Source organism: Brassica napus, chromosome C2 (assembly GCF_020379485.1).
Source record: "Brassica napus cultivar Da-Ae chromosome C2, Da-Ae, whole genome shotgun sequence".
NCBI lineage: Eukaryota > Viridiplantae > Streptophyta > Magnoliopsida > Brassicales > Brassicaceae > Brassica > Brassica napus.
This window is the reverse complement of record NC_063445.1, coordinates 44,402,881-44,474,969: the sequence shown is the minus strand read 5'-3', so window position 1 is coordinate 44,474,969 and position 72,089 is coordinate 44,402,881. Positions and strand designations below refer to the sequence as shown.

General features: G+C 36.2%; 5 protein-coding genes, 1 long non-coding RNA gene and 1 other non-coding gene across 7 annotated transcripts in view; 4 read left to right on the top strand and 3 right to left on the bottom strand.

The window, feature by feature from the left end:
* Window positions 1-978, bottom strand: part of LOC106381780 (rac-like GTP-binding protein ARAC2) — a 4,441-nt gene extending 3,463 nt beyond the window's left edge. Inside the window, exons 1-3 of the mRNA XM_013821716.3 lie at window positions 674-978; window positions 172-259; window positions 1-67 (exon numbers count right to left, since the gene is read on the bottom strand). The exon at window positions 1-67 is cut by the window's left edge and continues 43 nt beyond it. Coding sequence (XP_013677170.1) covers window positions 1-67; window positions 172-259; window positions 674-772 — 254 coding nt within the window. The 5' untranslated portion in view covers window positions 773-978. The remainder of the gene's footprint in view (window positions 68-171; window positions 260-673) is intronic.
* A 4,211-nt stretch (window positions 979-5,189) lies between these two features.
* On the top strand, window positions 5,190-7,678 carry LOC125581832. Its single transcript, XR_007319579.1, has 2 exons — window positions 5,190-6,822; window positions 7,553-7,678. It is a non-coding gene; the product is annotated as an uncharacterized LOC125581832 (long non-coding RNA).
* On the bottom strand, window positions 7,648-17,396 carry LOC125581831. Its single transcript, XM_048747886.1, has 2 exons — window positions 15,677-17,396; window positions 7,648-15,572 (listed from the first exon to the last, which is right to left on the bottom strand). The coding sequence occupies exon 2, from the start codon at window positions 9,680-9,682 to the stop codon at window positions 8,504-8,506; it is 1,179 nt and encodes a 392-aa protein (XP_048603843.1). The 5' UTR covers window positions 9,683-15,572; window positions 15,677-17,396; the 3' UTR covers window positions 7,648-8,503.
* Window positions 10,309-10,415, top strand: LOC125582757. Its single transcript, XR_007320211.1, has one exon. It is a non-coding gene; the product is annotated as a small nucleolar RNA R71 (small nucleolar RNA).
* An 8,992-nt stretch (window positions 17,397-26,388) lies between the features above and the next one.
* LOC111203164 lies at window positions 26,389-27,019 on the bottom strand. Its single transcript, XM_022696639.1, has 2 exons — window positions 26,884-27,019; window positions 26,389-26,765 (listed from the first exon to the last, which is right to left on the bottom strand). Exons 1-2 carry the CDS (start codon window positions 27,017-27,019, stop codon window positions 26,389-26,391), a joined length of 513 nt encoding a protein of 170 aa, XP_022552360.1.
* A 5,734-nt stretch (window positions 27,020-32,753) lies between these two features.
* Window positions 32,754-36,737, top strand: LOC125582432. Its single transcript, XM_048749131.1, has 5 exons — window positions 32,754-32,922; window positions 33,028-33,347; window positions 33,429-33,552; window positions 33,775-33,900; window positions 36,730-36,737. The coding sequence occupies exons 1-5, from the start codon at window positions 32,754-32,756 to the stop codon at window positions 36,735-36,737; spliced, it is 747 nt and encodes a 248-aa protein (XP_048605088.1).
* Window positions 36,738-53,069: 16,332 nt separating this feature from the next.
* LOC106436878 (GDSL esterase/lipase At5g45960-like) lies at window positions 53,070-68,433 on the top strand. The gene is made up of 5 exons (XM_048747885.1): window positions 53,070-53,439; window positions 53,518-53,648; window positions 55,152-55,385; window positions 67,520-67,790; window positions 68,064-68,433. The coding sequence occupies exons 1-5, from the start codon at window positions 53,070-53,072 to the stop codon at window positions 68,258-68,260; spliced, it is 1,203 nt and encodes a 400-aa protein (XP_048603842.1). The 3' UTR covers window positions 68,261-68,433.
* Window positions 68,434-72,089: the final 3,656 nt, after the last annotated feature.

The window sequence follows — 72,089 nt, the reverse complement described above, 5'->3', positions numbered from 1 at the left end:
AATGCCAATAAAAACACATCTGCTCCTCTGTAACTCAAAGGCCGAAGCCTGTTATAATCTTCCTGCCCTGATATAATTCCACATTGATACTAATTACCAAAACTAATATTCATTTTTTTTAGCAAAAATAATATTCATATTTGTCAATTTTAATACAAAATAACTATTTACCAGCAGTATCCCACAGGCCGAGGTTGACAGTACTTCCATCGACCACCACATTCGCACTGAAATTGTCAAAAACTGTCGGAACGTAATCCTGTGATAAATTATATATAAAATAATTTATATCCCAAACATATAAGTACATAAGAACGATGCTAATTTTAAGGAAATGGATAGAAAAATACAATAATTTAGCTTTGGTTTCGGATTTGTGTCCAATAATATTATAAAGAAATATTTACATTCCCTTCTAGTCTTCTACCTACTTAATTCTGTAAAAAATATAATTACACATCAAGATTGTTTTCTTTGGTACGTCAACATAAAAACAAAGACATTGGTATGAGAATACTCTTCATGAATATGTACCAGCAGTACTTAGCATAAAAACTTGGAATTCGTAAAAGCCAGTAAAAATCTTCAAGAGACTAACATAAAAATTATAACATCAGTTTGAAAGTATTCATGGGAACAACAAATTGTTCAAAATTAACAATAAATTATTTACCGTAGGAAAAGTATTGCTGGTATATGAAATCAGCATACAAGTCTTCCCCACAGCTCCATCTCCGACCGTCACACACTTGATGAATCTCGCTGTGCTCATTTTCTTTTCTTCTAGCTTCAATTTCTTTTATTTCTCTGTTTGTGAATTAGGTGCGTGTTTGGTTTTTATGTTCAGAAGAGAGGAGAAGTGGTGGTTCTTAAGAAGCCTTTTGTGATGATTATAGTTGTTTATTGGTGAAGAGGACGACTCTGATTATTGTTAATTATTATTTGCTTATTGGTAAAGGAAGAAATTTTAAGCAAAACGTACCAAGGAGCTTTGTAGATAAAATGGTTTTATATATCCTCAAATAAAGTAAACAAAGTAAACCAAACAAACTCTAACAGTAGAGACATAATCTTCATAAGTTTCCAATGTATCAAGATTACAGTTTTAAATAGTTAAATGATATTATTATAAAATTTATTCATTTTTGTATCTGATTTTTGGAACCAAATGAACAAACTTAATCAGAATTACTTTCAATGGAATCAAACCAGGAAAAAACGAAAAGGACTAAAGAATATATAATTTCTTAAATATATATATATATATTTCATTTACTTAACTAACGAACTAGAATGATGAGGAATTGAGTATTTCTTTTACTTCAAGTGCAAGATCTTGCCGTCAGCGAAAGTGATATGTAGCCATTTGTTTTGGTTGTGAGTGGATTTTTATGTGTTGGAGAAGGAACTCTCACCTTACTTTCTATAAGTCTTAATTGTAATAAAAATATTTTGTATCTACTTTTATGTTTGTCTTAATTACTTGATCACATATTAACAACTTTGGATATTGATAGGATTGACTTAAATATTACGAATTGGATTATATTTAAACCTTGTACTAAAAACTTTACCTTCAGTTATATATACTAGGGGCATTGCCCCCGCGCAAGCGCCGGGTTGTAGACATATTCTTTGTTTTATCTCAATATTTGTTAGGGTTATTGTAACTGTGAATTTTGCGTTTTGGGTTGATCATTGTTTTTTAAGTTTTTTTATTGTTATAGGGTTAGAGTTGTGATGATGTACTGTGTATGCACTATTCTCCACTCATGAAGGACTAAACTGTGTTAGTAATGTGATTGATATAGTTCGTGTTGTTGTTTGCTGTGTCACTGAGACTTATTGTTTGTTTGTCTTTTTAATTTGTTATTTGTAATGTTGAGATTACATAAATTATATTAAGGTTGTTGTGAGTACATTTTGTTTCTGAATATTTTTTCTCCAGTTTAGTTGTGTAAGTTGTGTGTATTAAGTAATAATTTTTTTTATTCTTATTATGTTGGTTATATGTTTTTTTACTTTTAAATTTGTTGTTTTTACCGGACCCTTAAAACAAATATATGAAGACTCGTAGAAATAACTATAAAATAAGTTACAATTAATATTTGGGTCTTAATGGGTTTTAAACGAATATATGTATTTCTCATAAGAAGACAATAGCGTTGGCATGTTGACATTGAGCATATAAGCTATTTTTATAAGACAAGAGGAGTGAGCAGGTGGAGATGTTGTTGCCACCTTTGTGTCTGTTGGGATTGTCTCTTATATCTCCTGGTGTGGCTGTATTTATTTATCTTTTATTTGATAGGTAATATGTAAACAAAAATCATTGTTAGTTGTATTTATCAGAGTTTGTAACTTACTATACTTTTTTGTTTAGGTAATTTCACTGATCTTGGTTGTCGTCTTCGTCTTCTTCGTAAGCATCTGTGAAAGTAAGTTTGTAAATTGTTAAATATTTGGTCTTGTAGTTTATATTTGTTTAGCTGGCTCAATGTATGTGTCGTTGAATTTTAGTTGAGTTGATTGGTTTGGTATATTTGTTTTGAAGTTTATTTGTAAGATTAGACAAAAAGAGAGGTGATCATTAATGAATCGTCTTTTTTGGGATTCTAGTTTTTGGTGTTTTGATTGTTTGGGTTATTGTGGTTTCTTTTAAACAGTAAAATAACGATTTGTGTAAAATTAGATTGATAAGTAAGAGAGATAAATAGATGACCACAAATCTTGGGTATGAAATATTTTTGATTATTGATGTTAGCACAATATAGACAGTAATATAAAGGGAATTATGTGTTGATTGTTTCTTACGGATCAATGAGGAGACGGATAACGACTCGAGTTGTTTCTTTGGTGAGGCTAGAGCCCTGGACAGAACGGATTTGCCCAACCACATCTGTGAGTTTAAATATCAGTTATGATATCAAAACATAATATAAACCCATATGCAATATGATAATATACCTGGGAGTTCTAGGTTTGTGTTCGAAATCACTTGGAGATTGTCGAACAGTCTAATCTTGACTGAAGATTGATCTCAGGAGCACCCATGGTGACTTCATCAATAATGGTTAGTGAGATGAAACGAATGAGGAATGGATGATCAGTTATCTTGTACATGCTTGAGCACCTAGAAACCTCAAAACGATCAACTTTCACAATGGAACCAGCTTTCAAAGATGGCATGTAATGATTAGCACGTCCGACGGGAGTAAACCCATGAATCACGGAATCTGCAAATAATATTATTCAACAAAGAATCAGGAAATGAATTAAAACAATTATGTTAAATAAGTGTTATAGATCGAAGATTCACTTACCTTTTCATCAAGGAAGAGAACCGTGATTCTCACAAACTCTCTGTCTTTCTTGAAGTTCAGGGAATCCCAGAAGCGAGGAAGCCAGAGGCTATGCTCTGACAACTACGACCAAGACGGAGAGATTCGAAGGTTGAGTGACGGACGCCGAGACGCCGGTTTGACGAATTGGAGAGGTAGAGAGAAACATTTCTAGAAGTTGGTTAAATTTAAGAGGAATCAATGAGTTTGTTGGAGATGCAGATTGGGTTCATCAAAGATGAGAATTATATATATAGGGTTTATATAGGGGCTACAAATCAGGAACATTTATGATCAAGCGATTTAAGATGTGGACATGAAGAGTTCACCGGTGAAAAAATAGATTACGAACAGACACATGACGCAACTCTGTAACTCATACTTGTTTGAGACATTGATGAAAAGAACTCAAACTCATGTTAAACGACAACAGTTTACAATATGAGAAAACTATAATTGTTGCAAACTTGAGTTTTTTTTTCATATAACGTGATGAATCTCATTTAAAAATGAAATCCATAACGCATTTGTAGGCCCGACCCTCAGAGGAAGCCAAAAAGCAAGAGCTTCCGACCTTCATAAATATATATTAGGTTCGACCATCCATGTACAAAGTATCATTTTGCTTAGTGGTATAAATGTTTGTGTTTATATCTCAATAATCCGGGTTCGAACTATAAACTTGACATTTTTTCACACTTTTTAAAAGTGGAGCCCACAAAACGCTGACGTGACATACTGAAGATTGAGCAAAAACCCATCTATTATAATATATATTAAGATCTTGTGTTCTAATAGTTTTACATCTTTTTCTTCGTTCCCAGACGGAAGTACTTTGTTGAAATTTTAATTACGGGCATATATCAAATATATATATGTATATGGTATATCTAAAAATTTATTTATTTTTGCGCCTACAGATTAGACGCCTGCTTCTTATGTGACTTTATGTAAATTATTTATTCCCAAACAAAGACCAGAGGCCGATCCACGAGTTGGTGCGAGGGGTGTCAAGTGACGCATGTTAAATATAATTATCCCCTGAATATTTATTGCAGAGAATATTTTCGTAGCCACGTGTCATTACTAGCATAATTACTAAATTTTTTTAAAAAATAAGTTGGTCCATATAAATATATATTATATTTTTTGTTAAACTAACTATCAAATTGATTAGTAATGTACAAAGGAATATTCTTAATTATATTCTTAAATAAAAAGCTACGGAATTACCTAATATGATTAACATATACGACAATTAATGATTATGAATAATACATTTTGATAATAATTTTTGTATCATTTCACTTTTTTGTCTAATTTTATATTATTAAAAGAAATTAAACAATCACATTAAGCTTATAATAAAAAAAATTTAGATTTTTTTCTTATATGTTATATTTAAAAATTTTTAAAGCGATTATAAATTACTAAAAAAAGGTAAAATTCTCACACTAAAATTTTTGTGATCAATGGTTTAACTTTTCTTTTGTTCAAAAAAGATACAAATGATTATAAATCGTATAAATATGAAGTCTCATTAATAAATATTCATATTATATATATATATATATATATATATATATTAATATCATTAAAATTAAGTCATGTACTATATAAAAATATAAAATATGTTAAATGAAATTTTCATTGAAAATTATTGAGATATTCCTACTTTAATTTTAAAATTCGTACTGAAAAATCTCACATTAAAACTTTGTGATTAACATATTAAATTTTTTGTTACAATAAATATAAAAATGTTAATAAAATTATATGAGTAGGAAGTATCAATAATAAATATTTATATTAAAATATACTATATATATCTATGTCAATATCACTAAAGTTTAATTATATACCGTATAAAGTAAATAAAATGATTGTTTTGATTTATTTACCGAAAACATGATTGTAAATAAATAAAAGGTACTGGTTTTGATTTATGTGCTTACTCTAATGTATATACTGTTATGTATACAAATTATTTTTTAAATAGGTGGTTTCTAATATGTTTTTGATCCTGAAAATCCGAGAAATACACTTCTTCAAATCGAAGTGATTTTTAATATTGGAAGCACTATATATATATATTGTTCAAATATATATATATATATATTCATTCAGATTAAATAATTTAGTCTTGATTTTTATTCCTAAAAAGTTTTGAATGAATTATCATGACAAAATTTCAATCACCTCCTTTTTAGTTTGTTAGAAGAATGAGATATTTGATCATCCGTCTAATATTTGTTTGTTTTTAATACCCTATCTAGCCATTATAATTGTAAGAATGAGAGATTTGAACGATTTATTATAAATTTTCTGGTTTATCATTTAATAAATCAAACAATTCTTAGTTATACACATAATTTACATATGCTAGAATAGTAAATTATTATATATATTTTTATCGGTATACTCTTAAGTAACCAAAACTCAAAAACCGTAGGTTAATAAATAAGTAACTTTTTAGTTGTTCCAATATTAGATGATTTTTATATTGAAATTTGAATTATATACTAGGCAGACGTTTATATTTCGAGTATGCACTTATATTATATAACAGCTTGATATAATTGATTTGAACACTAACATGTAAATAGAGTTTGTTGGTGATTTTCTTCAAAAATTTGATTCTTATATATGTGTTTAGAGTGGAACTAATTTTTACAAATGTCAATCTTTTTAAATCGACAGTTATGTACATTTTAATTCCTAACCCTAACCGTGTATTCTTGTACAAGTATTTATATATGCTGTACTCTTCGTTAAAAAAGCCAGCCACCAATATTTTAGATCGAGCCATAGCTGATGCCATTGTGTTATCCACCTCTGATCATCACCCTCTTCTCCATCTCTTTCCTCCTTTATTCCCACGTTCTTCTTCTCCTTCTTTATGAAGCTGTGCGTTGTTGTTAGGAGATGCGAGACGCAAGCACCACCACCACCGTGAACCATCTAACCTCATCCCACCGGAGCCATGGTTCATCACCCGAGGAGCAGCCCATGTTATCACAGACTCGTTACCTGCCGTCACATCCGTTGCGTTGTTGTTACGTATCGGATCCGTGAGATGGAGAGCATGAGCCGAGAGGAGAGAAAGGCGTTCGAGGCGGAGCCGCCATGTTCCTCACCACCACCGGTCGTACCGCCGTGATCCCTTGGTCACAGTAGCTGATCCATGTTGTCGGAGAGCCATCGATGCTACGTCGGTGACGTCTCGTATCGGTTGGTGATGTGGAGCACGTGATCAATTATGATAAGTTCCTTATCCTATTTTTCTTGTATTACAAGTAACCGTTCTTATCATAAACCCTATACATATATATTAATTATGCCTTTTGTCTTGTATTATTTATATTCGATTTGATGTGTCGCGGTGAGAAGTAGAGATCCGTGGCGAAACTGTAGCTTTCTTGCTGATCAAGTCATTTCGTTTATAGTCGGACTCGCTTCCGGTTCTTCCTTATTGGATAAGGTGAGGACTATTCCATTAAATCCCGTACTAGTGTAAAATTCTTGCTATGATAGTTTAGATTTCGAAACATGATCCGTCTGTTTGAATCGAGTCTGCCTGAGTTTTGTTTGGTAGTTAGTTTATTCAATGTTAACCGGAATTATGGGTCTAGAGGATTCAACTCTTGTTTGGATTGTTTGATGTTAAATGATGATATATATATATATATATATATATAGTTATACAGTAGGGACTATGTGGTGGGTGCGGGGGCCCAGAGAGATCTGGGCTGGCGACGCATATGAGTACGGGGGCACAAAGAAATCTGAGCTAGCGACGTATAGAATGCATGGGCACAGAGACATCTGAGCTATCGACGCATATTGGATGAGTATGGGGGCCCAGAGACGTCTGAGCTAGTGACGTATATTGTATGGTGTGGGGTGCAAAGATGTTTGCATATCGACGCATAGTAGTGGAGTGCGGAGGTTCCAGTGATGTCTGGACTAGCGACACATATTATATTATCGTATATCCGTATGAGGAGAATGCAGAGTGTGTGGACTAGCTATGTACCATCAGCGCATTGTTTGTTTTGTGTGATGTGATAGGCATTGTGTGTGTTCATGTTAGAGTTAAACTTTCATAGTGGGAGTTCTATTTACTGAGTCAGTGGTTTGCATGTATAGCATCCCATACCTCGCTGGGTGAGTCCCATGTTGCTCATCCATCCTTTCTTTCCCCCTTTCAGGTGAGACCGACATGCAGATCAGATTGCTATCAGATTGGTGCTTTCGGGCGTTTCTTTATTTCTTTTACAGACTTGCGGTTTTATACTTTTATCTATATTTTTGCAATTTATTATACTATTTGGATCTATGCCTATTTATTTGATTTGTGGAGTTTGGAGATGATTTATGCAGAGTAATAAATTGAGATTTCAGGATTATTTATTATTATTTTATTTATGAAAATACGGGTGTTATACAAATGAGATATGTCAGGTTGTTCCATGTTCACATGTGTGTCTTTTGCCACTACTAAGGTCACTGAATAAGATAACTAAAGCACGAGGTGGTTAGTGATCAACACTGAATAAGGTCATAATTCCCACAAAGTTTTGACTAATTTGATCCTAAAACTTGACTCAAATCGATTCAAAAGAGAAACATAAGAAAGAAACAAGTTAGTAAACGATGAAAACCCTCCTCCAGACTTACTTCACACTGTCCCTGGTGTGAAATAAACCAGAGAGAAGGTAAAACAAGAAAAGAAAAGATATCTTTTTTGTCGAGATACTTACCGAGTGGAGCGGTTGCTCCGAAAATCATGGGTGATCCATCGCCTGGAGAGGTCGCTCTTTTCAGAGGGCATGGTGCTCTGTTTCTGCAACCCATAATTTTTGAAGTATCTTGGATTTTTCTTCTTTTTGACCTGAGACTCAATAACGAAAACAGAAAATAAGCAAAACAAAAACAAAACCAAGTTATATTTACACTTACCGGTGGGTTGCCTCCCACCAAGCGTTTGGTTTAAGTCACTAGTTTGACTTTGGTGACAGGGATCAGTCGCGTTGAGCATGAGAGCTTGTTCCAAAACAAGCCCCACAATCAGATATGTTCACCTTCAATACTCTGCTCAACAACCCTTTTACAGCAGCTTCCTTTTTCTCTTTCAGCTTATGTGTGAGAATATATATGACTTAAGAGAAAGGTTTAAAGGTACCCTTACACTTTACCTCATACTCAATGAATTTCTCATCACAATTTCGCGGTATCAAAATCATTGTAGGGTCGCCCTTAACCCTTTTCTTATGGATTTTTTCTTTCACCTTTGCATTCCCATTGAGATCCTTAGTATCAGTGTGAGAATCTCCATCCAGAACTTCTTTGATTCTACTGTTATCATCAAGCTCCTTCTTAGAAAATATTTTCAGCTGTTCTCCACTAACCACTTTGATGCAAGAGGCGTATCGGATTTGTGATCTGGTTGGGACATACTTGTAGAAAACCTTCTTGTTGAAGTTGGAGAAAGATACTCTCTTATTAGCCAGGTCGATGATTGCTCCCACTGTAGCCATAAATGACATTCCAAAGATCAAAGCCATCTCTTGATCCTTGTTCATCTCAACAACCTGAAATTCAGTATGGAGCATACAGTCTCCTACACGGACATGAAGATTGCAAAAGGTGCCATAAGGAACTGTCGTGGAAGAGTTTCCAAAAGTCATAGTCACCAGAGAAAGCTCAACATCAACAATGCCCAGCTCGTCAACAATTGCCTTTGAGATAAGATTTACACTAGACCTGGAGTCACAAAGAATTTCCTTGAATTTCACTCCAGCAATGGTACATGGAAAAGAACACTTTACAGGGTCAACAACCTTAGGCAATACCTTCAGTGATGATGTCAATTCTTCAGTAAAGAGTGCCTTAATTTCCTCACGAGTTTCTATGCAATTTTTGAAGAACATATGCAATTGCTGAATCTCCCAAGCATGTTCAAATGAGATCTTTCTAGGAAACCTTCTCACCATCTTCCTATATCCAGGAAGCTGCTCTGCACTAATGTGATCCATCAAATGTCTAGGTGGAATTGGATATGGAACCTTAATAACATAAACTCGCACTGGTGGAATCTTAGTAGGTTCGTCGGGAACAATCACTTTAGAGCTAGTAGGGTGCTCTGTTCTCTCTTCTGCGCCTAAAGCAGTTTCAGAAAACAGTTGCTCCGGTTCATTTTCCTCAGCTTTCTCACATCTCAGCTCTGTTGCATTACAATGCTCAACCCTAGGATTCATCACACTCTTTCCAGGAAGGGTTCCTTGTTGCCCCTTAACAGTCTCAGCAGTTTGAGCAATCTGAATATCGATCTTCTTCATATGGCTGCTAACCGCATCATACTTGGTACTCAGCTCGTTAAACCTGGTATTGATGTCTCTGGTAACCTGATACAACGCCTTGGCCTGAACCTTCTGACAGCTGTTGCATCATCATACCCAGACCCTTCAGCTCATCTGGTTGACCGTTTCCGGCAGCTGGAACAACTTGTTGGTTGCTCTGAGGCTTCTGCTGATTCTGATTCTGATTCTGACCCACAAACCGATTTTGTGCCTGACTGAAAATAAAAGTTTTACCTTGAAAGTTCTGTGGGAAGCCTTGCTGATCTTTTTCTTTCTTTTCAGCCTCGGGAGCAACCTCTTGTGTGTTCTGAATCTGCCCAGCCGTAACTTCCTCCATGCTGAAGCATTTCTCTTGGTTGTTTTTTAGTAGCTGATCAACCGTGGCTGTCAGCTTATCTATGTTCTGGTTGTCGACACTGTTAAATTTCTTGGAGCGGTCGCTCTCCTGATTCTTATTGGCTAAGCTAGCTGCCATGTTCTCAATCACCTTAAATGCTTCATCAATGGTTTGAGTCATGAAGTCTCCATTGCTTGAAGAGTTTAGAAAACTTAGGTATTCCCAGTCTACTCCATCATAGAAAATGTGCAGGAAGTAATCATCATCAAATATATGGTGAGGGCATTCCCTTCGGTAGTCATTATAACGCTCCCATGCGTCACAAAAAGCCTCATCAGTGAGCTGTATGGAAGAGGTGATCTTGTTCCTCAATGCAGTTGTTCTCGCCTTCGTGTAGAAACTGCTTAGGAACGCTGATTGGACATGTTCCCATGAAGTAAGAGAACCGGTGGGGAGAGAGTTCAACCATCGTGCAGCCTTTCCATCAAGAGAGAATGTGAACAACATTCACTTGATGTAGTCTGGTAGTATGCCATTCGCGAGAGTAAAGATGCAAACTTTTTCGAAGCTCTCAATGTGTTTCATTGGAATCTCTGTCAGGAGACCACTGAACACTTTTCTCTGCATGATATCGATCAAAGGAGGCTTAATCTCAAAGTCCTGTCTGAGGCAGGGTGGAGGAGTAATGGCAGAGCGCGTAGTAGGGAAGTTACGCGGAAGGTTTCTCTGCCTGATTGAAGCAGTTTGCTCCTGCTGTAGCGCGGCCTGTTCACCAGCTTGTTGAGCAGCTTGTTGCTGTGCTTGAATGGTCTGCTGCCTCTGTTGCTGCACCCTTTGCATTGTAGCAGCAAAATCATCCAGATTGCTGTAATCGCCCATTGTGGCGTTGGTCGGCCTTAGCTGTTGACGGTTTGTTATTTCTAACCTTTCTAGCTCCTGGTTCCTAAGTTTGACTTACTCTCATTGTGTGTTTCTCCGAGTATGTCTACTGATCATGCACATGGATCATTAGATGCAGCAAAAGGGTAAAGCAAGTTAGAGGTCTTAGACTAAATAAATTACCAAAAAATAAAGGTAAAAAGCTAGTCCCCATCAACGGCGCCAAATTGATATTACGTGTATCCGCACACCAAATAACCTAATGGTCACACTACCACAGTCGAATGGTATATCGATGTAGCACTTTAGGATCAAATCCACAGAGACCAACGGTTGCAATTTATCTTTATGTGATCAATATTAAGGTAAAAAATTAAGGGGGTTTCAAGATTAAGGTATCGTAACAAGCAAGTAACAGATTGGTTTATAGTTTTTAGATGATTAAGAATGCTAGCCTAGGGTGGTTTGATCGGGTGCTAAACAAGCGTGAGCCAAACAATTATTCAAGTTCAATTTAGCACTAGTCTAGAATTCGGATCACTTAAGATAGATCAGTCCACTGTCATAGTGCTTCACCTTTTGTCAATCGATCTCAGTACCTAAACTGTCGTTTGGACTGAGACGCGATGACAAACATTAAGATCAAGTCCGATATGTTCAAAAAACACCTTAACATCTACTTTCGCTGGTTAGGGATGCAATGCTCATTCATTCAATGCCTAGCAACCTATAACACTTTTGATGAATAGATTAAACATGTGATCAGATGCTAAATGACTAGTTGAACACAAGCAGTAAGTGTTGTAATGAATGAAGACAATCAATTTATAACTTATTCATGTTTATCCAACGGATCTAACACCCTAGACTATGCAAGTTAGCCCACTGCCTACTGCTTTAGTGATTGAACATTATGTATGGCTCTTATTCAGCGTATATGGAACCCACACATAAATTATTCTAATTTCATATTAAAAATTCTATATTTTTGTTTTTCATTTGAAAATTTATTAAATGCTTCACGCGGAAGGATTTTGCAGCTACTAGAATATTTTACTTTTTAGTAGTGTTTCAAAAAATTTTTTTTTTTTTACTTTTTAGTGAAATGTTGTTCCCACCTTATATTTCATTTACCGCTTGACTTTAGTTTTTTTAGAAAATATTATGCTAAAAAAATATGGATATATCGAATGTCAAGAGGTTTAGATTTTATTGTTTTCATATTTATATATACTAGAGTCTTTTTCCGCGCTACGCGCGGATAATCACTATAAATACATTTTATTTTGATGTTTAATTACAATATGACCTATCTTGTTGTATTTGTTTTTTTTTAGAAAAAGTTTATTAGTTATATATTGATAATTTTAACTTAATTTTGACCCATTTTTTGTTTGGTGTTTTGCTATTTTTTGGTAATTAATTTAACTATTGTTATTACAGATTTTTGCGTAATCAAAAATAAAAATTGCATGACTAATTTATAAAACGTAATTGTATAATCACTGTAAATGAAGAAAAAAAATTAACTATCAAACAAAATTTAACTAATGTATGAAATAAATAAGATGTGATAATTAGCTGTAATTCACGATGTGTGAAAGTTAAGCCCTGAAATTGTTTTATATTTTATATGTTTTATACTCCTTCTTTTTCAAAATGTTACATGTTTTAGGTTTTCACACTTATAAATAAAACATAATAAATCTTAGTATAATATGTATATTTTTTTGTGACCAACTATTTCTATAAATTTTAACCAATCAAAATTTAGTAAATACAATTTTTTTTTTTGAAGTTTACAATTTACCATTACTATCTATTAACAGTTGCATTGAAAAAAATAAAAGATACATCTTTTTAAAATAATCATTTTTTCTAAAACATATATTATTTTAGAACAGATGCAGTATTTTAGTTAATTAATATTATGTTTCATTCAGATAATGTAATTCTAGGACTCGAGATAGTATATTTATATTTGCTTAAAAACCTTTTGGAAAATTCAATTGCTTTTTAATATATATTATGATTAGGTATATATGTTAAATGACAAAACGCCACTAATAATAATCTAGGATCAATATTAAACTTAGGGACATTTATGGAATAATCAACATGAAAAAATTTAAATTGTATGTTAGCTTTAATAAGATAGAAGAATGTTAGCTTGGTGTAGGAAGATAGTGAAGAGGTTGTGTTTATGTTTTTCTTTGGGCGTTGAGTTGATGCGTGTGCAAGATATATTGAAATCTTGGTTTGTATATAATTGTAAAGAAAAGAGTTTTGTATATAAATATATGCAGTTAATATGCTTTGATTAATATAAAGTTGTTGGTGAGGGAATTGTCTTGTAAAAGTGCACAAATAAACGTCCCTTGGTCTTAACTAACAAAACATAAATATTTGACTATAGACTTCTTCGTGTCTGCTTGAATCCGTGATCACTTAGGAAAGCAGAGCAGAATGCTCGATGAAAATATCTGGAGTCTACGTGGACATGGTCAAACTTGATCCTTCTAAGGGTATGTGAGCATATCTATCAGTCACACAAGCTATTCACAATGAATTGTAAAGTTACTATCAGGATAACATATGTCTCTTTTACCATATCTCTTTTACCTGACAGTAACAACCTGCTGCTGCATTCTTTCTTGGGAGCTTCCGTATTTATCTCCGAGACGGTTGCTTCTTTCATAGTAACCGTCCCTTTTTAGTGCTTTCATACGCATCGGCTGGAATTTCAACTTTATCTTCTTCCGATGTCCGAGGGTCACTTGAGATCTCTACAATTTCCGTTGGCAGTTTTACTGCTGGTGCATCGTTGTTGTCACTATGAGCTGGTTTCTTCTCGCCTTTAGATGCAGCAGATGTAGTAAGAAATCGCCCCTTGGGAGGAGGACAGCATGCGGACTCCAAATCTACATTACAGCGATGATAGTTTAGCAGTGACGACTGATAAAACCAAGTTTAAGAACTCATGAATTGAGATAATGACTAAAATATAAATAGATGGATAAAAATACAAAACGCTAATTTCGGTCGGTTTGTCTCCAGAAACTATCATTATTTCGCCGGCTTTTTCTTTGTTTTTATTTATATTTTACTTTTTAGCCACATTTATATTTTACTTATGTAGTAGATAATAATAGGTTGACAATTCCTTTCGTTTATTTATATTTTTTTGGCTTTTCAGATTTGCATAGGCATGTTAGAGATGTATCTGTTCGCATCATCATAGAAGGCGATCATCTCTGGTTCTATTAGCAATGGCATGCATAGTAAAGTTATTTCTATTAACACCTGTAGTTGGTCGGGTCTTTAGCCGTTGTAATATTTCTTTGAACACACAGTTAACATTATACATGCATTTAAAATTTAGTAAAAAGGTTATTTAAATGTCTTTGAGGAGACTGAGCTATTTAAATGTTTGTATAGCTTCTCTTTGCCCTTGTAACCTAGGAGGGACTGTTTCTCCGGTAATCGGAATCGGTATTAAAGGGTTTAATGAATTTCAATTTTTTTTTGTTTAAATAAGTGACCTCCTAAATCTTCTTTCGTGAAACAAATGAGTATAAGTGGAGAAGCAGATAAAGCCAATGGCAGAAAATGAAAAAAATTTGAGTCACGGCGACTATACAAAGATCTCTACAGTTTATATAAACGCCAAAAATATAAATAGATGGATAAAAATACAAAACACTAATTTTGGTCGGTTTGTTTCAAGAAACTATCATTATTTCGCCGGCTTTTCTTCTTTGTTTTGAGATTCTGTAAAATCATCCGTTTAAATAGCACTAATAGTCTAGATGATCCAGGAAAAAAAGACCCATCTCATATCTTTCTCTTAGATTCTTTTTTATCATAAAATAAACGTTCACTAAATAAACATATGGACTGGAGTATGAGACATTAATCAACTTTCTGAAAATCTTATTATAAGAGAACCTCTTGCTTAGCTGCTTAAAAGGTATCAAAAAGGTAATTTCTTCCTAAAGAAAATGGCTGAGGCAAATCAAAGATAATTCAACTATATAATCCTGCAATCAGGGGCCCTGATTCATGCCGCATATTGCAAACCAAAACACTTATCGGGAAGTCCTTGCGAGGGCCTCCATATCACGCTCTCAAATAACCCGGCAGTGGTGACTAAGTGTGGGTCCTTCTCCTCATCTCATCTAAAGGGAAGATTCAACTCTATATCAGTCAATCAACAAAAAAATGGATTATAAAGCAGACCATAAATTTGTGTACTTTAATTAAAATAAGACAAAAAAATGCAAGAGTTATTACCATCAACGTCAAGAGACCATCAAAGAAGCATTCAGACTGGTATAAAATCATAAAATTTTCTTGCCCTGCAATCTGGCAAATCACATCAATAGGATCAATAGATGAAATACCCTTTTTGACAATTCCTTTATTCCAAATAATTACAAAAGTGAGACAAATTGAGATCCTAAATTACACAGTTTTAAGTTTTGAGCACAAAGTAACTGGAGGTGGAGGATACATATTAAGCTTACATGTCAATACGGAGCCGCACCACAAATTCACAATCCCAGAATCAGAAAGTCTGACCAAGTCGTCGAAGGATGGCTGATTGAGCAAAATTAGCAGCAGATGAAGACATTTTCGAGGATCAAATGAAATCTGCGCCGGTTCAAAGGGGATAAGAGTAGATATGAGATATTCGTCTCCGGCGTGTAACATGAACTATATATAAAGAGGAACTCCGAGTCGGTTACGAAACCCACCATTAATGATGGTCTGAGTTAACACTGGAAGATGTAGAGACAAAGGAAGATGAAGAGTTGATGAATTTAGTGAAGAAAGTGGAAATGGATACGTATGTGAGCGAGGTGAGTCGCTACAGTGCAGAAACCCTAGATGCAAGATGAAGATGACGATTAGGCGACTTAGAAGCATATTTGGGTCAGAATAGGGGTTTAATAAACTTGGGTCTCGGCCACTTTAAACAAAACGTATAAGATAGGTTATAAATGGCCCACCGAATCTATAATATAATGGGCTGGAAATAAACGATTTTCTAAAGTTTCAAAAAATTTTAAAGTCGTGCTGACATGGCATATTTGTAGAATCTGATTGGTTCGAATTAATCTGCTGATGTGGACACCCTCTTTGTTGAGCATATTCCCCTTTTATTACTTGTTTGATTTGATGCACAACTACAGTGTTGTTAATAATTTAGTAAACTCCTACACGTAGTTCTTTGAAAGCAACTCATCTCCAGATGGCAAATGAGGGTCATAATCAAGGAGCAGCCCAACCAATGAATGTCTTATATGTTCTTAATCCTTCCAAAGTGAATGGATCATTGTGGAAAATGAGGGACATAATCAAGAAGCAGCCCAACCAAGGAGCAACTCATCTCCGGATGGCAAATATAGTTTTAGTCTAATCTATAGCACTCTAACTTGTCTTTTATAATACATTCTCAGAGCAAGTTCTCTTGGAATCATTTCGTTGAATCTGAGGTGCGAAAGATGTTTTGCAAATGTGCTGCAACAAATCTGATAGATATGATTAGCCGAGTAAAAGAAAGAGGTAAGCAGCCATATTGGATCCTTGATGATTTCTACAAAGATTTGGTTGCCTACTGGGAAACAGACAAAGCTAAGGAAAAATAAATAAATAAAAAGCTTCTAAGGGTCGAATATCTGATCGAAACGGGCTGGAACCTCATAAACACGAGCTGGCTGCTATCTTTTGTCCACGGGTGTCAACAATTAAGTCTCAGTTGGCTGGTTTAGTTATTTTCTAAGTTTTTGTTAGCTTTTTTAGCTTTCAAATTATCATTTCTGATGCGTTGTTTAACTTTTTCACATTTTAGTTTATTTAATAAATTTGGTTATTTGGCTTTTGTGTTATTATAAAATATATTTACTGTAAATTATTTTAATCCATCTAGTATTATTATAACAAAATACTGCAACACATTTAACAATCTATTAATTTTATTGAAATATCAATTGTTAACCACGTAATAACCTTCCTCACTAAATATTTTCACCAAACATATTATTCAAAAAAAAATTGCATCGAAAAAATTAAAACAACATTCGCTACAATTTATATAGCAAATTTTGTAACAATTTAAGTTGCAACCATACGTCGTATTTATACCAAAATATTTAATAGATGCATTGTTGCATTAATACTATTAAATTGCAATATGTTTTTTGTTTGCAAATTTGCTATGTTGTTTGCTATATGTTTAACGTAGCAATGATTTGCCACTATTAACGTTGCACAAATACATTGTAAATTTACAAAAAAATTGCTATAAAAAAAATTGTTGCAATAATATGACATATATAGCAATTACTCAATTTGTTGCTAATTTTGCTACGTATATGCAACAAACATATATTTGCAATATCCAAACAATAAAAAGTTAAAAAAATTCACATTTTTGTTGCAATTTAATATTTGCAACAATATAATAGCATAATGCAACAATATATCACTATTGCAATATGACAATTTTCTTGTAATGAAAAGTTTATGGGTGCGACTGGTAACCATCGCACGAACATTAGAAATTAATAGGAAAAGAATACATAGGAATAAAATTTTGGGAATAACGAAGAATGATGGTTCCTTATCAAAATTAACAAGGAACAAATTTACATTATAATTCTCTACAAAAAAACAGAATGAGAAGGAATGAAGAGGAAAAAATATTCCTCATGAATGATAATTTTTTTTAAAGAATGAAGTGTTCCTCTCCATTCTCTTGGTTACCATTCAAACCCTACATTTTACAGTTTAGTCTTAAGTTTTATTAATAATTAATTTTAATCATTAAATTTTAATAAATAAACAATAAGCACATCTTAATATATGGTATTGATATCATTAGTATACAAATTTGGTAAAAACACCAAATTATATATAACCAATTCTTTCACTATTTTTTTTTCTTTCTTTTTTTATAACGCTGATTTATTATGATACTATATTTATGAGAAATATTATATAGACGATTCGACAACCGACAATACTACCTGCCTTATGAAAATCTATGCCTAACTGCATCATCTGAGTCATCCTATGAAGATTCATTCTTGACCAGATTTAATTGCGTCATGTTGAAGATTCCTTATAAACTTTTCTTCTGTAGTCTGCATTAATAAATCGTTTTCTCCGGGACTTGAAACTTGGATTTCCTATAATCTGCAAGAAATTGCATAGTCTGGAATTCAAACCCCAAATCTGGATGTAGAAGCCTTTAAACCTTAACCAGTACACTACCCGCTTTCCACCGGTTATTTCACTATTAGCAATTGACTTCGTACACCAGCAATTTTTTTATTATGAATCACTTTGTCATTACATTACTAAAAATGTAGTTTCGGATACAACTGTGTATATTGCATCAGCCACATCTATTTTATTTAACGATAAGATTATGGATTTCAAGGAAGTAAAAAAATGCCAGAAACAACCAGGCTTCGTAGTCTGGTGGTAATGGAACCTCGGCTGAGGTGTCCGCCACCCGACTTCGAGACCTGGCCACTGCGGCTTTCACATGGGCTCCGCAGCCCGACAGATCACCAGTGAGGATACGAGGCCCTTAAGTGGAGGCTTAAAAAGCTCAGTCCCAGCTTCGGCCAGTGAACTATTCGGCCCACAATTGTGAACCGGATACTGTCGTAATATCAAAAAAAAAAAAAAAAAATGCCAGAAACTTTGGAAATGATATACTCCTAGTGTTTGGTCCGTACTACTACGTACGGGTAAGTAATTCTAGATAATAAACCTAGAAAATTATAACAACTAACAGCAATAATAAGGTAAACTATTGTACCTCTATTTACCATATTACCTTAATCTCGTCACACACAGCACCACAATACGTCATCTTTACGTTTTTAATGGCAAGTTTAGCTAGTTTTTTTTTTTCTTTTGAAAAAAGTTTAGCTAGTTTTTCTTTGCATATATCCATGATAAACTAAAAAACTCACCCAAAATTTTTAATTAACATTAAAAAAAATTAACAATAAGATTATAACTTTCTATTTTAACAAAAAGAAAAGTGCTAAACTATTTACCTTTAGTATTCCATAGTCTGATTGTTAAATCTAATTGTGCTATCTTGTTGCCCATTCCTCTTCTTGTAAATAATACATAAAAACACTTCAAACAGAATCATACAAAAAAATGTATTACTCTGACAAGTAGAGAAAGATAACTTTGACGAAAAAAAGACATCATAAAGTTATCTCGAGGCTTGATGCTACACTCAAACCCCAAAAACTAATTAAAAACGAAACGATTAAAAAAAGATGACAATAAAAGGATGAAAAAACATTTTGGGTTAACACAGGATTTTGTGCGTAGCACATAAATTTCTACAAAAAAAAACATTTTGAGTTAACACAGGATTTTGGCTAAGACACTTCTACAATTTGATGGTCAAACAACCATTTAAAGCATTAAAAATTTAAGGCTCTGGTTTTTTTTTTCTAAAGACTAAAGTAAATAAAAATATCTTCACCTGAAATTCTAAATGGTCAAACGTTTGGTATCTTACCTTCCTAATCCATTCGTTTATGCCTCTTCCAAATCCACATCAGCTTCGATGCTTCTTCAAATGAGATTTGATTTTTTCATACATTTCTGCAGCAAATTAAAATAAATTTCAAAACTGAACAATACCAATATGTATGCTATATTTTATATGAACTACAAAATTATTGTATCAATATTCCTACGCAACTTTAAACTCGACCTCCGTATTTAAAACTAATGATATTCCGCGCGACGGGTTCGTATGTTTTATTCTTACATGAATTTACAATTTATTTTATGATCTTAGTAAATAGAATATCAAACAAATGAAAATGAAAATATGTTGAAAGAGAATGATACATATTTCCGATCTATTTGATAGTGGTTAGTGATTATAAGGTATTACTTTGTTTTGAAGTTGATTAGTTCAGAGTGAAATAGCATAAATGATTGTGACTAATCGATTCAATAAAAGTAGAATAAAAACTGATAGTCGTAACAAAATTAATTTACTTGAAATTTAAACATAAAGTAAAGTTGATATTTTATTTAGAGAACATACATATACTGTTAAGTACCATGTGGACATTATATAGAAGGAACAGTATTTGAATCTTTATTTTATTTAAGTACCAGATAGTACCTACCGACGGATGAGCAAATGAGCAAATAATATAGGGCAAATCTCCAGAATAGCACTTTTCTAAGTTTATATCACAAAAATAGCACTCAAAAACTAAAATGACCAAAATAGCACATTTATAAGTTTATCCTTTGAAAATTTTAATTTTTTTATTTTTCAAAATTTGAAATCTTATCCCCAAAACCTCATTTCTCAACTCTAAACCCTAAACCCTAAACTCTAAACCCTAAACCATAAACCCTAAACTCTAAACTCTAAACCCCAAACCCTAAACCCTAAACTCTAAACCCTAAACTCTAAACCCTAAACCCTAAACTCTAAACCCTAAACCCTAAACTCTAAACCCTAAACCCTAAATCCTAAACCCTAAACCCTAAACTCTAAACCCTAAACCCTAAATCCTAAATCCTAAACCCCATCCTTTAACTCTAAACCCTAAGTTTGTGACTTTTGATAAAACATTAAGTGCTATTTTTGTGACTTTTGACCTTGAGTGCAAGTTTGGGAACAAAAACTTGATTTAGGGCTATTTTTGTCTTTTTCTCAATAATATAAGTATTATTTAAATGTAGCAAACTTTTGAAATTTTACCTTTAGTTTAAAATAATATTAAATTTCACTATTTCTTATTTTTTCAAAAAAATTGCTATATGTTTTATTATTCCATTTTAGAGATTATATACTTGTTCGACCATTAATGTTTTCATGAAAATGGATATGTTTTAATTTTTTTAATTTTTTTCTTCTAATTTGACTATGATAATGAGAATAAATTTAAAAAAAAAACAATTTCCTACCGACGGGTGAGCAAATGAGCAAATAATAGAAATATTATTTAAATGTAGCAAACTTTTAAAATTTTAACTTTAATTTAAAATAATATTAAATTTTACTATTTCTTATTTTTTCAAAAAAAATTGCTATATGTTTTATTATTCCATTTAGAGATTATATACTTGTTCAACCATTAATGTTTTCATAAAAAATGGATATGTTTTAATTTTTTAATTTTTTTCTTCTAATTTGACTATGATAATAAGAATATTTTTTTTTTTAAAAAAAACAATTGTGGTCAAAATGATCCCAAATATTTCTTTACATTGATAACCGAGTAGTAACAGATTAGCGTGACAAACTTAACTTATTAAAAGCAGTGACATGGTTTAAGAAAAATGTCTTAGTTCAAACTTGTTAATCTTATTGTTTCTCTTCTTCTTTGTGGAGCGCCCTTCCTCCAGAACTGCTGCAACCTCTCCTGTATTCTTGTCAGCTACATGTGATTCATTTGGTTCACTTGGAGCAACTGTTTTTTCATCACCATTCCATCAGCAGTGCTTCCTCTATTGTCTGAGTTCATGTTCTCACATGGATGACTTCTTTTCACAGCTCTACACCGTGCATGTAATCACCGGGTTGTCATTGCCACCCTAGCGCATTTAGCATAATGCTTTTGCGATTGGTGTAATTGCAAATTTGCGTACCGGAGATTGTAGGTATGACATTGTTATTTTTTGACATTGTTATTGTAGGCATGACATTGTTATTTTCACATTTGTCCAAACTTCACAATCATTAACCTTTTATGTCTAAGTTGTAATCTGCGGTTGGTATTTTGTTAGCAAAGTTCGAATAGTTTTTATTTATTTAAGATATAACGTTCATCAAGTCTGAACTTAGTAACAGACCATTGCAAAAACTTACTAATAAGTGAAGATATTATAATAATTATAAAATTGTCAAATAAATTAAATAACTTAGTTATTTGTTTATATAAATAGATAGTTTTCATATATTTTTGTTTTTGATAAATTGTTTTAAGAAATGTCTGATTCATGTGTGGTTATGGGGTCTTCGAGTTGCACTCGGAAAGGTTCAACTTAATTAATGGAAAATTGCAATAAGAGGTAAAGGTGTAAACAGAAGCAGTATTTAGGGAAAAACATAAGTATTTAGGGAAAAACATAAACAGAAGCAGTATTCAGGTACATGTAGTTAAGGAATTTCTTCATCTGCTCGTAGTAAAAGAACCGGTTGCAATGTTTGTCCATGTCATTAATGTGGCACCTACTTGACGGTTTGAGGAGCTCCGTATTGGTGATATATCAAAAACTCAACTCGGAGCAGTGAAGATGCATTATTTACATCAAAATATTTTGAAGAGAATTAATCTACCTGACACTTGAGTTCAAGCTCTTGGTTCCTTAGCAGTGGACAACGCTCCAGCCATACTGCCTGAGATGTCGCCCATCTCTCTGAATCTGATCAAGAGCATCGCCGAGCTGGACGCCAACATTATATAAATCTGATTTAATATTATTATATATAATCATATGAAGTATATGCAAAAAAAAATTGTAGAACAGTTACCGAATAGCCTTCTCAAGCAATGGGGTCATCTTCATCAATCATATGATAAGACTTTTTCAAGACAATGTTCTTAAAATAGCCATCTGAGTTAAAAAAAAATTCTCAAGTTTGAATCCTTTAGACTCTTCAGTGTAGGACCATTTAACATCTTTGACCTAATGTTACGGACATCAAGCTATAGTTATTGTCCATGGTAATGATTGGGAGTTTTGCAACCAAAATGAATACCAAAATACCAAGATAAAATTGTTTTATCTTCCCAAAATACGTCAGCAATAATATTGGAACTCCTTCGTCTGCGGTAGAACACATGGAAACATATTAAATTGTTTTATCTTCCCAAAATACCAAAATAAAAATAAATACAAAGAAGAAGAAGACACTGTACTTGAAGTTACTTTCTTTATGCGGTTCTTCCTCTTCTTTGTCCACCTTTGTATCTTCTGGAGTTGGTTCAACCTTCGTAGTTCTATTGACAAACTTATAATGTTGTGCATTGCAAGATACCAAGTTAGAATTCAAGAGGAAGTTAATATATATAACACTGCTGGGAATAGTTAAGGTAAAAAACGTTTACACAGATGCCCATAGCTTTTCATTGTTTAGATTTATTTTTCGAGATTTTAAAAAATGATATAAACACGATCCCACATGAAACTCTCACATATTACTCCCAAATACCTTGGCATACTAAGCTAATACAACTTTTCATATTTGGATTCAAAAGCAGTACGACTTCCGTCTTGTGCTACACGATAAGGGGAGATGAAGCCTTGTAGCATTGAACCTAAGTAAATGCAATTAGTCAGGGTCTTTGATTCTCTAATAGGAAGAATATAGGAATAGTAAATATAATCTTACCTGTTTGTTGATGAATAACATCTCTACATAAATCCGGAGAAGTTCCCATAAAAGGATAAGCTTGGAGATTATCTTGGCCTTTCCCAACCCATGAGGAACAACATGGAAGAACACGACGGAGGGTTCCTTCAGCCGTTGATTTTGATGTCTTCTTAGCCATGGATCCGATAGATTCTTCACATTCTGAGCCTCCATGAATCTCAACAAACAAACCTTAGCTGTGTTTGAGCAGCAGAAAGCTTTTAAATCGGCAAGCAAGATGAATGAATACGCCATTGTTGAAGTTGGTTATTAGCAGAGCTAGAGACCATTCTTGTCGATTTTGTAGAGTTGGTGCTGTGCATTGCTGGGAACTTCCAGATTTATAGGAGAGCTTCCGCTGGTTACTTTGGAAGATGGAGAGATCGATTAACTGATAGAGAATGGGATAATGACATAAATGCACGAAGTTGAGGAGCAAATAAATGGAAACTTACACCGTTACTGAAATTTCCTCGGAGGCGGTATCGTCTGAAAATAAGGGAAGCGACGACAGAGATCACTTTCTCGATTTCCTAAAATGTTCAAACCCTATCTATATTGGGCCTGAACAAAAGGATATCACAGAAGCCCGAACAAAGGCCACGCCTACCTATAAACGTCAACAAATCGATCAGCCCATTCATTTTCTGTTTACGGGGAAAAATAAAGCTGTATAATGAGAAGATGCCAGGTGGCGGAATTTGCCTCATTCTAAGATGATGAGGTGGAGAGCTGGGAAGAGAGAAAAGTCTCTTTTATTATTATAGATAGATTTTCAAGTATTAATCCAGACAGTGAATGATAGAAATTTCGAACTGATACAAAAAGAAAAGAAAGAAGATATGAAGAAACCTATTAAGATCAAAATTGAAGTTTTTTGAGAGACGAAGGATCACTTGTTTTGCTTCGTTGAGCAACTGGAGATTGTAAAAGAGATTTTTAACTTTTAATGAAGCTCGTAAAGAAATTTGTTGATGAGTTGAATTTATACTATAACTGAAAAACAGTTTATGTGAAAGAGGTGGAGATCGTGTGGTTTTGGAAGGAAGTGAAAAAGATGCATATTTTGTGTTTCGAGCGAGAAAGATTCAAGAGAAAAAGCTATTATAATTATGCATTTAATTTTTTCCAATTAATTTTGAATTACAAACCATGTGGCAGAATTTTATTGGTCATGTGACTTGTGATTTATTATATGAAGGATTAGCTTCGTGCACTTTGAACGAGAATATATATACATTTCAAGTATCAAAAGATATATTGGGTTTGTAAAAATTTTTTTTTTTTAAACCCAATCGTTGCAATCTCTCTTTTCTCTCTCCTCTTCTGAGCAAACCCTAATTCTAACGCCGCCTTTCCATTACTGTACCCTTTTTCAGATGTGAGAGGCTCGGAGATGGTGCCTAACTCAGTGCTTAATCAAGGGTGATTCCTTTAATCGGTGATTCAGGTAACCCATCCGGTGGTATCGTGTAGCAACGGAGGATGTGAGGCGTCTCTTTGAGGCTCCTTTTGGGTCTTCTAGGAAGGGATATGAGGCGTTCTCCCTTAGAGCATCATTATCATATTTTAATATTTTTTTAGTAATAAAGTGGGTTAAGAAATATATGTAAGAGACCTACAATTTTAGGACATCCATTGAAAGTATCTTATTTAGGGGTTCTTAAAATAAAATAAAAACATTTTTTGATTTAAGATAAAATTTATTTATTATATAATACATATTTAAAGATAACATTTAAAACATAGAATTAAAAAAAAAACATAAAAACAAAGATTAGTAAAAAAAGCAGAATAATTTAAAAAAAAACATCTGAGCTCAATTGTTGTCTTCATCACGTCCAAATTTACGCCATATATGTTCAATCAAATCGGCTTTCAGTTGTGCATGCATTTGTCTATCACGAATTCTAGTTCAAACACCCATCATATTGGCGATATTTGTAGGGATATCTGTAGAATACGTTGGAGTTTCACTGAAATAATCATTCCATAAACGAGCATAGCCTTCTTCACGATTTCTTTCGATATAAACTCGTTTTTTTCTTCTTCTACTTTCTTCGTCTTGATCACCCTAATTAATGGATAAATTCTCAAATGTTTGATCAAAATGTTCATCAAATGTTTGATCAAAATATTGATCAAAGCTTTCATCATCTGATCCTTCAAAAGTGTTATACGAAGAAGATGCCATTTTGACTTTGATTTGGTGAGAATGAGAGATTTGCCTTTGGTTTGGTGAGAATGAGAGCTTGGCGAGAATGAGAGATATTGACTTTGGTTTGGTGAGAATGAGAGCTTGGTGAGAATGAGAGATTTTGACTTTGGTTTTGTGAGAAAGAGAGATTGGTGAGAATGAGATATTTTGGTGAGAATGAGCGATATTGACTTCGGTTTGGTGAGAATGAGAGATTTTGGTGAGAATGAGAGCTTTTGACTATGATCTTTTGTGTGATCAAACAATTATTGAATAGGAGTTATTGAATATGTGTGAAGGAGAGAATATGTGTGTGGTCATACAATGACAATGAGAGAATATGAGTTATTGAATGAAATGTCTAAAGGAGATTATATTATATAGAGAAGATGTTTGTGACACAACACTGGTGACACAAGCTTACACAACGACAAGAAAAATACAAAGACTCGTGACACTCGATGACAAAGACCCGTGACACACCAAGACGAGAAGAAAACTACAAGCTACTACAAGACTTAGTTTCAAACTACAACACCCGTGACACACCAAGAGGATAAGACCACTCTGTCTTGACACAGGACTCACTACAAGACTTCATCTGTTTGCTCCACTCTTTGCCTTCATATGTTTTCTCCACTCTTGACCTGAAACAAGAACAACAAACAAGAAACATGAGATCAAGAACATGAACTAACATATTATAACTGAAACAAGAACAACAAACAAGCTACAAGAACATGAACTAGCATGAAACACACAACAAAGAACATGAAACAGCAAGATATGGGGCATGAAACTGGGAACAAAGAACTCGACAAACCTAGAAGAACTCGACAAACCTAAGTGGAGAACAACTCAGTAATAAGTTTTTTCTTCAGAGCTTCTTCATACTCAGGGAGTGGCTCGGATTTTGCAAATAGACGGTTAAGTAAAACCATCTTGGAGAGCCTTTCTTTCCTAGTCAAATCCTCTTGTTTTATTGACCACATACGCTCAAACTCACACAGACCTTTCCCCTCTTCCATTGTCTTCTTGCCACAGCTCTTGGCTGCCTTAACACCAGGGGGCCGATCCGCTTCAGCTGTGTTGTTTTCAGTTGCGTTAAACGTTGATGATTGTGCTTCCTCGCACTTCCACTTTTTAGAGCTTCTCTCGGTTTTAGCACTTGAAAAATCACACCATTTCTGGTCATTGCGCAACTCCTTCCACGTATGTTCTAGAGTGAATTTTTTTTATGGTTGTTAAAGAAGATCTCGTGAGCCTGTTTCAGAACATCATTCTCATTTTGGCCGCTAGTTTTCTCTCTTGCTGCAGCCTCATATGCTCCACAGAACTTGCACACAAGATCATTGATCTTGTGCCAGCGTTGCTTACAGTGCCCTGCTTCCCTTTTTTCACACCCTGCGAGCTTCGGACTAGCAGCAAAAAAGGCTGTGATTCTGTTCCAGAACGTACCTGAATTTTGCTCATTCCCCACTACGGGATCCTTGCTCGTGTTTAACCACGAGCTGATGAGCACTATGTCATCAGTGGGCGTCCACGTCCTTCGCTCTCGACGCTTTGCAGGCGTGTCACCAAAGCTTGAAACTTCGGGATGTGTCGGAGAGTCTAAACCAATGACACTTTCATGTTGACTATTAAGAAGATCAACATAATTTGGATATGGATTGTAATCCATATCCGGAAATGAGACAAAGACAGATTGGAGGAGATGATAATGGAAGCAAAAGAGAAAGTTTTAATTGATGGAAGAGAAGAGGAAGTTTAATTGAAGCAACCTTCGGACTGATTTAAGTAGATGGAACAGAAGAGTAGTTTAAAAGCATTCATTAAAAAGAAGAAAAGTTTAATTGAAGCAAGCTTCGGACTGAGTTAAGTAGATGGAAGAGAATAGAAGTTTTAAAGCATTCATGAAAGAGATTAAATGGACTTGACATATATCTACACTCATTCATCACACAGAACACAATCGCTCATAGTTTCACCTAACATCTATTTATTACACTAACCACACCATTTATTACCCACGATTCTATTCTAACCATAATCAAGATATGTTCATTTCAGAGTTAGCAGAGGAGGGAACGAACCTGTACATTGGATAGAAGAACTAGGAATTTATTGACAATCCAAGTGCATCTGCATCACAGGTGAGCATAGCTTATGCGTTCCACCTTCAAACATCAAACCAAGCATTTTAGAGATACAATCAAACTTCATCATACATAAATATGCCTTTTCCGACAATCAAACATCAAACCAAGCAGTTTAAAAAAACAGTCAACAATCAAACCAAGTGATTTAGAGATACAATCAAACATCAAACCAAGCAGTTTAAAAATACAATCAAACAATTTAGGTTCAGAAGAGATCATTGAGCCTATATATATTAAGCCTTTGGAATCTGATTCTCTAACTTACGTTCAGAAGAGATCATTGAGAACTATCTAAAAATCGAAACTGTAAAACAAAACAACAAAGAACAAAAGAGATTCTTTACCACTCGATTCGACTCAGCTGTGTCGATTCACTCCCATTTGGTTCCCGGTATCGGAAAGACAAAAACAAAACAACAAAGTCAGGGGCTTTTTTCCCTTCACAGATCACAACACAATCACCACACAACAACGATTTTACCTTTCGATTGTTGATGCATGCGGTTTCTAGGAGCGACAGAGACAGAGACAGCTCTTGGCTGATTCGCCTTTCGATTCACCAAACGCCATCTTCGATTCGCCTCCGACGCATGTGATTTTCGGGAACGAGACAGCGAGATATAGGGAGGGAGAGAGAGAGAGAGAGAGAGAGAGAGAGAGAGAGAGAGAGAGAGAGAGAGAGAGAGAGAGAGAGAGAGAGAGAGAGAGAGAGAGAGACAGCCTCTTCGAAGAGGCTTTCGATTCCCCAAACCCCCTCATCGATTCGCCTTTTCTTCAACAAACACCCTCTTCTATTCGTCTCCGACGCATACCATTTTCGGGAACCAGAGAGAGAGAGAGAGAGAGAGAGAGAGAGAGAGAGAGAGAGAGAGAGAGAGAGATAGAGAGAGAGAAAGAGAGCACCGAAAGAGAATGGTCGGGATTTTTTCCCCTTCTGATTTGGGCACGCGCCAATACCCACAAGCCACGTGTCTCTAAGGGACGTATCTTCTGAACCTAAATTAAGATACGTTCCATGTTTAATTTGCCATTATTCTTTTTCATTAAATCACAATTTAACCTAAGATACACCCTAAGATACAGGGATAATGATGCTCTAAGATACACCCTAAGATACCGGGATAATGATGCTCTTAGCCTCTCTCGTTGGCTTTGTCGCCTTGGTTGTGAGTACGTCTGAAGCGAAGATCTGGCTGGATGTATTTTCGGTCCCGCGTGTTTTCTTGAGGACGGCGGACTGCGGTGGTTTTCTTAAAATTCTCCCGGTTGGTTTTTTCTTTGGTTCTTTTCTCCCTCTTCTTCCTTGTTTGCTTTGTGGATTAGGTGAAGCTTCTTTTCTTCATAAACAGCTACGTTGGTTTTGCAAATTTGGCTGGTGGGGTTTGAGGTTGTGATGGTGTCTCTCTATTGCGGCTCTGCGTACGTCTGCTGTTCCACTTCCTTTTCAGGCGATTTCTTGCCCGAGGCGGAGGTTCCTGTTACCTAAGTTCTTCTCGGCGAGCGGTGTTGACGAGGGCGTCCCGAGGCAGTTCTTTTCTGTGCCGTAAGGCCTTTTCGGTGGTTTTCTGAGGCGATGGTGGTCATGGAGTTTCTAGCGGCTATGTTCTGGATGCTTCAGTACGTCTGTTTATCTAGGGTTTCCAGTTCCGGTTTGTTCCAGGTCTGTCTGGTGTAACCGAGTTGTTCGGTTAAGGTTTCTTCTGATTCATTTGGTTAAGGGTTTCTTTGCCTAGCGCATTAGGGATTTTGACTAGGCCCATGTAAACACCAAAAAAACACAAAATTTTCAATCTATGCACCAACAGTTTCAAAAAAAAATCTTGATGTTATTTGTTAAATACTGGAGTTGTGCTTGAACCCGTCGACGTTTTTTGGAATATATGTTTTGAAGTTATTTAATCAAACCCAAGAAAGAAAATCATTAATACACGCAATCAATTTTATTTTTCTCTTGATTGGTTTTTCTTCGAGGCACTTTGCATAAGATATTTCTAACCATCTAGTTTAAGCATATAGTTATTCTTATTAAGCTGTTTTTTACCAAAATTTCGAAAAAAATTCAAATTAAAACCACTGTTGTTTTCAAATTTTCGGGGCTCCACCCCAAATCTTTGGGGCTCCACCCCGTGATGTGGTCATCAGATCAACAACTGAACCGGAGGTCAATCCAAAGCCCTACTCAACCAGCCAAGGCGCCAAGCAGAACACATATGCACTAAAAATGCCGTATCTTACAAACCAGGAGGGTTTAAGTCACGAGACAAATTTTAATGGACTCTACACTCAAGAAGGAGTCCATCCCATTTGGAATCAGTCTAAAATATGTACGGAGCAAGAAGTTATGAATTTTACAAGTCAGAGGTTTTCCAGCCCGTCCATCTGCGAGTACCCGACTTTAGAAGGAGATTTAAGCTCAAGTAAGGAGCGGCCTGAAGCAAAGCCCATCATAGGAGTCAATAGGAGTTTATCAGCTTTCCAGAAAGCCCAATATCAGGAGAAATGGCCACGGAATTATGAAGTTATGATCCAATCTCCAAAACCGGCCAATGCAGTTCTACACTTGCTTTAATTGGAAGCTAACCGGTTCAATCAGCTTCAAACCAGACATTGGCGACCAGGAGATCATTTCAACCAATCAGGAGATATTCTAGGAGTCCAGGAGGAGTTCTGCAAGTTCATACTATGCACCAGAAACCATTGGATCATGAGGATCCTCATTTACTCAAACCTGCCTTATTTGGAGCAAACCGACATTAATGTCCAACAGCTCTTTTCTCTTCAGATCAGGAACGAGATCAGAACCTATCAAGCACCCAGGAAGGTCCCAAGGAAGCTCTCTTATCGATTAAAACCGTCCAGGTTCAAGAAGAATCAAGTTTCTCACTTGGAGCCAAAATCCCATAAAAGGCTCCAACGGCTAGTTTTTCGATTTTGTTACTTTGCTTGATTTGTTTCCTTTTCTATTTGTTTTAGAACGTTAGGACCTTTGTCTCTGAGCCTTATATAAGCTCCTAGACGTCCATTGTAAAGAGCACCCTTAATCACCAAGTTAATAGAAAGTTTATTCAGTTTTATCAAAGTTGTTCTTTGTATAAAATATATCAAAGTTGTTCTTTGTATAAAATAACGGTCTTTAGGATTCAAAGAGAGATTCTTTGATGTCTTATTGATTTCGTGAGTCTAGTTTATTTGTGCAAATCAAAAAAGCTCAGTACACAGATTGAGAGAGTCAATCACTTCGATCCATCATTCCATCAGATTGAGAGATTCAATCAAACCTTCCTCCGCAAATCCACTTCAGTTCATCATCTAATCAAGCTGAGAGTGATACACATCCAGCAGCTTGATTTCATCCTATCCTTTGTTTATTTATCTTATTTTATTATCATTATCATCATCATTTCATTCGTTTTCATATTTGTTTCTGTTTGCATCATAAAAACTCAAAACTCATAAAAATCGGTTCTCTTTGTTTTCAGGTTTAAACCTTGGTTCCACCATTTTTATCAATTCGTGGGTTACCCCCCCCTGTGCCTACAACATTTTGATATCAGAGCTCAAAGCTCCTGAATCAGGTCCATTCTATCCTTGCATCATATTTCATTTGCTTGCATTTGTTTTCATCATAAACCGAAAATCCAAAAAAAACTGTTTCTTTGTTCAAGTTTTGTTTCTGCATTTGTTTTTGTATTCTTTCTGTTCATCCTCTTAAAAGCCACGAAAAAGAAAAGAAAAAGTTTTATTTGATTCATTTAAAATCGAAAATCCCAAAAAAAAGTGTTTGCATTCATTAGTTTCCATAAAAGAAAATCCCAAATATCCCATAAAAAAATGATGTTTTGAATTTGTTTCCTTTCCATTTGCATCCATAAACTTAAAAGCCAAAATAAATCATTCTGAGTATTTTCATACCATTTCTAGTTGTCCATTCCGTTCTTACATCAAGAAAACCAAATAAAAATATTGCATCTTAGTTTAAATCATTTTTGCATATTGTTGGTTAATTCTTGCATAATTAAGAAAATCAAAAAAAAAATATCTGCATTAATTTGCTTTCCATATTTTTTTTTTCATTTGTGTTCATTGTCATTTAATATTGTTTTATTTCGAGATTTGCATTAAGAAAAGAGTTATTCTTGGGTTCACCCCCTAGGGTGAACCTTTAGGTTCACCAACCAATAGAAAATTGTCATTTTAAATCTAGTATCTTTTAATTAAGGAAACCAAATAACTTGCAAATTATATTATTTTTTAAAAATAAAATTTAAAAATAAATAAAAATAATATATAAAAAACGAATTCAAAAAAAAAAAATGTTGTCAACAAAACACTAAACCCTATGCTCTAATACTAAACCCTAAACTCAAATCCTAAACCCTAAATCTTTGGGTAAACCCTAAATCCTTGGGTAAACCCCTAAACACTTGGAAAAACACTAAACATGTTGTCAACAAAACACTAAACCCTAAACTCTAATCCTAAACCCTAAACCCTTGGGAAAACCTTAAACCCTTGGGTAAACCCTAAACCCTTGGGTAAACCCTAAATCCTTAGGTAAACCCTAAACCCTTGGAAAAACACTAAACATTTGGATAAATTCTAAATTATAAATCTTAAACACTAAACTCTAAATCTTAAAAATAAATATTTTTTTTTAAATAATCTTTTTTTAGAACTATTGTTATTTTTATTTATTTAATTTTTTATTTTTTATTTTAAAAGCATAATATAATTTGGCAAGTTATTTTGTTTCCTTAATTAAAAGATACTAGATCTAAAATGACAACTTTTTATTGGTTGGTGAACCTAAAGGTTCACCCTAGGGGGTGAACCCAAGAAAAAGTCTTAAGAAAACCAAAAGAAAAATCATTTTTGCATAGTTTATTTCAATTCGGGTCATCATAGCATATTTTCTCGGTTTAGTTTTAATTAGCTTGCATTTTTGGTTCCTATTTTGATTCGACCAGAACTTCCCATTCCTTCCTTCACTTGATCTTTGAAAGTTTTTTCAGGAAGCCATGGTAGGAAAAACACACGGCCAATGTCAGATGGCCAAACAGAACCAACAGTTGACAGCTTTGCAAGAGATCAATGATCGGATTGCTCAGTTGAGGAAAAGAAACAAGGCACGAGGCCAACGTCCACAGCAAGGAGAAAGGAGATTTGGAGATGCACCAGAGGCTGTCTATGTCGATCCCAAGCCACCAGATCCTTCAAGTATCAATCAACATCCAACTTCTCAAACCCATACTCATCATGTTGCTAATTCTCGGTTTGATCATAAATCTTTTGCTGATAAAATTGAACTCTTTACATTTTCAGGAGGAATAAGCTACCTAACATGGGAGAGGAACCTTGATGAATGGTTTCACTACAACAACATCCTGAAGGAAGAGAGGCTATCTTATGCCCTTGATCAACTAAGAGGTAATGCCTTTAAATGGTGGGTACAAGAAGAAGATGATAGATGGTTTTACAAGGAGCCAGCTATCAAAACGTGGAGAGCTCTTAAGGAAGTCATGAGGGATGAATTTTCACCAGAACTCACAAGTTCTAAGATCAAAAAGATATACCCAAGGAGGTATCTAACTCATGGTTCCAAAGAAAAATCAGAACCTTTTATTGTCCAAGTAAAGGCTAAGGTAAGTCCTATACTTGATAAATTTGTTTATAAATCATCTCCCACTGGTATGAGTCACTTGTCTTTGTCCAAGAATGTTAAGACAGGTCCTGAGGTTCAGAAAGACACGATCTCCCCATCCTTGTTGAGATCAAATGTTGTCCATGATTTAAGTCCAAGATACAAGGAGATTTTAAACCCAAATAAAGAAGAGCCATCAAGCCAAGGTAAGTCTTCTAACTCTGAGGATTTGAAAAATCAGACATGTTATAGATGTCATAAGAAAAAACACTATGCTGTAGTTTGTCCTACTAAGCAAGCATTGATAGAAACATCACTAGAAGAGAAAACAGATTTATCTATGAAAAGTGATAGTTTTATTCAAACTGATTTATTGGTTCCAAATTCTTGTATAATGCACTTGTCTTTGTCAAAGGGTGTTGTAACAGGACTTAAGGAGCAAGAATTTAAAGAAGAAGAACCACCAGGCGTGACTATTGTGATGGACCAGAAGATTGTTCAAGAGACAATGCAGTCCATATTGCTTAAAGAAGCAAAACCAAAACAATACCAAGGTAAGGCTTTAGAATCTCAAAAGAGAATGAAAGCTGACTTGCTCTATCTTGGTGCAGATTATACAGTTTCAAGGTCGAAACCTTGTCAAGAGGGAGGGGATGATGTGGTCATCAGATCAGCAACTGAACCGGAGGTCAACCCAAAGCCCTACTCAACCAGCCAAGGCGCCAAGCATAACACATGTGCACTAAAAATGCCGTATCTTACAAACCATGAGGGTTTAAGTCACGAGACAAATTTTAATGGACTCTACACTCAAGAAGAAGTCCATTCCATTTTGAATCAGTCCAAAATATTCACGGATCAAGAGGTTATGAATTTTACAAGTCAGAGGTTTTCCAGCCCGTCCATCTGCGAGTACCCGACTTTAGAAGGAGATTTAAGCTCAAGTAAGGAGCGGCCTGAAGCAAAGCCCATCATAGGAGTCAAGAGGAGTTTATCAGCTTTCAATAAAGCCCAAGATCAGGAGAAATGGCCATGTAATTATGAAGTTATGATCCAATCTCCAAAACCGGCCAATATAGTTCTACACTTGCCTCAATTGGAAGCTAACCGGTTCAATCAGCTTCAAACCAGACATTGGCGACCAGGAAATCATTTCAACCAATCAGGAGATATTCTAGGAGTCCAGTAGGAGTTCTGAAAGTTCATACCATGCACCAGCAACCATTGGATCATGAGGATCCTCATTTACTCAAACCTGCCTTATTTGGAGCAAACCGACATTAATGTCCAACAGCTCTTTTCTCTTCAGATCAGGAACGAGATCAGAACCTATCAAGCACCCAGGAAGGTCCCAAGGAAGCTCTATTATCCATTAAAACCGTCCAGGTTCAAGAAGAATCAAGTTTCTCACTTGGAGCCAAAATCCCATAAAAGGCTCCAACGGCTAGTTTTTCGATTTTGTTACTTTGCTTGATTTGTTTCCTTTTCTATTTGTTTTAGAACGTTAGGACCTTTGTCTCTGAGCCTTATATAAGCTCCTAGACGTCCATTGTAAAGAGCACCCTTAATCACCAAGTTAATAGAAAGTTTATTCAGTTTTATCAAAGTTGTTCTTTGTATAAAATAACGGTCTTTAGGATTCAAAGAGAGATTCTTTGATGTCTTATTGATTTCGTGAGTCTAGTTTATTTGTGCAAATCAAACAAGCTCAGTACACAGATTGAGAGAGTCAATCACTTCGATCCATCATTCCATCAGATTGAGAGATTCAATCAAACCTTCCTCCGCAAATCCACTTCAGTTCATCATCTAATCAAGCTGAGAGTGATACACATCCAGCAGCTTGATTTCATCCTATCCTTTGTTTATTTATCTTATTTTATTATCATTATCATCATCATTTCATTCGTTTTCATATTTGTTTCTGTTTGCATCATAAAAACTCAAAACTCATAAAAATCGGTTCTCTTTGTTTTCAGGTTTAAACCTTGGTTCCACCATTTTTATCAATTCGTGGGTTACCCCCCCCCCCCCCCCCCCCCCTGTGCCTACAACACCCCGACTATGGTCAGAGGGTTATTTACACTTTTCAAACGGATACTTGGTGGTTACTGACATCTTGTGTTTTTATTGATTTATTCATCCATTTAGTATGCATATTGATCATTTATATTAGCATTTAGAGAACAATAGGTTGAATTTTCATGCATATGTCCCTATTAGATGGTAAAAATGCAACTTGGTGAACTTGGAGCATATAAAGCTGATTTAAGGCAAAAAGAGTGATTTTGGTCATGAAACGAATTGGAGCCTAAGTGTCATAGTGGCATGGTGCAACGGCATGGTGACAAAAACTCCATGACGATGAAAATATGTGGATTCTGAATCGGGAAGACGCAGCAGTGCCGTGTAACTGATGCAAGCAAAAGTCATCCGCAAGCCGTGCCAACAACCACAACTGTCTTTTCCAGCGGCATATGTACATGTTCCCTAGCCAGCTGGATGTTCACAGCTGCCCTTTGCAGCGGCCTCCGTACATGTCAAAATCCAGCTGGATGCTAACAGCGGCCTTTTGCTGCGGCCATCTGCAGCGGCTTGTGTACATTTCAAAAGCCAGCTGCGACATTTAAATAAAGTTCCAACTCTGTTTTTACCAATTTTTACCCAAATTATCTTGTGTCAATCCATGCTAATTGGGTTGACCTAGCTAATTTTAGTAATCTATAAACACTTTTTTAGGCAAAACTCAGATCTATTTCATTTTCTCTCAAGACTTTGTTTAATCTTAGAAAAGCTTGAACTTTTTTATCATTTAATTAAGTATTTCATCTTATATTATGTTTATCTTACTCATTAACATGATTAGCCCTAAACCTTACATGTGTTTAATATTTCTCATGGAGATTAGTGAGTAGTCACCTTGTGATTCATGGGTTAGGTGGATTAGGGTGGTTGGTGGATATTATGATGTTTCTTGCTTGATTTGCATTGTTTTATGCTTGTTAGGTGTTCTTAAAGCTAGATTAGTAACGACTTCTTCCCAAGAATTTCCACTCTATTTTTTGTCGGATCTAAATAAGATAGGTTTATTGATGGCTTGATAGTTGATTAGGGTTGATAGATTATCAGCCAGCTAACTAGCTTCCTCCGATTTGATGGTTGAATGGGTTGAAGGGTTGATTGGATTCTCTGAAGTTGCGGAATGGCCTTAGGTTAACCTCTCTTAGGTTCTGGATTTGACACACTATTCAACTAGAGAGTTTGTTGATTGTTTTGGGTTCACAAACCTCACAGTCAAGTTATTCAGAGAACAATTCAATCACCAAAAAAGAAATGAGTTTAAGATAAAAATGATGATTAAAATTGAGAATGAGTTTATGCAGATTCTTAATAGAATGAAAAGACAAGAAAACAAGTAGATAGGTTGCATGAAAAACATAGAAAACATAAACTAAGAAAAAGAACATAATTAAATTAGCTATTGTAGGACACATCTGAGTAAATAAAGGTGCTTGGCGTGATGGTGGTTTGGCCAAGTATCTCTTTTTCACTTTACTGGTTCTGGACAAGGTAAGCAATCTTCTCAATTAATTTCTTGGACTTTGATCTCGTAATGGGCCCAAGAAATATTGAAAAAGGTCTTCTTTCTGGTCATTAGAATTCTTTTGGGATGAAAGAGAAACATCTTAATTTTGGGTATGGTCCATATCATCTTCTTCATAATCACTTGGTAGTGGCATCCACTCAGACTCATCATTAGGTTCCTCTAAGGTTGGCTTCTCCTGGATTGCATCATCCTCTTCTACTTTGAAAGGGTTTTTTCTCAAATCAAAGTGATCTTCATGAAGAGGAGCCAAGTTAGAGACATTGATAGATGAATTCACTGATTACCTACCTTGAAGATCAATCTTGTATGCATTGTTGTTGATTCGCTCAAGGACGTTGAAGGGGCCATCTCTTCTTTTCATCAGTTTGGACTTTCTTTCAATTGGAAATATGTCCTTCCTTAGATACATCCACACCAAATCTCCAGGGTTAAAGATCAGTTCACGCCTTCCTTTGTTGACATACTCCTCATACTGCCTTGTCATTGCTTCATTATTTTCCTTAACCTTTTTAAATTCAGCCTTCTGCTGCCATCAAAGTTATCTTGTTCTTTCAAAGGCAGAGATATCATATACAAAGGACTCAAAGGACTAAACCCATAAACAATCTGAAATGGAAAAAACTTAGTAGCCCTATGAATAGAATGGTTGTATGTAAATTCAACTTGAGGCATACAATCTTCCCAAGTTTAAGATTTTTTTTAATGATTGCAAGCAAGAGAGTAGACAAAGATCTATTAACTACTTCAGTCCGTCCATCAGTTTGTGGAGACAAGTAGTAGAAAATTATAACTATTTGGTTCCAAGTTTAGCCCACAATGTTTTCTAGAAATGATTTAAGAACTTAGTATCTCTCTATCAGTTTTATGACACAGAATGTAATGAGTCATCTTAGAAAACCTATCAACCAAAACAAAGTTAGAATCTTTTCATTTCCTAGTTCTAGGCAATCCAAGCACAAAATCAATTAAGATATGTACCCATGGTTCAGATGGAAAAGGCAGAGGCATGTACATACTTTTGGTTTACTTTGTGGTCTTGGGTTACTTGCAAGTAGCACACTGGTTACACAATTTTTTTACATATTTTCTCATTCTTGGCCAGTAGAAGTGATTTTGCAAACTCTTCAAAGTTTTGTCAATGCTAAAGTGACGCATCAATCCTCCTCCATGTGCTTCTCTAACAAATAAATCTCTCAAAAAACAGTTAGAAACACAGAGTTTTGATTCATATAACAAAAATGCATCATTCTTGAAATGTTTATTTACAGCAACTTTATCATACTGATATATGGTGTTTTTGGCATCATGTATATATGTTTTCTAATTGGTTTTCAAGTCTTCATCGAGTCTTCCTAGTCCTTTTTGAGTCATTACAGGTCTGGAGTTGCATTGGATGGGAGATAAACCAGTTGGAGAAAAAGAAGAGAAAAATAGTGCAATTTAGAGTTTTTCACGCAGAGCATTCGTGCGGAGCAGTCTGGCGTGTCTGTTCCAGCGACAGAGATTTTTAAGGAAGTTTCCAAATATTTCGGGATTTTACCTAGGGCTTCCCTTTTTTTCTCATGCAGCCGCCAGAGACCTGCAATATATATTTTCTTATTATTCTAGACATTGGACGTGACTTTTTAGAGAGATTTTGGAGAGAGAAAACTTGTATTCTTGTTAATGGAGAAGAATCTCTACATCATTTGGAGAAGATTTCTAAACCCTCTTTGCTTTTTATTATTAATTCAGACATGTTTTCTTCATATGTTATCTCTGTGATTTCTCTGTCCATGGCTGAGTAATCCACTTGCTTAGTCTAGGGTGTTAGGGTGTTAGATCCGTGAGTTAAGCATAGATAAGTGAATCTCTTGATTGTCTTTATTCATAACTATTCTTAATGCTTGCATTAAACTGGCCGCTTAATGATAGATCCTAGGTTTAACCTATTCATTAACCGTGTAATTGGTTGCTAGATCTGTTATGAATGAGCATTGCATCCCTAGTCAGCGAGAGTAGATATTAGGGTGTATTGTGAACATATCGGACTTGATCTCTAAAGCTTGCTAGCGCGTCTTGATCCAAACGAGAGTTTAGGCATCAAGACCGACTTGCAAAGGAATCAATACCACGAGAGTGAGTTGATTCAACCTGAGTGATCCGAGTTCTGGACTTACTCTTAGTTGAACTTGAATAATTGTTTGGCTCACACTTGTTTAACACCCGATCAAACCACCCTAGGCTAGCATTCTTAATCATCTGAAAAACCTTAAATCAATCTCTTACTTGCTTGTTACGAAATCAACTTTAAAACCCCCATATTGTTTTAGCTTGATATTGATCCTATAGAAATAAAGTGTAAATGTTGGTATCTGTGGATTCGATCCTAAAGTGCTACATCGACATACCATTCGATTGTGGTAGTGTGCACATTAGGTTAATTGGTGTGCGTATACACGTAATATCACATACTTAAAATATATTTCCTTAAAATCAGGATTAGTTTCATAATAAGACTTAATATGTTCAAAGCTAAGAAGTTGAGTTTCCAAAATATAGAGAAGAGTGTATCTACGAGAAAGGGCATTACAACCACATTCTCCTTACCTTGTTTGTACTGAATGACATAAAGAAATGTTTCCAGAAACTTAACCCATTTGGCATGTATATTTTTGAGATTTTGTTGACCCTTCAGGCGTTTCAAGGATTCATGATCGGTATGAATACAAATTCTTTGAGCCAAAGATAGTGTTGCTAAGTTTGGAGTGCACAGATCAGAGCATGGGGATCTTTGTCATATGTTGGATAGTTCGGAGTTCCACCTACAAGCTTCTCACTGAAATAAGCAATTGGTTTTTTTTCCTACATTAGAACTGCTCCAATATCTACCTGTGAAGCATCATATACTCTATTTCAAAAGTTTTCACAAAACCAGGAAGCATAAGAAGTGGTGCATTAGTCAACTTTCCTTTTAGCAGATTGAAGGCTTCTTCTTGAGCTGAACCCCAAGTGAATCCTATAGTTTTCTTGATCACTTATTTGAGAGGTGCAGCAATGGTGCTAAAATCCTTCACAAATCTCCTATAGAATCTAGCTAAACCATGAAAACTTCTTACTTCTCCCATGGTTTTAGGAGTTATCCAGTCTCTTATGAGATTCACTTTCTTTTCATCCACATGTATGCCCTGAGAAGTCACAACAAAACCTAAAAAGACATGGTTATATGTTCCAAAAGAGAAAATTTTTAAGTTAGCAAACAAGACTACTTTCCTTGGAACATCTAAAACCTTTCTCAAATGTTCAACATGATCAGACAAGTTTTTACTGTAAATTAAGATGTCATCAAAGTAAACCACGACAAACATGTAAGACCTCAGAACATGATTCATTAGTCTCATGAAAGTGCTAGGGGTGTTTGTTAGACCAAAAGGCATCACAAGCCATTCATACAAGTCATGTTTTCTTTTAGAAGGAATTTTCCATTCATCCCCCTCTTTCATTCTAATCTGATGATATCCACTTTTCAAATCAATTTTTGAAAAATAGCAGGATTCATGAAGTTCATCTAGCATTTCATCAAGACGAGGAATGAAATGTCTGTTCATTACCATGATATTATTGATGACTCGACAGTCTAACACACATTCTCCATGTTCCATCCTTCTTTGGAACAAGTAGTACATGAAAATCACAAGGACTGAGACTCTATCTTATGTGTCCTTTCTCCATAAGTTAAGTAACTTGTCTTTGAAGCTCCAAGGTTTCTATAAGGTTGGAACGATAAGGTGGTCTGTTTAGCAAAGAAGCTTCTGGAACAAAGTCAATCTGATGTGCTATGCCGCGGATTGGAGGCAGACGTTGCACATTTTCATCTGCAAATACATCACTATACTCTTGCAAAATGAAATCAAATTCACTCAGAATAGCATATGCAATGTCAGAAGTTGAGGTTAGTGTTCTCTTGCAAACAAAAAAGATCATAGCCTGCTGAGCATTCATGTTTCTCTTCACCTCAACATTTTTTTATACAGAAATTGGAGTTCCATACCTTATGGTCCTTGTCAGTCTCTCTTTTTCTTTTCAGGTGGACCTGGTCAAGGTGAATTTCCTGAGGTGATAGCGGGACTAAAGTGATCTCCTCCATGTTGTTGAATTTTTGTATCTCTAGCCGGTCATGAACATCTCTGTTCAAGCCTCGCTGAAAGCCTTAATCATGAGAGTTTCCATCTCCTGAAAATAGTCTTCAACACTCTTAGTTCCCTGTGTCACCCTTCTGAGGGTCTTGTGAAGATCTCTGCCATAGTGACTTGGAACAAACCTAGTTTTCATGAGGGTTTTCATCTCATACCATGAAGTAACTGGTGCAATTCTAGTGTGTCTTCGCTTGTGCATAATCTGTTCCCACCAGTTGAATGTATATTCACTAAACTCAGTTGCAGCAAACTTCACTTTCTTCTCTTTAGTGTAGTTTTGGCACTCAAAAACTAACTACATATTTATTTCCCATTCCATGTAAGCATCAGGGTCATTATGACCAAGGAAAGGTGGGATTCTCAGTATGTTGTTACCCATGTTGTTATCTATTTTTTCGTGGGTTATAGCTCTTTCTTGATCTAACATCACTCCCTCCCGAAGATGAATAAGCATCATCTGAATCATTCGCTCTGGTTTCTCTTTTGGTTCTTCTTGTATGTCGATCAGTAGCTATATTTCTAGGCTGTCTAGTACCATAGAATAAATCATTAGCTTCATCTTCTTTTCTTGTTAGATTATCCTGAACATGCTTGGTAATTTCAGCTATCATGGCTCTTGCATCTGGAATGGATTGAGGTTCACAGTAGGTGGTGTCTCTTCTGGTTTCTCATTGTTGTCTCCTGGCATGGTTCCTGCAAAATCAACAAAAGTTAGTAAATCACAGAACTCTCTCTCTCTCTCTCTCTCTCTCTCTCTCTCTCTCTCTCTCTCTCTCTCTCTCTCTCTCTCTCTCTCTCTCTCTCTCTCTCTCTCTCTCTCTCTCTCTCTCTCTCTCTCTCTCTCTCTCTCTAAATTTTGTGGTGAAGTTGATTCAAAAAATAGAATATTATGAATTTTTATTTCTTTTGAATCAGATTTGGCTCACTTGCAAACAGATAGACAGAGAAGATATTGATAAGAATAGAAAAATGCAGAAATAAAAGATGAATTACGAAATTCCTAAAGAACAGAACTTGAAATCCAAGAAAGCTTCAGACTAATAGATTAGAGATTAAAATAGAACTCATAACTGGTTGATCTACAGAGTGGTTGCTCTGATACCACTTAATGACTTCTTCCCGAGAATGTCTACTTTGATATTTGTTGGATCTAACTGAGACATGTTGATTGATGTTTTAATGGTTGATTAGGGTTGATAGATAATCGGCCAGCTAACTAGCTTCCTCCGATTTGATGGTTGAATGGGTGGAAGGATTGATTGGATTTTCTGAGGTTGCATGATGGCCTCAGGTTAATCTCTTTCAGGTTCAGGATTTGACATACCAGTCAACTAGAGAGTTTGTTGATTGTCGGATTTGACTACCAGTCAACTAGAGAGTTTGTTGATTGTTTTGGGTTCACACACCTCACAATCAAGTTGTTCAGAGAACAATTGAATCACCAAAGAAGAAATTAGTTTAAGATCAAAACGATGATTAAAATTTAGAATGAGTTTAGACATGCTCTTAATAGAAAGAAAAGACAAGAAAACAAGTAGATATGTACATATTTAAACTAGCTGTTATAGGAGACAGCTGGGTAAATAGCTCTTCTTCACTTTCCTGGCTGTGAACGAGGCAAGCAATCTTCCCACTCAATTTCTGGGACTTTGATCTCGTAATGGGCCAAACAGATATTGCAAATGGATCTTCTTTATGGTCATTAGATTTCTTTTGGACTGAGAGAGACGCAATTTTATTTTGGGTATATTCCATATCATCTTCTTCATAGTCACTTGGTAGTTACATCCACTCACGCTCATCATCAGGTTCCTCTAAAGTTGGCTCGTTGATGTGCTCAAATTACCCCAAGAGCAACTCTCTCGAATAAGAGATCAATTGCAGTACTTAAGAATCGTATCCACAGAGACTCGATATCTCACACAATAAACTTGAGTTTCAGACCAAGCTAGGTCAAATAATATATAAAGCAATAAATAACATGAGAGTAAATAGATGAGTTTGTTTGTTGATGGAAGAGGGGTTGTTAGACTTAGGGTTTCATTCAGGTTATTAAAACTCAAAATATAGATGCTAAAGATTGATCATATAACTCGATTTCTAATGCAAAAGAAGACCGGCTGTCGCCGCGAGTCTAATCTATTGACTAAGTCCAATGTCTCAGATGACGTTTGTTGACACGGATCGAGCATCGATCGATGCTATTGAGTTAGCGTCAATCGATGCTTCCTTAGGCAAGCGTTATCGAACAGATCGATTAGATTCACTAGTCCTACTAAATCAGCTGCCGCATGTTTCTAGCAATTCTATCTCAAGAGACTCTATTCTGATGCAGAACCTACTATCGTAGTTATCCACAATCCTAAGTTCAGGGTTCTAGTTAGCAACTCTAGAACACAAGAATTAATAACAATTCTAATGAAGGATATATTACGAATTCACCCTACCAGTTCTACAATTATGGCTAATCCATCAAAACCCTAATTGATCCCTAAACCTAGCAGGTGATCTACTTAAACATGATAGTTGTCACGGAAAATCATAAAATGAATAGATAAAAAGAATAGATAGAAATCAATAATAAAACTAAAGGACTTCCAGGATGATTCTGAAGGATTTCATCTTTTCTCTCCTAACTTAAGACTAAGAACAAATAATAGAATATAACTTAGAAAGCGTGTAGAGCGTGTAACTGTCAAAAATGGCTTAGAAACACACATAAATAGGATTTTAGGTCGTTCAGGGGTATTCTGGTAATATCTGGTGACATCTGGGCCCAAGTCGGTCAAAAAATATGCTCGGCCTGTCTTCTGGCATCAGTGTCGATTGACACAAAGTCTATGTCGTCGATCGACATTTCTTCATATCTTCGACAACTTCTTCTCGCGAGGCAGACGTACCATTCTTCAGTAAATTCGGCATAACTTTAGATATAACCGTTAGATGGACTTTAAACCGATGGCATTTGAAAAATAACTTAAATCTCTATCATATGGCAAAATAGCAGCTAAATCTCACCGTTCGAAAGTCTTCATCCATAGCTAAACTTCTGATGCGTCTGTGCAGTCAAATAGTTCCATAATCACCAAAGTTTTCAACGTACGTAAACCTTTTAGTAATTTTTAATCAAAAGATTTGTTTAAAAGTTATTAAGTAAGAAGTAGATATTATTTTATTTGTCTTATGGCATAAAAAACTTAAGTTTGGCTCAGGGTCCCCTCATGCAAAATTAGTAGTCGTACTATAAATCTAAAAGAAATTAATAAACACCCGCAATTTACAACATTTAATGTAGCACTAGGATAAGACATGCGCCTTGCGCATAGGGTGAGTTTATTTGTATATATTATCGATAGTTTCTTTTATATATTTGATCATTTTATTTATATATATAAAATATTTTTTGTCGTTATTTTATAATTTCTTTTCGATGGATCGGATCAATTTTTATTAGAAATAATGGAACAGAACTATAATTAATATATCATGGGTTTATCGGATTGGACATTAAACAAATTATGACATAAAAACCTTATTTTTTCGATCGAACACATTCTTGAAAAAGTGAACAGTATTGTTTTCACAGTTGAATTATTTTAACTTTTATCTTCCATATGATTTTGAAAGCTTTCAAATCAACCATCGAATTGATACATGTCATTTTAATGTTTTTAGCCGTATACTTAAGAAAAACTTACATTTTTGTAATTTAAAGTCGTTTTAAAAAATTCAAAATATAACATATAATAAAAAATCTAACATATAAGGAAAAATATAAAATATAAGGTGTCCTCATTTTTGTATTTTAAAGTCATTTAAAAAAAATATATATAACATATAGGGTTTCCTCATTTTTGTAATTTAAAGTCATTTTTAAAAATTAAAAATATAACATATAAGAAAAAATCTAATTTTTTTATTATATGGTTAATGTGATTGTTTCTTTTTTTAATAATATAAAATTAAACAAAATGAAGAAGGATGCAAAAATTGTTACCAAATCTTTATTATTCATAATCATTAATTGCCATATATATGTAAATAATATTAGGTAATTTCGTAGCTTTTATTTAGGGAAAAAATACACACTTCTTATATTTTAGGTTAATATAATGTTCTCTAGTGGACATTAGACAAATTATGACATAAAAACCTTATTTTTTCTCTCGAACACATTCTTGAAAAAGTGAACAGTATTGATTTCACAGTTGAATTATTTTGACTTTTATCTTACATATAGTTTTGAAAGCTTTCAAATCAACCACCGAACTGATACATGCCATTTTAATGTTTTTAGTCGTATAGTTAAGGAAAACTTACATTTTTGTAATTTAAAATCGTTTTAAAAAATTCAAAATATAACATATAAGAAAAAATCTAACATATAAGAAACATAACATATACGGTGTCCTCATTTTTGTATTTTAAAGTCTTGTAAAAAAATATATAACATATAAGGTTTCCTCATTTTTGTAATTTAAAGTCATTTTAAAAAATTCAAAATATAACATATAAGAAAACATCTAATTTTTTTATTATATTATTAATGTGATTGTTTATTTTTTTTAAAAAAAATATAAAATTAAACAAAAATGAAGAAGGATGCAAAAATTGTTATCAAATCTTTGTTATTCATAATCATTAATTGTCATATATATGTAAATCATATTAGGTAATTCTGTATTATTTAAGGAAAGAATACACACTTCTTATATTTTAGGTTAATATAATGTTCTCTAGTGAACATTAAACAAATTATTACATAAAAACCTTATTTTTCCATCGAACACATTCTTGAAAAAAGTGAACAGTATTGTTTCCACAGTTAAATTATTTGACTTTTATCTTCCATATGGTTTTGAAAGCTTTCAAATCAACCATCGAATTGATACATGTCATTTTAATGTTTTTAGTCGTTTACTTAAGGAAAACTTACATTTTTGTAATTTAAAGTCGTTTAAAAAAATTCAAAATATAACATATAAGAAAATTCTAACATATAAAAAAAATATAACATATAAGGTATCCTCATTTTTTGTATTTTAAAGTCGTTTTAAAAAATATATATATAGCATATAAGGTTTCCTCTTTTTGTAATTTAAAGTCATTTTAAAAAATTCAAAATATAACATATAAAAATCTAATTTTTTTATTATGTGGTTAATGTGATTGTTAAATTTTTTTTATTAATATAAATTTAAACAAAAATGAAGAAGGATGCAAAAATTGTTATCAAATCTTTATTATTCATAATCATTAATTGTCATATATATGTAAATCATATTAGGTAATTCTGTAGCTTTTATTTAAGAAAAGAATACACACTTCCTATATTTTAGGTTAATATAATGTTCTCTAGTGTTATATAATTATGAAATAATGTGACACCGTTAGATTAAACTATATTTTATATTAGATGCTCTAGAATTTTTTGAAATGGAATTTAGAAGGCATTTAGAGTGCCACCTAGGATTTGGGGTTTTTTCTAATTAATACAAAATTAAGGTTCTAATTTTTCAAATGCTTCTTAATTAATATATAGGTGATTACAACATTTAAAGCTTTCACCTAAATAATACAGATGCAAGTTGGTGCATTTCACTAATCGATCCATGTGATAATTCATCCAAATAGATAGTTTCTGTTTTGGTAGTTTTTTTATGGTAACAGGGCAGTTTCTATTTTCGTGTTATCAGTACTCTTTCCTTAAACTAGACTTTGTTTTGTGAAATTTTTGGTTGAGTGAAAGGAAATATATCTTCAAGAATTATTTGATGGGACTACTTCCATTTCTGTTCGGTTCTTGATTACATTTTCCTTTTGAAATAAAGAAAATAGAATCCTTACAATGTATTCTGTGGATCGTTTGGTTTGAATCGAACCTTGTTCAGAATCACTTTTGGATATAAATTAAGTTAAATGTAGTATACATTTTAGTAATTTGAGACTGAGCAGAAATAAAGCTCTTGCGAGGAAGACGAAGTTGAGAGAATTTGGAAATTATTGAATAGTTTATATTGAGTAAAATGTCAATGTACAAGTGATTATATACAATTATATTCTATCTGGTACAAACCGGTTATAACCAAACCAAAGTCTAATGTCTAAACCATTCGCGTATCTAATAATATACCATGATTATTATAAGACAAAAAAAATGTTTTTGACATGATGGAAACTATTTTTTTTTAATGAAAAATTCTTCAAATTTAATGATGGAAACCAGGCCTGGAACTTTTATCCGAGATCCGGATTCGATCCGAGATTCGATCCGGATCCAATCCGAAAATCCGGATATCCGGAGGGGACGAATCCGGATCCGGATAGTAAAATGTTGCATCCGTCAAAGCCGGATCCGGATCCGGATATTTTTATTTTTTAGTCCGGATATCCGGATCCGTAAGTTTTATTAATAACTATTTCAAAAATAGTAATATCTATATATAAAAATTAATTTTATTTAATATATTTTCATTTTTATAATAGTATATATAAATTGTACGTAAATTTTGTAATATTATACATAGAAATAATTAAAAACATTATATATTTTTTTTTATTTTTAAATTATTTTTAATATTTTATATATATTAATATTATTTTTTATTTATTTTAAGGATCCAAATCCGGATCCGGATATCCGCCGGATATTACAATTTTTAGAAGGATATCCGACACCCGGATATCCGAGAACCCCGGATCCGGATAAATATAGTAAAATTATGGATCTGTCGGATAAGGATCCGAATCCGGATACCTTAAAATTGCCCGGATACCCGATCCGTCCCAAGCCTAATGGAAACTATGTTTTCTAATATTTATATCATTATATTTAAACTGCTGAGAAGGAATTTAGTTTACAGATCGGGAAATTGCCAAAAATACGATTTTTAAAGTACCACTTTTCATGTTTACACTAACCACTTTTACCATCATCTTTAATGAAAGGTAAAATACATTTATAACCTTTTGATTAACTTTAACAAAAAAAAAACATATGGTTAAGTAATCTAAACTTAAAACATCAACTCTAAACCCTAAATCATCAACTCTAAACCCTAAACCATGAAACCTCAACTCTAAACCCTAAACCCTGAAACATCAACTCTAAACCCTAAGCCTTCAAATCTAAACCCTAAAACATCAAACTCTAAACCGTAAACGTAAACCCTAAACCCTAAATCTAAACTTAAAACATCAGCTCTAAACCCTAAACCCCGAAACATCAACTCTAAACCCTAAACCCCGAAACATCAACTCTAAATCCTAAACCCTAAACCTTCAAATCTAAACCCTAAAACATCAACTCTAAACCCTAAACGTAAACCCTAAACCCTAAACCCTATATTTTTCTGAAATTCGAACCATGAACCCTAAAATCCTAAACCTTCAAATCTAAACCCTAAAACATCAACTCTAAACCCTAAACATAAACCCTAAACGCTAAAACCCTAAACCTACAAATGTAAACCCTAAACATCAACTCTAGGGTTTTAGGGTTTAGGGTTTAGGGTTTAGGGTTTAGGATTTAGGCTTTAGGGTTTAGAGTTGAAGGTTTAGGGTTTAGGGTTTAGAGTTGATGTTTTAGGGTTTAGGGTTAATTTTTTATGGTTTAGGGTTTAGAGTTTACTTTTTAGGGTTTAGTGTTGATAGTTTAAGGTTTAGTGTTGATGGTTTAGGGTTTAGAGTTGAAGTTTAGTGTTTAGGGTTTAGAGTTGATGTTTTAGGGTTTAAAGTTGAAGGTTTAGGGTTTAGGGTTTAGAGTTGATGTTTTGAAGTTTAGGGTTTAGAGTTGATGTTTTAGGTTTTAGGGTTCGTATTTCAAAAAAAAAAGGTTTAGTATTGATGGTTTAGGGTTTAGGGTTCGTATTTCAAACAAAAAATAGGGTTTAGGATTGATGGTTTAGGGTTTAGAGTTGAGTTTTTAGGTTTAGGATTTGAATTTCAAAATAGTATAATTCGAAAAAAAAAATTAAAGAAATTATTTTTTATTATTTTTTATTTTTATTTATTTAAATATTTATTTACTATATATATAAAGAACAATGGCATACGAGTCTTTTGCCACTTAAAGAAGAATGTGTTTTTGAAAATGTCTCTTTAGTGGTGGTAAAAATAAAAAGTGATAGCATGAAAGTGGTATCGAGTACTAGTTTATTTGAGCATGAAAATAAAATAAAAACTGATTTAGTTTACTTTATTGGACAAATTTTTGATTCAATTATAAATTTTATTTGGTTGGATCAATTAAAAAGTAGTACATATATACCATTTGAGCAACTCCAAAAAGACTCTCTATTTTAGAGTTTTCAAAACTCTATATTTGAAATTTCAAGGTCTTCTTTTCCAAAAGAAAAATTTCAAATTTAACTTTAAAATTATTTGTAATTTACACTGTTTTATTTTTTTCATAATTAATATAAATTCATATAAAATTTATAAATAAAAATACATAATTAAATATTAAACTACAAGCAAAATACTACATTATTCCATAAAATTATTTCCTTAATGTTCCATCTTCGTTTACACAAAATTTGTTTGGACAATATTTTAGAGGTTCCGGAGCAAATTTACTAGACTATTAGTGTTGTTATAAAATATAAATTTTTGTAATAATGATGTCTTATTGTATCTTTTTTTTTAATTAAGTTTCTTTTGTAATATTCTTGTTGTATAATTCTAGTTTTATAATATTATAAATCTTATGTTAAAATTTTTATTTCATTTTATGTGTTAAATTTAAATTTATAAAAACAAATATGAAATATTTACTATATACAAAAGTTTTGAAAATTAAAATGATAAATGAAAAAATGCTTAAGAATAATAAATGTGATGTATAATTAATTAATGAGTTGATTACCATTTAGGACACTTTTTCTCTTTTTTAACATTTTAAGACACAATCCGCTGGAGGGACACTTTCCTTGAGTCTAAGAGCTGTTTTGGACAGAAATGCCCTTGCTCAGAAGAAACGGAAGATGCGCTTCTGTTTGGGTAAGTATAAATTGTAACTTGTTTTTCTTATTTCTCTTAATGTTTCATTTACTTTTATTTTAAATTCTAAAATATATAAAACAAAAATAATTATCACATTAAATTATGTATAAAATTTTTTATCTTTTAACATCCATTTTCATATATATATACTAATATATATACAAAAAAGTATGGACATGGATACCATAGTGTGGATAATATAGTTATAAATTAATTGTGGACATGGACACAAAACCATATTGATTCATACACTATTTCAGTTTCTGATTAAATAAATATATAATAACCATATAAAAACATGTTTCTTTTTTCTTATTATTTTGATATCCATATATATATATTTTATATTTTAATGTCTAACTAAATTGCTAAATTATAATTTATTTGACATATGTTTTATGGATGTGGACACAATATTTTTTTTTTACAAAATTCTATGTTTTGTTTTCTATTTTTTATTCAAAGATGTATATGACCAAAAAAGTTAGTATAACAAAGTGATATATATTTGTTATATAATTATATATACTTTTATTGTTTTATCTAATCTTCTATATATATTTTTTATCTATAACTTATAAGAATGTATGGATATGGATGATAAAAGTGTGAACGTAAGATATGTGGACATGGATATAAATGTGTAAAAGAGAATATCTAGACATATTTGTATGACACACAAGTTGTATCCACATCAAAGTTTCTCAAAGAGATAATGTTAAATGATGTCCATTATCGATTATTTGTGAGCTAGTAGGTGTGGACATGGTTAGGATATGTTTATATGGACATTGTAATCATGAAGAACATAATTGCATAAAACATGTCTGTGGTGTATACTTAAAATTTTTGATACTAATTAGAATACAAATCTGCACATTTAAAAATTAAGGGTGAAAACAAATACTTACATAAATATAAGGACCAAATATGTAAATTCATCATTCGTATTGCAGATTAATCTTTTTCTCTTTAGTTTAAGATTAATTTTATATATTTTAGAATTATGTTAAAATTGCATGGACATGAGAACTAGACGGAAAAATGTGGACATGTACATAAATAGTCAAATAAGTAAACAAAAAAGATGCGAACATGAACATAAAAATTCAAATACGTAAAAGTAGTTTAGGTTGTAGTTAGTTTAAAATTATATTTACCCCCATCATGTTTAAGTGATTATTATTTCATTTTCTAATTTGTAAATAAATATATAATAAATGTATAAAAGTCTAAAAAAAAATTTCTTGTTGTTTTGATATCCACACACACACACATATATATATATATATATATATATATATATATATATATATATTTATAAATGTCTTTTTATATTGAACACAAATTATATGGACATGGATGATAGAAATATGGACATTAAAGATGTGGACATGGACATAAATGTGTGAACAAAAAGACAGATATGTTCATATGATGGTTTATGTGCTTTTGCGGAAAGTTTAGGTGGATGAATGTTTGATCTGTGAGCAATATGCATGGACATGTCATAGACAGAGGCTCATGTGGATGGGTGTGAATGAGGCTCAAGAACACTATAAATGAAGCATGGTAACTAGTAAGCACATAAATGTGAGGGATGATTATAAAAATAAAGACAAATTTTTATTTTTCAAACAACAAATAGGTTCCTGGTTCAATGTACACACAAAGCAATGGACTTTAATCACCCAAACATCATGCCAAAGAACAAAACCAGAAACATATTCTTCTCTTACCTTCTCAATCTTCTCAAAAGAATCAGCTTTTCTTGGAAGCCATCCGTGTTTATAGCATCAACGCAGACTTCAGACAACAACGGTGGACAGAGAAGTAAGGAGCCTCCCAAGCAAGACTATATCCGGTGAGCCGGAACAAGGACAGTGTACATCCGACCCTACAACCCACACGAGGAGGAGCACATCGGAGACTTTTCCGATCTCGTCACGGAGCACCAAAGATCTAGGGACAGAGCTCGAGCAAGTACCGGAGACCCAAGACCTGAACTTAGACACCGTTCTTGAGCAAGAGGAGAGCAGAGGAACCGGAGACCACCACGCACCGGAGGAGAAACCAATGACACGGAACGACGAACTCCCAGATCTACTACAATTGCGTAGGAGAGACCAATCGAAGAGGACATCAATTGAAAGAAGAGAAAGCGACATAATCTCTCACGGAGGCGGTGAGATAAACCGGCAGTGGGAGAGGAAGATCAATCGTCGAAAACGAACAGGGCGTTGAGGGTCCTCGTCGGCTCTTCTCTAAGCCACGACAGATGCTTTTGATACCATTACTTGTCATTGCCAAGAACTAGAAGTAGAGGGAGAAGAATATGCTTCTATGGCTCCATCATCCGGAAAAGCTCTAGTGACGCAGCTGATTGTCTTGTGATGAGAACAGAGCTTGTTTCTCGCCGTATGATATAACGAATCTACAAAACTCTAATATTGAGTTGATTTGAGAGGAACCCACACAATTGTCGAAATTAGGGTTCATAAAATTGGGAAAGTGATTTTGAAAAATTGTCTCAAAACAGGAGAGATAATAAGATAAACGAGATTTGTATTTTTTTTATTTGTTTGGGCTGACGAAAGCTCAGTTTTTTATTTTATTGGACTGTATATTTGAGCGGATTGTTTTAGTTAGAAAAGAGTCTGAAGTGAATCAAAACTTAGTTAGGGGTATAAATGACAAAAGACATAGAGAATGTGTGTGACCAGCAACAAGTGTCCCAAGATGTAAATCGAAAGTAGAAATGTGTCCCAAAGTGTAAATTTTTCTTAATTATAACGGCCAAAATGTAAATAAAAAGATGAAACTTCAAATTTGGAATTTTGAATAGTGAAGTTTTGAAGTTTTTTTTTGGAGAGAAAAAAACTTTTTAGAGTTTTTTTTGAGACGTTCATATAAATACGATCGGGTATTTTATTATATTATGTGCTTACACTTGAAGGTATCAACCAAACTTCTCATTTGTCTCCATTCCAGACGTTCACAAATGAGAAGTCATCACACGCATTCTTCTTTTTCCTTATCTTTCATCTTCTTGTTCCTATTCTTCAATATCTTCTCACTCTCCACACCAAAACTCGAACCCTTAAAACCTAGTCCACTCGGATCATACCATCAACGTAAACAACCAGTCTCAGCTATTCTGGTTTTTGGAGATTCAACCGTGGATCCTGGCAATAACAACTACATCCCAACAGCATTCAAATGCAACTTTCCACCTTATGGGCTCGATTTCAAAAACAGCATTCCCACCGGTAGATTTTGTAATGGTCGACTGGTGACAGATTTCATCGGTTAGTATTCATATACTATTTATTTGTTTTACTGAAATATCGTGATTGTACAGTGAATCTCTAATATCATATGTACAGGTTCATACATCGGGGTGAAGGAATTTGTGCCAGCATATTTGGACCCAAATCTTGGAATAAATGACTTAATGAGTGGAGTTAGCTTTGCTTCAGCTGGTTCTGGATTTGATCCCCTCACTCCAACCATTGGTGTTAGTATCCAGTCTCTTCTCTTTCTATTTATTTTATTTTAGAACACAATTAAAAAAGAGACTTCCAAACGGAGATATATTACGTTTCAAACCTTGATCTAAGATAAGTTACGTTTTCGAAGGACTATAAATTTAGGATAATCAATGATGTATAATTATTCAACTTTCTTTATTGTATATGAAATATTACATTCTTCAACATTCGAGGATTTTATTTCTATATATTTTTTTTGTAACATGCTTTCTTAAATTAAATTTCTATATATCATATGAACAAAACCAATCATTGAATTGTTGGCCCAATTTCATTTAGTTATAAGATTAAAAAAAAAATTTAAACCTCATAATTTTTTTATGTAAGAAAAGCTAATGTTTATTCACGGGCCGGTAGGTTCGAGAATGCGACAAAGAAAACTGAAACTAATAAACTAACAAACACCATCTTAAATTCATCATTATTGAGAGACAAAAAGATAGCGACTTTTGGCATTTTTAGCTAAGTGCGTGGTGTATATTTTAGAACAAATCGGATGAATAACCATAGGATACCCTATTATCCAAAATTATCGCGAGTAGGCTTGTTGAAGCCAAATAAAACGAGTTTTAATTTTGGCCCTCGGCTCTCGTGATTTATTGATCACCTTTAAGTCTTTTCATCTCCACATAGGAGTTCTATCTATGGCCAGCTCCAGTTGTTATTTGAGAACTAACCATTAAGAAATCAGTTATACATCTAGCCGTTTTAGCCTTTTATGTTTAACTTAGAATCTTTTTTCTTTAAAATAATATAGGAATTTGAAAATTTATTAGTATTATTTAAAATACGATAAAATATACCAATTTAAAATTTTCATTGCAAGTAAAATTGCTAATTAATAATTATAGTTATTTGGACCCTATTCTGCCATTATTTATTCCAACTCAAGAATTATATGCCAAATTTTAGCAAAAAAAAAAAACTCAAGAATTATATAAGTGTACTGTTAGCTAAAAAAAATTATATAGTTTGTAATTATAAGATTTATATGAAAATTAAAATAGTAAGATTTTAAAAATTCAAAATATAGTAAGAACTTCAGTTATTAATTCCGTGTTTATTACTTAATTTTTATTGTTATGATACATATATATTGCCTCTTTCACTGAGATATATTATTCCATTAAGAAAATGTTTAATTTCAATCTATCAGTAGTTAAAAGCAATATTGATGATTTGATATATCCAATATTTAGACTATTAGTAATACTTTCATATAACTAGATGATTGATGTAATAATGTTCAAACGAACAACATGAGCATTTGCATTTAGATGCATTGTCTAAACACAAAATTTGCATTAAGATGCATTGTCTGAACACAAAAAACGAATAGAACCATATTAAAATAAGGTTCTAAAAGGTGAAAGTGATATTTATATTTCAGATACTTTTCTTTTGCTTATCAATCTATTTTTAAATCACTAATATATTGTCTATTGTTGCTTTCATTGGTGGGGCGGTAGAACGTGATAGACATACCAACTCAACTGGAGCATTTCAGAGAATACAAGAGAAAATTGGAGAGTAAAATCGGAAAACAAAATATGGAAAAACAAATAAAAGAAGCTATATTTTGTGTTAGTGCAGGAACCAACGATTTCGTCATAAACTATTTTACAATTCCAATTCGAAGGAAAAGTTTCACTATTGAAGCTTATCAGCATTTCGTTACTTACAATCTCAAGCAATTTATCCAGGTAATTATATTTTTATTTTTTGTAAATGTTTTCATTTGTGGATGTTAATATCGAAATTTGTTTAGTTGTAATAATAATTTGTAGATTTTGGCTATACAAAAAAAATATAACTTAATTTTGAGTGGTATATCGGTATATGTTTGATTTATAATTAAATAAAAGACATCTTGTGGTATTATAAAATGTCAGTACTTAAACAAGAAATATCTCACCATTGTTTTCATAAAATGTCAAAATATTACAAATTCTAGGTTTATGAGAGGTTTAGTAAAAGTTTAGTTAGGATTCTAAAAATCAAAATCCCTTCCCAAATAGTTATGCAATTGTAGGGGATGGATTTAACCATCCCACAAGGTCCGAGGGATAGAAAGGTCTGGCCCGGATTAGGTAGAGCGACGGCTCGATCGGTCGATTCAAGAGTCAGGTCTCTCGGCTTGACTCTTGAGTACTTTTAGTCGATCATCATCGACTGAAGTACATCCAGCTCAGCGGCTGCTCGGACGCCTACGGGCTGCTCGGACGCCTACGGGCTTCTCGGCCCAGCTGAGGAGGCCCACCAAGATGGCGTAAATTAGGTCAAGGACGAGGCATCAGGACGTCTATATAAGGGAAATGGGATACAACGAGAGAAGGATCCGAAATCACTGACCAACACTTGGCGGCTAGATTAGGGTTTTCACCTTTGCTTCATCTCGCCGTTAGTTGTACTTTTCCGGTAGCTCATCGAGCCACCGGCTTCCTTTCTGTCGTACTCTCTTCTTCTCCCTTGTAACCGACTTAACGTTTTTCTTCGACCATTAATAAGACGTCTTTGTTTAAACCCACATCTTATTTATTACCGTTTTCCGATCAAACAGTTGGCGCCCACCGTGGGGCAACTAGCAAAGTAACGTCAGAACTATGGTCGTTAGCAACGACAGTTCTTCGTCAGGCGAGGAGCGCGAAGCTCTCGAGGTGACGCCGGCTCCAGAGGTGACACCTACGCCTACACCAGTAACTCCACTTCCCCATCCTGCGTCTATGGAAACTATCCTGGCACGCCTCGCCCTACAAGAAGCGGCGCAGAAGGCGGCAGTTGACCAAATCACGGCGATAGCAAAGATCCTTGCTCCTCTCGCTGCAAACGCCGAAGCTTCAACGGCGTAGTATCGTCGACACCTGTTCGCCACAGAACGAACCACTGACTTAGCACCTACGCGGGATAACGATAAACAAAGCGCCGGTAACGACACCAACGCGCACACCGCAAGCGAACTAGCCGCGTAAAAACAGTCGGTCCTCGATATCAATTCGAAGATCCACCAGGTGACGACGTCCGCGCCCCAAATCGAGCATGTACTCGCGGAATCTCTTCGTACACCCTTCACGCAAAAGGTTACCGGCGTGCGGCTACAGAAGATGGAAAAACTCCGTCTTCCAACCTTCAAAGGTCTCTCTGACCCTTCTACTCACGTCACGTCTTTCAACATAGCGATGCGACGCGCAAATCTGACCGACGAAGACAAAGACGCTGGCTTTTGCCAACTCTTCGTCGAAACCCTAGAAGGACCGGCCCTTACTTGGTTCACCGGCCTCAGAGAGAACTCCGTCGACTGTTTCCACGACCTCTCGACGGCTTTCCTTAAGAACTATATTATGTTCACCAACCATGAAGCGACCGTGTCAGATTTGTGGAACCTCACTCACGCCAGCGACCAAAGTCTCCGCGACTTCATGGAGAAATTCAAAGTTATTGTCTCGAAGATTGATATTCCCGACCATATCGCCGTCGAATCTTTGATGAACACCTTGCACGTCGACTCCACATTCCGCCAGGATCTTTACCGATATCCGACAAAATCTGTCTCCGACGCCATCGCTCGCTCGCACAACTTTATCCGCATGGAAGAAGACACCAGAGCAAAGTTCGCAAAAGAAGCAGCAGCGAGACAGCGATCCTCCCGAACAAACGACACCCGCCCTGAGACCCGCCAGCACTCCTCCGGTGGAAATTCCACTCAAAAGCGAGGCTACGTCAGCTCGGTCGATGATGAGGAATCTCCAAAATCAGCAGCTATCACGCGAGAGAAAGGCTGGAACCACTGGGATCGAGACTCCGCTCCGAAGCAATCAACCTCATCCGAACCAGCGAGTTCAAACTCCGAGGAGCCAAAAAATGGTGCCTCTACCACAAAAGGGATTCCCATGATACGAAGGAATGCAAGGTCCTCATCGGGCAGTTTTTCGACGGGATCACTAATGGGACAATCCAAATGCCCACTTCTCCTACGACACCGAAAAACACTAAAAGTTGGAGTAAGAACAAGGAGAAGAAGGCACAGAAGTCTCAAAAGAACACGGCCCCAAGCGAGGAAAGAGCAAGCCCCGAGCGCACTCCCGTCAACAACGTCGGCCCCGCCAACGATTCATCAGAAGACGAACACCCGCGTCGCCGGCGACGAGTGGAAGTCATACTCTCTCGCCCTTGCGACTCCTCTGATGACGACGTCCCGACAGTGCAACCAGATCTGCGCGATAAATTGGACAGCAAGGATAAGCAGTCTCTCGCTCCCTCGAAAGCAGATAAAGACCTACGCATTCTATTGAAGCGAAAAAGCGCCACGAACGAAAACACAGGAACCACCGACCTCCGTGCGACCATCTCAATTCAAACTGGCGACCTTCGCGACCAGCTCAATTCAAAAGGCCGACGACCTGTGAATCCAACTCAACCGTTCGAAAGGGTCCGATCTGCGACGACGTCTCGAGTAAAAAAAAAAACAGCCCGCAGAAATTCCTACATTCGAGAACACAACTGACGATTTGAGGAAGCAACTCGAATCAATGCGAGCTACCCGAGCCCCGCACATTAGTGTCATAATGGGCGGATCACCACCTTGCGGTGACTCGGTTCGAGCCGTCAAAGATTACAAACGTCAGGCAACCACCTCTCAGAAGTGGCCTTCTCCAGTCGAAAATGATCACCAGATCACTTTTTCGGCACTACACACCAAGGGCGTCCACATGCCACATAACGATCCTCTCCTCGTCGACCTTGACATCGGCGAATGTCTGGTCGCAAAAGTCCTTATTGATACCGGCAGCTCAGTCGATCTCATCTTTCGCGACACACTCGAAAAAATGGGAGTTGATTTAAGGGATATGAAGCCTTCCTCTCGCACGCTCACCGGCTTCAACGGAGCCTCGGAGCAAATGATCGGGACAATTCGCCTTCCAGTTTACGCAGGTGGTATAACCCGCACCGTCAAGTTCTCCGTCATCCGCGCCAAAGCACCCTATAATGCCATACTTGGAACACCATGGCTGCATTCCATGAAAGCCGTCCCTTCGACTTATCATCAATGCATCAAATTTCCCGGAAAAGACGGCAAAACTCAGACGATTCGGGGAGATCAACAAGCCGCGAGAGAAATACTGATCGCAACTGTAAAGATGCAGCAACAAGCTTCCCTTGTCAACTCCGTCAGTAAACCACTCAACAAGATATACCCTCAGAAGGAGGAAGTTCGCGAAGTCGCAATTGATGAATCCGACCCGACGAAAATCATCCGAGTTGGCGTCTACCTGTCCGACGACGTATGTTCAAGGATCATCTCTTTCATCAAAGACAACGCCTCGACGTTCGCCTGGAAGACTTCCGACATGAAGGGGATCGACCCCACAGTTACCTCTCATGAACTGCACGTCGATCCGACGTTCAAAACCATCCGACAGAAGCGACGAAAACTCGGTCCAGAACGTTCTAAAGCCGTAAACGAAGGAGTCGACAGGCTCCTCGACGCGGGTTTCATAACCGAAGTACGATACCCCGAATGGTTGGCTAACCCGGTTGTCGTCAAAAAGAAAAACGGCAAATGGCGCATATGCGTCGACTTCACGGACCTCAACAAGGCGTGCCCAAAGGACAGTTACCCACTCCCTCATATCGATCGTCTCGAAGAATCAACTGCTGGTAACGAACTCCTAACCTTCATGGACGCTTTCTCGGGATACAACCAGATCTTGATGCATCCCGACGATCGCGAGAAGATGGCATTCATCACCGACAGAGGGACCTACTGCTACAAGGTGATGCCCTTCGGGCTAAAGAACGCCGGCGCGACTTATCAGCGACTCGTCAACCGAATGTTCGCTAATCAGCTAGGCAACACCATGGAAGTGTACATCGACGACATGTTAGTCAAATCGCTCAAGGCCGACGATCACCTAAACAACTTACGCGACTGCTTCAAGATCTTGAATGACTACGGGATGAAGCTCAACCCGGCCAAGTGTACCTTCGGTGTCACTTCGGGAGAATTCCTCGGCTATATTGTCATTCAACGAGGAATCGAGGCTAACCCCAAGCAGATCTCGGCGATCCTCGATCTTCCAAGCCCAAAGAAGAGCCGCGAAGTACAACGACTAACCGGACGCATAGCAGCTCTCAACAGGTTCATCTCGCGATCAACCAATAAGTGTCTTCCCTTCTACGAGCTACTAAGGGGCAACAAGAGGTTCGTCTGGGACGAAAAGTGCGAAGAGGCGTTTAATCAACTCAAGCACTACCTCACAACCCCCCAGTACTATCAAAGCCAGAAGCCGGCGACACATTGTCTCTCTACATAGCCGTCACATTCTCCGCTGTCAGCAGCGTGCTCATTCGAGAAGATCGGGGAGAACAGAAACCAATCTTTTACACAAGTAAAAGAATGACCGAGCCGGAGACGATATACCCAACACTCGAAAAGATGGCCTTAGCTGTCGTCACCTCGGCCAGGAAACTGTGACCCTACTTTCAGTCGCACACGATTGAAGTAATCTCCAACCAACCACTCCGAACGGTTATGCAGAATACTAACCAGTCAGGACGGTTGACTAAATGGGCGATGGAGCTGAGCGAACATGACATCGTGTACAAGAATCACACAGCAGCAAAGTCACAGGTCCTTGCAGACTTCTTAATCGAGTTAACACCAGAGCTTGAGCAAGACCTCATCCTACCTAGTTTAAACTGGATCCTCCACGTCGACGGTTCATCCACGAGTAAAGGATCGGGGGCAGGAGTGCAACTGCAATCACCAACAGGAGAACTCATCCGGCAGTCATTCAGTTTTGGTTTTGCGGTGTCAAACAACGAAGCTGAATACGAGTCCCTCAACGCAGGACTCTGTCTCGCCAAGGCAGTGAAGGCCAAAAGAATCAGCGCTTACTGCGACTCTCAACTTGTCGTAAGCCAGTACCTCAGCGATTACGACGTCCGCAATGAAAGGATGGACGCCTACCTCAAACTCGTCCAAGACCTCACGCGAGACTTCGAGTTCTTCGAACTCACGAAGGTTCCTCGCGGAGAAAATGTATGTGCCGATGCCCTCGCTGCTCTAGGAAGCAAGCTACACGATCAAGTCAAGAGGACAATCCCAATCCATAAAATCGAGAAACCGAGCATCGATACGAAGGCGGAACCGACTGCGATCGCAGCAGCGATTAGCGAAGCGATGGACATCGACGAAGCAGAACCTCCTTTGCAGGATGATCAGCCAACAGATTGGCGCAAGGAACTCATCGATTACCTCGCTGAAGGTTTATTGCCCACCGAGAAATGGGACGCACGGCGACTGAAGCGACGTAGCGCACACTACGTTGTCATGGACGGGGAACTACACCGATTGACCGCGACGAAGGTGCTACTCAAATGTATCTCCGGCGAAGAAACGAGACTAGTCATGGCCGAAACACATGAAGGAGCAGCAGGTAATCACTCGGGCGGACGAGCCCTCGCACTAAAAGTAAAGAATCTCGGATTCTACTGGCCAACAATGAACGCCGACTGTGAGACATACGTGCGCATGTGCGACAAATGCCAGCGTCATGCTTCCACCTTACACAGCCCAACAGAGTTCCTTCATACCCTAACTGCTCCATACCCATTCATGCGATGAGGAATGGACATCATCGGTCCGATGCCGGCATCCCACCAAAAGAAGTTCATCCTGGTCCTCACAGATTACTTCACCAAATGGGTTGAAGCCGAAGCCTACGCCAGCATCACCGACAAGGAGGTGCAAAACTTCGTCTGGAGAAACATAATCTGCCGACATGGGCTCCCATACGAGATCATTACAGACAACGGTTCACAACTCATCTCGCATCACTTCAAGGGATTCTGCGACAGATGGCGAATTCGACTCAACATGTCGACCCCGAGAAACCCGCAAAGTAACGGCCAAGCCGAGTCGATGAACAAGACCATCATCGACGGTCTGAAGAAACGACTCGACTTAAAGAAAGGTTGCTGGGCAGATGAACTAGACGGTGTCCTATGGTCCCACAGAACAACTCCCCGCGGAGCGACGAAGGCTACCCCTTTCTCGATGGCCTACGGCGTCGAGGCAATGGCCCCCGCAGAAGTGAGTGTGACGAGCTTGCGCCGATCGCGAATGCCACAAAACGTCGAACTCAACCGCGACATGCTGCTCGACGCACTCGATGACATCAAGGAAAAACGCGACCAAGCACTACTCCGTATCCAGAATTACCGGCATCAGATCGAGAGCTACTACAACAAAAAGGTCAAATCGCGTCCCCTCGAAAAGGGCAATCTTGTCTTAAGAAAGGTCTTCGAAAACACTAAGGAATGGAAAGCCGGCAAGCTTGGAGCCAACTGGGAAGGACCATACAAGATAGTCGAAGTCATCAAACCAGGAGTATACCGCCTCGAGACTTCAACAGGCGAAGCAATACCGAGAGCTTGGAACTCCAAACATCTCCGCCTCTTCCATCCTTAGTCAAGACGAACGCCTTACCGAGTAAATGCGCTACTAAGGCCACTTTTACTCGCCTCTCGCTCAAAAAAAAAAAAAAAAAAAAGAAGCGAAAGAACGAACAACGGTCACGTTCTCTCGCTCAAAAAAAAAAAGCCGAGTAAATGCGCCTCAAAAGCCACTTTTACTCGCAATCTAAGAACTACGAATGGCTTGATTCCCACAAAGGGATACGTAGGCAGCCCAAAAGGAAGAGGGGTCCGGCCGAAAAAAAAAAAAATATACAAACCTCCTTCTCGAGGAATCGATCTCCGAAGCAGACGATCACTTAAGCGATGCCGACATGAGCATGCCCTGGCTTCTCGAACAAGCGTATCGGTACTCGCATCCCACGTTGGATATGTCCTGATCGGACACGTATTCACGGGAGTCGACCGTGTTGCGATTTAAACCAACACGACCGAGACAATGACTCCAACTCACCCTGTAATTTACTAAGTAAAGTTTGGCCCACCAAACGCTTGAAAATTACGCTAGGGTCAATTTGGAACCGTCAACGTCGAGGACTTATAATTAAACTCAAATGACGAACGATCGCGAGTCAAAGAAATCGACCGAGACAAAGTCATGACGAGCTTAACACTACAACGATTCGATATCTCGATTATAATTAAACTCAAATGACGAACGATCGCGAGTCAAAGAAATCGACCGAGACAAAGTCATAACGAGCTCAACACTACAACGATTCGATATCTCGAATAATGTTTATACTAAACAAACAGTCACTTCAAATCTTGAGAAATCATGCATTTGATAGACAAGTACAATAAAAGATAAACAGTTAATACGATCCGAAGCCCTGACGCTTGACTCACGAGCAGCCGGAGAAGCATGCACTTCACCTGATCTCGGGACGATCTCTGGATCGGCCAAATGACCTTCAAGAAGAAGCGTCGGGTCTTCGCGCCGCTCTTCAGTCGGATGAGTAAGCGGAACGTGAAGACTCGCTGCAATCTCCGGATCGATCAAGCCGGCGTTGGACCCATACGGATCGAGACTCGCCAAGATTCGAGCATCCACAAACTGAGAGTCCAATACGAGAGGAGAAAGCGTGAGATCTTCCTCGGGTATCTCGCCCACCCTAAGCTTCTCGGCTTCCTCCTCGTACTTCTTCTCTTGCTCGGCGAATATCTCGATAGTGGCTTGCGAGATGTCGCTCCCAGCCCTCTTCAAAGCCTCAAGGCATTTCCTGGTTCCGAAGGCTTAGCTATGAAGCAACTGGGCCTCCTCATAGGGACCTCGTCGCTCTTCTCGGGAGCGAATCCTAGCGAAGCGACGATTAGCTTTCGCGGCCATCTTGGCCTCAACTCTTCCTCTTTCCCTCGTCACTTCCAGGATCCTGGAGTCTCTAAGGCACCTCATCTCTCTTTCATGAGACACAGCAAGCGAAACCTTCTCGCTCTCAAGTTTGGCGTTCTTCCGCTCGAGCTCACGAACGACTCCTCGGGATACCTCCAACTCCGCTTTGAGCTCGTCTCTTCGAGCAATGATGCGAGCAACCATCCCGTTAAGCCTCTCGACGTCAGCCCTCGACGCATTCAGCTGGCGAGCAGAAGCTTCCTCTTTCTCCGCGTACTCCTTCTTAGCCAGCTCGAGTTCGCCTAAAGCTCCCTTCAGGGCAGTGTCGTACTTATCGATCACGACGTTCGTCGCACTATCCCCCTAAACAAACGAGGAGATGAAAATTGTAAGGAAAAGTCAAAGAACGAAAAAAAAAAAAGAAGGGACCGAGCCATCTACCAGCAGCTTGGCCCTCGCGGCTTCCTCGTATTCACCCCCAAAGATGAGGTCCTTCACAGCGGGCATAGGTTTCACCCTCCCCCTTAATTGGCGAAGGAACTCTCCACACTTCTCGGGAATGTACACTAGAGGGGCCGGTCCCTCGTAGTGAAACGAAACCTTGTCTGGAAAGTTGACTCTGGGCACCCTCCTCAAGATAGCGGAGCCGCGAGAAGAAGTGCCGACCTGAGCGACCCCTTCCCCAATGGGAACCGGAGTTCCCTCGCGAAAAGACGCCAGAATAGGAGATCGCGCCTCATCGCCAACCTCGTCGTTACGTCTCCTGATCAAAAGCGGCGACTCTCCGCTGTCTTCTTCAGAACCGTCCGGACGGGCGGCGTTAAGAGGAATTTCAGATTCCTCCCTTTCACCAACTTCCACCGCATCATCCCGTTCTCCCGAGATTTCAGCCTCAGAAGCCTCCTCTTCGGGTTGAAGTTCTTCTTCTTGAACATCACCCTCCTTATTCTCAGTCGGTTCTTCAGGACTCTCCGACTGCTCGTCAGCAGGCTTCTCTGTCCTCTTCTTCTTCTTCTTCTTCTTCTTCTGGGGTTCGCCAGAAGGAGGAACGTCGCTCGCCTCCTCGGCGCTCCTCTCGACGCCCGAGCCGCCCCTCTTCCTTTTTTTACCCTTCCCCGCGTTTCTAGCGCCAGAAGGGGGAACCTCACCAATGAGAGGAACCGTCGTCGAAGGTCCTTCCTCGCTGGCCAGTCCCAGCTGGGCGGCTAATATTGCGCTCAAATCGGTAAGAGTTCTCATCCTCTTTGCTTCAGAGACTCGCTTCTGGATGTCCTTTGGGAAGATGTCTAGTCGCTTGGTGCGAATAGGAAGAACGGCCGGAAGGTCAGATCTCCACTCTCCTGAAAACACAAGGCGGAAAAGTCAGGGCGCCACAAATAAACTTTGCGATAAAAAAATAACCAGAAACGGCGAGGGAACGCACTTCGAGCGATCCGGTCCTTAAGCTCGCGAATCTTCTCGACGGTAATCTCGGACCAACGGTAGATCCGAAGCAAAGCGACGGCTCGAACGCTCTTCAGGAAATCCTCAGGATAGACTGGAGACGTGGGATGGCCAACTGCGAGCACAACAAAAAGAAAGTTCCGTTAAGATCAACAAAATCAGACGTAGCTCGCGACTAGATATTCTACCACAAGAACGGTTCCACAGGACCTGATAGTCCTCTCGAGGAGGCTCCTCGAAAGCCGAGTCGTCGGTCTTGATGAAGAAGTAGGAACGCTGCCAATTCTGCGTTTTGTTTGGATGACCGGCGCACACATTGCAGTTTGGTCGCATCTTCACCGAGTAGGTTCCGTCTTTCATATCGGTTATCGAGGTCATCTCCTCGAACGACCTGACGCTCATCGGCATGTCAATCTCCTCCGCTAGAACTGATAGAGTGACGGCTAGTCGCAGCGAGCCGTTCAGTAACTGACTAATCGCGATATCTCGCCGCCTAGCGTACGCGGTGATCAGTCGCGGGATGGGGAACCAACAACGAGTGTCATCCTGGAAATAAGACTCGTATACTGTTTGGTACCCGATCGGAGGAGACCATGGCCTTTGCTCCTTCGCAGGAATGAGGAAGGTCACGCCTGTAGCGTTCTTGGCCCGAAGAACCCTCTTCACGCTCCTCGGGGTCGACTTAGTCTCCTCCACACCGTCCCAATCTTGACCAGCCACGAAAGCAGGGCGCGACAAATCAGGATGTAGTCGCGGAAGCTCCTCGATAATCCCTTCGGGATAGAAGGTCGTCGGAAACAACTCGGCTTCGGAGTCGTCGTCTTCTGAAGAATCGTCTTCCACTGCGCGAACCCTCAAGGTAATCGAGTCAACGGGCACCGCCCCACTCTGTCCGTCTCTCGCACACTCCGTCGCATCCCCCACGACGACGTTCTCGCTCCCTTCCCTCGCAAGCCGTGTAGCATCTGCGACCAAAAGCCTCTGGGAGCGAGACAAATCAACTGTGTCCATCATCGCCTCGTGATGAGTCGACTCGAGATCCCCGATACAACCTCCGTCTGGACCCCTTACCGGAGCTGATGCCGCCACAACTGAGTTTCCCTTTTGCTGCCTCGATGACCCCTGAGCCGACGACATGGTAGATCAAGGCGGCGAAGAACGTGTCGAATGAAGGCTATAACACTTAGAGAGATAAAAGAAGAAGAGAGAGAAAGTACCTTTGATCGCGGAGGAAACTTGAAGAAATGAGAGGGGACCTGCGTATTTATAAGGAAAAGAGAGGGGGGAACTCGAGGCATCATCATTAGGTCTATTCGGGCCTAGATGGGCCTCGAAACTCTCCCCAAAAATCCAGCGGACCCTCGCGACGTTTCAACTTCTCGGTGCATTTAAAAGAGAAAAAGGGGGGGGGGAATTCGAGGTGTCGTCATTAAGCCTAAACGGGCTTAAATGGGCCTCGAAACTCTCCCAGATATTCAGCGGACCCTCGCGACGGTTCGGCTTCTCATCTAAATCGGACGTCGGTCATCTTAAAATCAGAATAAACCAACGGTTAATCTAGATATGTCAATCGGGATCTGATTATCCGCGACTAATCGGCCTCAAGCGGAAATATTCCAGAACCCTCCATGCGACACAACGATCAAAAGGAGCGATAAAGCCTCTACCGAGAGAACGACACTGTGCGACTCATCAACCAACCGCTCTAACTTTCCGACAGGTCTTCTATTCCCTCAAACCTTCAAACCTTAGAATCCATCACGAGCCAGAAAGCACTTCGCTCACTAATGGACTGGGGGGGGACTTACTGTAGGGAATGGATTTGACCATCCCACAAGGCCCGAGGAATAGAAAGGCCTGGCCCGGATTAGGTAGAGCGACGGCTCGATCGGTCGGCTCAAGAGTCTGGTCTCTCGGCTTGACTCTTGAGTACTTTTAGTCGATCATCATCGACTGAAGTACATCCAGCTCAGCGGCTGTTCGGACGCCTACGGGCTTCTCGGCCCAGCAGAGGAGGCCCACCAAGATGGCGTAAATTAGGTCAATGACGAGGCATCAGGACGTCTATATAAGGGAAAGGGGAGACAACGAGAGAAGAATCCGAAATCACTGACCAACACTTGGCGGCTAGATTAGGGTTTTCACCTTTGCATCATCTCGCCGTTAGTTGTACTTTTCCGGTAGCTCATCGAGCCACCGGCTTCCTTTCTGTCGTACTCTCTTCTTCTCCCTTGTAACCGACTGAACGTTTTTCTTCGACCATTAATAAGACGTCTTTGTTTAAACCAACATCTTATTTATTACCGTTTTCCGATCAAACAGCAATCTTTCCTGAATCTAAAATTACTAACACTTTTGGAATATTTCACACCATAAAAATTGTTATTTCTTGGTATATATGCTTTCCGCTTTGGCTCGAATTACTAAATTTCATAGTTACTAAAATGGGTCTGGTATCAGTGTTCAGCTCGATTCTAGTGGGTCAATTTGTTTTTGTTTGGACTTTGGACATCGACTGGTTTAGTTTGATTCTACAAAATTCCTTCTGATATATACCTTTTATATTGATGGTTATATAATGGTTAGGATTTATGGCATGAAGGAGCAAGGATAATAACGGTGGCAGGTTTGCCACCAATTGGGTGTTTACCAATTGTTATAACCGTTTTCTCCGGCGAACCTTTGACCAACCGTCGTTGCATTGACCGTTTCTCCACCGTGGCCATAAACTACAATTTCTACTTGCAAAAAGAATTGGACCTCATGCAAAATAGTTTGGCCCATCTTGGGTCCAAGATCTTTTACCTCGACGTCTACAACCCAGTCTATGAAATCATTCTTGATCATCGAAGATTCGGTAAGCAAGCACATCAACCCATAATCTGGATACAGTTTTTGGGATAAACAAGAAAATAAATCCAAGATAGAAAATATACTGCATTTTAAGAAATTTGAAAATAGTATTTTTCTATCAAAATTTCAGGCGTAAGAGTTTATGTTTTGGGTTTTCATTTTGATGCAAGTTTGTTTTAGGGTTTAGGAATTTTAAGAATTAACGTTAATTTCTGTTAATATTGAGTTCTTCTTTTAACATATATATACAATATTTATATATATTTGTATGTTATAGGGTTTGAAGAAGTGAGCAGGGGATGTTGTGGAATTGGATACTTAGAGGCATCGGTCTTGTGCAATCCAAAGTCATATGTGTGTCCTAATACATCTGCTTATGTCTTTTTTGATTCCATCCATCCAAGTGAGAAGACTTACTTTATTCTCTTTAAGGCACTCCGACCAATTATTGATTCCTTTCTCAGTTCTTTCTGAAAATTATAATTAGTTAATAGTTAATACATCTGATTATCACTATTAGCTAACTGATCAGTTGAGCTTAAATATTTTGATAAGTATTCCTCTATCATGTTTGGTGATGAAATGTAGTGTTGGTTTATGTAATAATAATACAAATTAAAATCAAATGAAATTTATGAATTACTAGATTTGCTGTTTCTTTTGTTCCGTTAGTCATAAAAACTAATTAAAAGAACCAAATCAAATTTATAACGAAAACAAACCTACATTACATCAACAAACAAATTGTTAAATAAAATATAGTTGAATTATTAAAATAGATATCTCTTGATAAATTTGTTTTGTTGTTATACAGTCCGAGTATGCAAATTCAATGGCACACACTAGGATTTATAATTAAATAAAATTAAAGTGAGATATTTTATCAGTTATGATATTCGCCACATAGTTATTATCTAGCCTAAAACATAGATATAACATCTTTTTGTCTAATTAAATTACAACCAAATTCTTTATACACTATGGTAATAATATGAACTTGTATTATATTCTAAACAAACTTCTAGCATCTTGCAAATTATTCAAAGAAGTTTAATCATTATGCAGGAAACTTTGAAAGTTTGTTATAGCTTCCTTAATCATGATATAACATCTTCTAATCTAATCCAATCACAACACATTTTTTTATTCACTATGATAATAATATGAACTTGTAACATATTCTAAACATCATTTGATTGGCAAAGTGGGTTGGTTCTGATTGGTGTTATTTCCCTTTGGAGCTCCCCATATTTCGGCATGTTTACCAGATATCATGAGCTTCTTGATTAGAACCGAAGGGTCTACGTTTCCATATAGTTTCCATATATTGTCACTTTCCCTTTCTATGTGTCCATCGTTGTCTTGAAAACGCCTGTTTAAGAACCGAAAACAACTTAGCCTTAGTCAATCTATATAACAAACTCTTTTGGAAAATCTGTTCAAAAATGTAGAAGGTGTGATCTTTTTGTTTTGTTTTCTAACTTCTCTTACCTTCAATATTCCTCAAGATTTTCTTTACTTTCTTCTTACAAACCATCACAGCACATGTTCACTTTAAGAACACAAATCTACACAAAACACCACTAACATATTAACAAAATATTTATCGTAACACCCAAAATGAAAAGAAAGTAAGAATATTGAAACTTGGATCTTGATAAACTCTTCTCTGCTCATTCCTTATGCAGGAAACTTTGAAAGTTTGTTATAGCTTCCTTAATCATGATATTATCTCTAATTTTCATAAGTTTCTGGTACTATTATACTACTTTTTCTTTAATGTTGTTTACAAAGAAATATCGATAACGACTGACAAATTAAGGTAAGCTACACTAATTAGTAATTATCAGACTTACCAAACTCAGTTGAAAATTTTATAAAAACATTTAACATAAGGAAAACCTATGGTGTTTGTTATTGGTGGCAGTGAGCATGATTATAAGCCATCTTTCACATTATTATAAGGAAAACCTATGGTGTTTGTTATACAACTCACCATTTTTTAAAGACACGTTGACACAAAAACTCAACAATAATAAGCCAAAACCAATAATATTCTACTGTTTAACTCACTCCACCTCTTATGTTAGAGATTTGTATAACTACGATGTAAACATACTTTAATATTCTGTTTTCTTGTGTTTATTATCTGTATTGACTCTTTGTTTGTACGATGTACTTAAATATCTTCTTATCTATTTTACAAATCTTATATAGAGATTTGACATAAAAGAAAAAAACTGAATTGATTATTTGTGTGGATTTATGTTTGTGGAGAACAACTTGCCAATGACCTGAATTTAGAATAGGTTCAGTCCTCTTTGCATCACATGTACAACAGTAAGTCATCTTTAGTTTTCCATCCATCTTTTTATTAACAGAACATTTATTAATGTGCAATAAACAAACATACATGTTTATTAATGTTCAATAAACAAACATCATGTTTATTATTTATATTGTTAGCTACTCAAGAATAGTATACAAGGAAGTGGTCTTTCCGTGTCTGATCAGCTAGCCTCGGCTGAGGCTTGTGTACTTCCGCCACCGATGTTGATTTTCTCGACTCTAGTTTTATAACTATGAGGGTGAGAGGGGGCGAGAGCGTAATAAGGAGGGTGGAGGAATAGAGATGCATTAGATGAAAGATGATAAATAAGAAGTTAACTTGGATGAAGTACTAATTAAGGAGTTTCAAAATTTAAGTTGTATGCTAGACCTGTCGAGAAGGATAGTCATAAAGACTAAAAAGACTGAAGTTGCTAAAGTTTATGCATCTTGTGAGGTGTATGACGGATATATAGGAGTGAGACTCTTTGTCAATATATTGCTTTGTTCTTATCAAATCTGATGTATAGATATTTAGAAATATTTCACATGATTAGATCCTTGTATTAGTGTTTTCATTTGCTGAACAAGACAATTCTGGTCGTGGCTTCAAAATATTTTGGTTTTTAGCGACATGGTTGTTTGCAGTACTTACTTGCTTATGGTAGGTAACATGTTTTCTTATTTATGTTCTAATTTTTTTTATTCTTCAGTTTGATACAATTCTAAAAGAGGAAGGACATTACAACATTTTTTTTTTTGAGGTTTGACGGTGGTTTAGTAAAAATCAGCCAAAGCTAATGGCCAACTTAAATCTATGGTATACATATTTGGATTATCTCGGCTACTTAGTCACAAGCTTTACTTATATTGAAAAATTCATGACATCGAATGTTTCTATAATAGCTCTATGAACGGTCAAAAATGATTAGATGGTATACATATTTGGATTATCTCGGCTACTTAGTCACAAGCTTTACTTATATTGAAAAATTCATGACATCGAATGTTTCTATAATAGCTCTATGAACGGTCAAAAATGATTAGATTTTCTGTTTGGTTTAATAATATTGAAATCATTTATTCTTTTTCACATGTATTTTCCATTCTTTTTCATTGTGAAACACTTCATGATAGAATTTAAAATATACTTGGTAATCTACAATTAGTAACCTATAATGAACTCTTATCTACCACATATCAAAAATATATACAAAAATACAGTATGTTTATACAAACATTTATACTTCTTATTTAATACTTAGTATTTTTGGCCAAATCACATTCTGTTTGTAGTATATATAAAGTTTGTTTGCTGTAAGAGAATATATTAATTTATTTCACTTCAAAATGGAATAGCTCTATTACAGAGTATGGTTTTATTGTTATTTGACCATATTTCTAATTTTAAAATACAATATTAAATATGCTTACTCCAAATATAACCAAATTCTGTTGATTATTCTATTTGTGTATTTCAAAATAAAATTTAGAATGAAACTAGAATGGATAGAGATGCTCTAGAAATATTAATAAAATTGGAGATGGTAGAAAACAAAGTTTTCTTTTTCCTCAATCTTTTTTAAAGCCCTTTCTCAAAAAAAAAAAACATCATTGAATGTCAGAAAAAAACTCATTCAAATCATTATTACTATAGTATTCCAAAAATTATTTCATATAATATTTTTAAATAAGATATTTATTTAGGGTTTAAAAATCTCAAGTGGCCTATATTTAAGAAATCATTCAAAAATATAAATTGTATAGTTTTATATTTAATACAATTTATAAACTTCCAACAACATAAGTTTAGATATAATGTTATTTTGTATTATTTCATCTCCCAGCGTACCTGATGCCGAGAGATATTTGGATATATTCCAAATAACTTAATTATCTATTTATTAGTTATTTTTATATTTATATTAATTAGTTGGAATTATCTTAAGGATTTTAATATTATTAATGTCATTTG

What these genes read in the sequence shown, in the direction of transcription:
- LOC125581831 (XM_048747886.1), bottom strand. Translation starts at nt 9,682, where the DNA reads ATGAAGAAGATCGATATTCAGATTGCTCAAACTGCTGAGACTGTTAAG.
- LOC111203164 (XM_022696639.1), bottom strand. Translation starts at nt 27,019, where the DNA reads ATGAGCAAAATTCAGGTACGTTCTGGAACAGAATCACAGCCTTTTTTG. An exon ending in ATCAATGATCTTGTGTGCAA is followed by an intron (nt 26,766 to 26,883) that starts GTTCTGTGGAGC and finishes AATTCACTCTAG; the next exon opens with AACATACGTGGAAGGAGTTG.
- LOC125582432 (XM_048749131.1), top strand. Translation starts at nt 32,754, where the DNA reads ATGGCCAAACAGAACCAACAGTTGACAGCTTTGCAAGAGATCAATGAT. An exon ending in TTGTCCAAGTAAAGGCTAAG is followed by an intron (nt 33,348 to 33,428) that starts GTAAGTCCTATA and finishes AAGAATGTTAAG; the next exon opens with ACAGGTCCTGAGGTTCAGAA. An exon ending in AGAAGAGCCATCAAGCCAAG is followed by an intron (nt 33,553 to 33,774) that starts GTAAGTCTTCTA and finishes GTGTTGTAACAG; the next exon opens with GACTTAAGGAGCAAGAATTT.
- LOC106436878 (XM_048747885.1), top strand. Translation starts at nt 53,070, where the DNA reads ATGTGCTTACACTTGAAGGTATCAACCAAACTTCTCATTTGTCTCCAT. An exon ending in ACTGGTGACAGATTTCATCG is followed by an intron (nt 53,440 to 53,517) that starts GTTAGTATTCAT and finishes TCATATGTACAG; the next exon opens with GTTCATACATCGGGGTGAAG. An exon ending in TCTTGATCATCGAAGATTCG is followed by an intron (nt 67,791 to 68,063) that starts GTAAGCAAGCAC and finishes TGTATGTTATAG; the next exon opens with GGTTTGAAGAAGTGAGCAGG.